General features: G+C 40.6%; 1 long non-coding RNA gene across 1 annotated transcript; it reads right to left on the bottom strand.

Moving 5' to 3' along the window:
* Nucleotides 1-30,249: 30,249 nt before the first annotated feature.
* LOC129212150 (uncharacterized) lies at nucleotides 30,250-63,683 on the bottom strand. Its single transcript, XR_008579081.1, has 3 exons — nucleotides 63,547-63,683; nucleotides 34,197-34,394; nucleotides 30,250-33,910 (listed from the first exon to the last, which is right to left on the bottom strand). It is a non-coding gene; the product is annotated as an uncharacterized LOC129212150 (long non-coding RNA).
* Between the last annotated feature and the right edge of the window lie 8,406 nt (nucleotides 63,684-72,089).

The following is a 72,089-nucleotide window of genomic DNA, read 5'->3' as shown; positions in this document are numbered from 1 at the left end:
AGAGTTTCAGGCACTGAGTAGGGAAGAGTGACTTGTAGAGAGAAGAAGGCAAGGGAGTTTGTGACAAGGCAGCTCAAGGCATGAGGACAGGGAACTAGGGGAATCTAGCCCACGCTTTCTGGCCTTCAAAAGTTGCATTGCTCCTTCCAAAACTCAAATTATGGTGGAGGGAGACCTCACTGTTGTGACTTAAGTTTGAAACCACAAGCACATTTGGACGTTGAAGAGAATACCGATGTATTGGTTGCCCTTTGACTTCCTCTGAAAAAGAGAGGACCCATCCATTCACTTCACTCAGAAGACAACTCCTTGAGTGATTTTCTGTGACACCAGGGATCAGAAATCACTATTGGATTCCTGTGCTTTCAGCATTTCATTTCTGTGTTTCAGGGAAGCTCAGCTAGCTGTTTCTTTATCCATGCCTTTATTTTACTTGTAGCTGGTGTTTCCTGTTGCCTGAAGTAGAGATCTTACCCATCAATTCATCTCTTTGTTATCATTTGTGAACATAAGAAAGAATAATTGATATCATTGATGTATAATCCTACATTTAACAATTTCCTGAGGGTTAAAGGCTTTTCTCTCTATTGCTTTAGAGATAAAAAAAAAATCCCATAGGCTCAGGTTATAATTGAAAACACACTACTTTCAATATAGATTAAAGCACACACAGGAATGAATGTCTTTAATTCATGTAAACCTGGCCCTGCAGTCCCCCCTTTTTCACCCTTACCATCCGTTAGCCACCAATTTGAAAATAGCAGAGAAAGGATTTGATTTCATAATCAAATAGCTGAGCAGAAACCATTTCCTCCAGCACAGCTTTCACATTTATATTTAAATGAACTGCCTGTGGCCAGGAAGATCTGCCTCATTTAGAGACAGGAGTTAAAAAGACCTACTGTGAGACACAGAGCAACACAGAATTAAGAGATCTGGGTGAATTTCAAGTGTCTCAGAGCTAAAAGAAAAGATACCACTCATTCACGTGTGCCGAGACTGAGTCCGGAGAAAGGTTGGACCACGGTACGTCTGGTCTCATGCATGGACCCCGGCCACTGCAGAGCTGCCTGCAGCTGGTCCAGGACTGAGGGACCTCCAGGAAGGGACCCTGCTTTGGGGTCACCTGCTGTGGTCTCACTGCTGGAGAGATACCAGCTCACTCCCTCGCCGGCTGTATCTCTGCAGAGATGCTACTTTACGCCCACAGCCTGTGGGAAACTTTGGAGAACGATGGGAAATAACCGAGAGCTCATCCAGCAGGGTAAGGGGTTATGAACTAGCTTTGGATTGAAAGCAATGTGCTGGAGACCTGTCTTTTCTATTTCCTCAGTAAAGCTACAGTTAGCAAAGAGCTATTTGCTTCAACACCAATTTAGTAACATTAGTACTTGGTCCTCCCACGGTCATTTTCTTCTTTACAAACTGCTTTACAAACAGGAGCTAATTAATCCTTATAAACTCACGTCTCAGGGGAGAGTATAACAGTCTTACGTCTCTTAACAGCCAGAGAAACTCAGGTATTGGAGTAATTTGCCCAGTGCCTGCCAGGATACCGACTTGAGAGAAACGAGACGAGCTAGCAGCGATCAGTGATCCTATCCAGCTGCGGCTGGAAACGAGCTCATGCCAGGCAGGACCTGCTGCCTAGCTTCGTTCCTCCTCTTTTCCCACAGGGACGCTGGTGCCCTCACTACATGACAAGTCACTGTAATTTCACAGGAGAGAGAATGACAATATTTAACTAAAGCGTAACGCAGGAGGGAAAGGTCAGGGTGGGGCAGAACACCTCTGAGAGAAGTCTTTCAATAACCCGCTCTCTTCCTTTGTGTGTGCTTTGTCTCCAGGTGTTAAAACAAGGAGGTTGCCGCTCATACCTTGTATTCGCTCCCTGAGTCAGGTCTCTGGTTCCCCAGCCAATTTTCCCAGTCAAGTGTTCGGAAAAGAACCAAGTACTGAGAGCTCCTGCTGCAGATTAAGTGCAGTTATTCTGCATCTGCAGGCTGCTGCTCGTGCTGAGCCCTGCAGGGGAATGGGCTGCACGGGCACCCGCAAGAGCAGCGAAACAAAATGCCAAGCGAAATTTACTTGAGCGGGGAAAATATTGCCTTCCTGGCTGCTTCTAAAAGTCTTCCTGCTGGATTTTATTGCTGAAGAGAAGAAGTTAACTGTATGAGTGTGGAAGTTTGCAGGGAACCGTATCAAGATGTAGGCAAAAACTGAGTGGTCACCAAGCTTTCTACTACAAGTTGAAAGAGGAGTGAGGCGAAGGGATAGATTCCCCTGACATAAAATCTCTCTTGCTGCTAATATGGATGCTTTAAAATGGACAGAAAGGTTACGGCACTGTGCAGCTGGCTATCTTACAGAAGTAAAGCCTACTGGCATCTCAGTGGTGCTTCACGCTTCTAAAAAAATGTGAGATAGTGGTTTGGGAAAAAGGAAGCTGGAGTTACTTTTTTCTCTATTGCTTTGTCGTCTTTCTGTCCAAAGCCTTCTTTTAAAATTAAACCCATATGTATATAGGATTTAATTATATACATATATATGGTTTTAATTATATATTGTTTTAATTATACATATAAGAAAAGGAAAATGAAAGATAAGGAAAAGGAGAAAAAATCAACGTAAAAATAAGTTTAATAGAAAATAGTCCCCATATTCACCGTGTTCTGTAAGATGTAATTCAGAATTTATAAATTCTTACAGTTACTTCCTCCTCAGCTATTCTCCTCACCTCTTTCTTTTTGAATTTCTATTAATTTCTGCCCATCATCAGTGACTACTATTGGCACTGTTACTTTGCTTACATCCAGATAGCTCAGAGCAACTTATATGTCTTTTTATTCAACCTGATGTGATACAACTTCAAAAGAATACAATTACAACAGTTACCAATGGCTGAACTGCAAAAGATCAGAGATAAATTTTCATTTTCTTCCATGAAAATGTCACTAAAGTTTGTTATTTTCTGTGTAACACTCACCCTAGGCAGGGCCTAAGCAGTGAGCATGGGCTCTTAAAGAGTTTTTTCCTTAGCCAGTTGGAGTAGGTATTACAGCGGATATTTTTACTAATGCTGGCTGGCAAATTTATTTTGGTGCAAGTTAACCACAGCAGAAATTGTTATTAAACAAAATGGGTAAACAGCAAGGCCTTGACTTTTGGAAACATATTTCAAACTTCAAACAAATCACTAGGCAATATATTTGGAGCAAATTCCTTTCATGTCCTGGTGCATCTGTCCCCTTAATCATTGTTCGTAAGCCCTTGGGAGCAAGTTTGAACGGGATTTCACTAGAAATCACGCATGTCATTACAACTTCTCTTCTTCAGAATGGGTTCACTCCATTTAAAACATTGATCACTCTAATGGTACTCCAGGAGAAGTGATTTGCAATGAAATGTTTATCATAGTGTCTAGTAACTGAAAAAGCAAAAGAAAGTATATTCTGAAGACAGTGTACTTTGAGGAAAGACGTATGTGTCTTCAACTTCATTCCTTCCCTTGCCCATCCTTTGGACCCAAAAGGGAGATGAGACCAAACCGTGCAGTGGGTGTCCAAGGTGCAGACGTGGAGGCTGCTGATGGTCAAAAGAGTCGCTGAAGGGCATTAACACACCTTGAGCACCTCTCAAACTTCTGATGTGCTCCAGTCCCACTGACTGCTTGCATCCTCCTTGCTTATAATCAGCTGGTTTTAGCCGCCTAAACAACAGGACTCCACAGGTATCTTTGCCTTTCAGGATGCCCTCCCCCTGGTAATACTTAAGGATTTTGTTTAAAATCAACTGTATTTTACCACGAGATCTCAAAGGTGGTAGTTTCTTTTAATCAGCACAGAGAGACGTGCCTCATACTAAACCAAGTGTCCCATACTTAGCAGTATCAGTACAGACTGAAGGGAAGACTAACGCCCTCACCATTTATTAGCCACTACAGATACAATTGGTGGGAGAGATACTGAAAATGGGACAACATTACTACCACATCTAAGGAGCTGCTACTCAACTCCGGGGACGCACTGTCTTTTACAGTGGGCATCAGTGTCGTTTCTGTGGAAAGTTGATTAAGTCTGGGATGTTAAAGCCAGGAACGTGTTTTTCAGATGGCATCTGGTGGCACAGTGTAATAGACTATGTTATTTGCTACATCATTGCTCATGAAATATTGTTAGCAGGGTGCAGATCATTCGTCCATTAACACCCTGTGAAGTCACCTTGAATCCCATGTTTCCAGAACAGTGGAAAAGACTTGTATTTCACAGCTGAAAAATAAGCCATTTGGGTGCTTTTAAAGTGCCTGGTACAGAATCTAGCAATTTCAACAACGGTCTCTTACCTATCACAATTTTTCAGCTATAAGATCTCATCTGGAAGAGATGCAAATGTCACTCCAGTTTGTCTGAACAAGTGGTATGCCAGAAGTTAATATGGCCCTTTGTCTCTTTGGTGATAGCTCTCTAAGATGATGTTTTTAAGATAGGTACCATGCATATATTATATATATTATATCAGTCTAGTCTCTATTTAATCACACTGCGATGTGGAAGAAAATGTTTAATTCTCACGATTTGTTGCAGCTCCAACAAAATAATCACATGCATATTGTAATCTATTCAAGAGAAATATATCCTTGAAATCAAAGAGTTGCTAAAATAATCCATTTAGAGCATTTTCCTACCCATCCAGTTTGGAAGCTGATGGCCAGGGAGATTGACAGCTTTGAACTCTGATATCTGCTGTGAGAGTTCATGGACAAAATAACGATGGTCCATTCGTCCAGATTTCTCTGGAATTGCAATACTCCTCCCTCCTGCCCTCCCTCCCCCTTACCCAGAGAACATTTACATAGTCTTATATTGAATTTTGACTGGCTATTTCCAGTGGTGGGCAGAGTAAAATGAGAGTAGTTCGCACTTCTCTTTGAGCTACTGCGTATGTCTGCTTTCCTGTGGATGCAGCAAGATAGTGCTGCACTGGTTCGGAGAGAGGTTTCCTTTCCAATTAAATGCTTCCTTTTTAGAGTATGAAAAATTAAAGTTGTCAGAAACTGATGGCCCTCTAGAGGTGAGTGCACTACAACTGAGTTGACAGTGATGTCTAATTTTAAGAAGAGAGAGAAGTAACCATGCAACAATTTTACAGTTCCACACTGCTCTAATGTTTCACTAAGAACTAGACACAAGGTCAAATAAAAATAGTTAAATATTGAATGAAAAAGGAAAGGGATTCTTTGAGCAGAACTACATGAAACCTTGGAAACCTTTCTTTCTTGCTGAATAAAGTTCACACCTTTTGAAGGTCAAACAACGTCAAGGAACAAATCTGAACTTTGATATCAGTTGTGAGACACAATGCATAAAAAAAAAGAAAAAAAGAATGTCCATTACTCCAGATTTTCTGTAATTTCTGTCTGGCTTTCATTACTTGATCTTTTTTGTGAATACACTTTTTTCTTGATGGCAGTCACCATGTGAAACCCTTGGGACATCTAGCATAAGCCACACAACTAATATCTGACTGTTCTGATGCCACCCATACATTTGATGGTGGCGCTGAGGGCTAGGACCAGCCTCATATACTTTACAAAGGATTCAGTAAGGAGTGAGAGATGAGGTGGAGAAGAGTCAGGGCTTTTGCAGTTGGAGAGCGGCCAGGTGAAAGCACTAAGTGTTATTATCAGAAGTCTAGAAAACGTGGTCTAGCAGGGAAAAAAAAAGATCAAAAGGAAAGAAGTGGCACAATTTAAGTGATTACAACAGAGGGAAGATGTCACAATAAGTCATCAAATACATAAAAAGCTACAAGAAATAATGAGTTTAAACTACAGCAAGGCAGGTTAATAAAAAATGAGAGAGCCTCTGAATGTTAAGGATAGAGAGACACTTGAATGACTTGCTTGGAAAGACTGAGGACTCTGTTTGCGTCAAAGTTTTTTATAAAGGACAGGTGATGCAGACATCTGTTAGAAATTTGATCCTGGTGAGGCTGTGAGAAGGACCAGATGACTGCTTTTAGCTCTGTTCTGTGTTCCTACATCTTTATTGCCCTTGGGCATTGTATCCCTCACTAGATTACCCATAACACATTTCTGGAAAGCTTGGCTAAGTTACCTTACTCTTCCTCCCCTCTAGGTGCTCTAGCTAAAGCAACATACGGTGGAGCCTGCCATTACCTTTTGTCCATACACTTTTTTGCTGGGGAGAGCTGGTTGCGTCCCAGCCTTTTTTAGTGCTACCAGACAACGGGGGTCATAGACAGACGTTTGAGGAGAGGCTCAGGTGGCTAAACCAGGGTGTTTAGTCCCATTTTATACAGGGGATCTGTTTTTAGAGCACCCTGCCTGGCCTCTGGCTGCCACTCTAGAAAGGCTCAGGTCACACCTGACTGCTCCGCACCGGTGTCTCAGGCACCCGAGGCCACCCTATGCCCTGGCACCCAAATCCCACGCTTGGCTTTTCAGTAGCAGGCAAGCTGTAGTTAAAAAAACCCCCTGTTCCTGTAAAGCAACAACTACTGTCCTACCCGTGTTCTGACATTACGGACCGTGCGATAGCCCTGATTCAACACTCCGCGCAGTCATGCTAACAGTGTGCAGCGCGGGCGGTAGGGAACACCTGGCCGGGTCAAAAAGGGAGCAGGCTGCATGCACCGCTCTGTAGATGGAAACGACTGTGCAAAATAAAACGCTGTAGGAAACCAGATCTAAACGTTATTGTTATGGGCAGCACATTCCTTTGTTTGCACATATCAGCTGATGAGCTGATAAGTAATCCTGCTGAAATCAATAAGTTGTTATTATCAATTCATGTGGAGTCCTAATTACTGTGACCGAGTTAGACACACAAACTTTAGCGAGCGCAGGGCAGAGTCTCCCTCTGCCTTTGCAATAGGTGCTGTGTCGGAAGGATTTTGATGCCGTAGGGCTGGTGTTTGCAGGCTAGCTCATCTAGAATGAGTATGAAATGCAGTGCTTCCACCTTCTGTGTCTTCATGATGCTATTCTCGGTAACATCCCAAATTAGCTATTAATTTGCTTTACCTATTTTTGATTTGAGGCTCTATTTGTCTAAATATTCCAATTATAATGAATCACAAGTACCTGAGTTTAAAGCTTCCTATTGTACCAGCTGCAAATTTATGTCATCATTTAGTTATACAAGAAAAATAAATAATCTGCATTGTGGGTACGCTGATCCTACTCCATTGAAGCGTTTTTGTCATTGCCTTCAATGGAAGCATGATTAAAAGTGTTATAAAGTGTTTTGTTAAAGCCTCAAAACACCTGTGGAAGTCTCTGATAATTAGTTCAATTAAGACTGATTCTGAAAAACTAACTGCAGTAATGACAGCCTGGAATTTGGTGATTTTATGTAGTAACTCCAAACTTGGCTTAATTTGCACGCTAAAAGCAGAGGCTATAGCCCCCTCTTCCTTAGGGATAATTGTCACTATATTATCTAACGAGCAATCACCGACACTAGCAGGCTCTGCCGCCCCAGTAACTAGACTGAGATAGATTTATGAGATGGCTCCGCGAGCACGGGCGGGTAGAGCTGGGGGAGCTGCGCCAGGCACCATCCTCTCCTTTTTTGCCCATCAGTTTCACGGACGCCAAAGGGAATCGCTGAACTGCGCACAAAGCAGCTCCCGCATCGCCACGGTTTGGAGACAGTGCAAAAAACCCTCAGTTGCCAAAACCCCAGCACTGGCTGCCGTGTGTTGATGCCCGGTTTAGCCCCTGTCTTTTAGACGAACTGAACCAACTTGCCCAGCTCAAGAAGCGGGACTGGCTTAAGGCAGAAAGCCTTTTTCCACCAGGTTTGCCTGGCATTTTGGGCTCAGCGAGGACTGAAGTGCTGTTACTGAAGGGGGAATGTTTGAAGGGTGTCTGATCACAGCAGACTTTTAGCATGAGCTACGGATGCAGCAGAGTAGAAATTGATCATCTTTGCCACTGCTCTCCAAAAGGAGTAGGCTGGACAGAGCTGGAGCACAGATTTCCAGCTGCCAAAGGCCAGGATTAACAGCAGCAAGATTTTGCCTTTGGCTTCATGCAATACAATCCCCCCAAAAAAGCATTTTTCCAGTAATAAAGCAACTGTCAATGGAAGTCGTCGTTCTCTCATTTGTTCCAATGTGGGTGGTACATTCTTCTCCTTTTACTGCGCTTTAAATTTAACTATACTTTCTCTTTATTATCGATTTTAATGGATGGGTGACTAGCTTCAGAAAAATCCAGTCTGGTTTTGGTGTAGCTTTTGTACCCTAAACACAATTTTCAAGTTTGATGTGGAAACTGTACAAAACTAAAACATCTTGTGTTTGAATCAGGGAAATGCAGTTGAGTCTGCCAAGTTTTGCTGTTCAAAATTGGATTATTCCATACCTAATGTGCAGTCAAAATTCACAGTTGGGAACCCACAGAAGCGTAGCCAAAGCATGCAATAAAAAGAGCTGTGGGTCTCCTTTATACTAAAATGAAACAATATTTTGGACCCTCTAGTCTAACATCTGAGTGTTTAGTTAATATTGCACATAGTGGTCTGTTGTACCCTCATGTAATTCATTTGCAAGACATGTAATTTAGGGTTTTTTCTTTTATAGCTTAAAAGTTAGTTACATGACTTAAAAACATCCTGGGTTTCTAGTTTGTATTTCAGTCACTTCCCTTGTGAGTCCTCTAAACTATACACCATAATTCTCAAAGATCTCTAAAATACGGTGTTTTCATTAGCTAATGCTCTTAGCATTTTGAAAGGGTTAATAATTCACTTCCTTCTCAACTAAGCTATTTCATTTTCAGCTTGTTGCCAAAGCATAAAGGAAGTTCAAGTTTAGAGATGTGCAATCTCAGAAAGAATGAGTCTTAAAAATTAATTGAAAACATACACCTTTGGTCACTTTCAACTTACAAAAATCAGAATATTTTAACATGCTGGGACCAGAAATATAAATCTTTTCCAAATGTGACCAAAAATATCTGAGAACAAACAGAACCAGAGGAATGAGAGTAAAGGTTGTTGGGATGGCAGAGAAGTTGGGTGCAGCCAGTTACAAGGACTTCTCGGGCATCGTGCTATCCCATAGATCAATGGGATGCTGAGAGGAAAGAGGAAAATAAGAAGCCCAGGAAACATAAAGGTAGAATAAAGGCAAGAAGGCTGAATGTGAAGAACAAGCATCAAATTGTAAGTACAGATAAACTGTAATAAATCCAAAGGTGAGCAACTTTAAGGGAAACTGTCCTGTCATTATCTTGTGATTTTCTTTCTGTAATATCTCATTTGCTGAAAGTTCTTCAGCAGCACTAACAGTAATATCAGTCCATTAGTAACTCCTACAGCACTGAAATACTTCTTTGCTGTGGTGCCTGTAAATGATGGAGAAACAGTTCAGCACTCCATGTGTATAAGTGGTTCTCTAATATCAAACCCTTGGGTTGAGGGAATGAAATGAACTTCCTTATCATGTTTGACACTCATTGTTTTTCATTTAGTTTCTGTATTTTTTTCCTTCTGATCTTTTTAAAATGATGATATATTCTGAGTTCTGCAAGAACAGATATCTCTCTCTTTAAAATGTTCTGCATTTTTCAACACCATCACCTCAGTGCTTTCAAACCTCAAAATAAAAATCAGAGCTGATACTTCCCACGGTGCCTTATCAAGAGACTTACTGCCCTTTTTTCTGCATTAAGTCTCTGGTAACCTGCTGCTGATTATTAATCACAACTAGTTTCTTTTGGTTTTATGGAGGGACCTGCAGGTGTTATCTCCCTTCTGCTTCACTCCCCACTTCCCCTTTGCTGACTACTTTCTGAGCATCCACATAAAAATTCAAAGCACACACAGGGCAAAGTCATGGAGCTTTAATCTTGGTCCGAAGTTAGTCCCGGATCCATCACCACTGACACTTGAAGTAATTTGACATTGAAAAAAGAGTTATCCTAGGCCCCAATTCTCATAGCACTGCTGAAGCTGAGCAGTAAATAATGAAGTGTACCGTCTAATTGAATTAGGCATTAGTGCTCAAGGAGCACTTGTTGAGAATAAGCGTATGAAACTATCAGTGAACAGTGACAAACAACCTAGGATTGAGTTTCAAGCTGGATGACCTTGATGTTTTAGCTGGACTTCTTAGGAAACACTTGGTCTTCTTGTAGATCTTACTTACCCTAGAAATTGCTCAAACTTTTCTTAATTACTTCAGCTTACAGCTACTTAATACGTTTAATTACATAATCAACTAGACACATCCTGTTTGCTGCTCACTGTGACTTAAAAAAATTAAATAAAGAGAGCATAATTCAATAACTGCTAAATAATCTTTTATAATGTTACTACAACAGTTCTTTTGTAAGTTACTAATCACAATTATGCAAATGTTAATTAAGGTTATTACTGCTCAGTTTCTATTGACTGGGGAAAAACTAATTCATAGGCACAACCAGCTGTATCATGTTGCCTTAAAAATGTTAAGTCTCTACACTTATTGAAACAAGAAATTGAGACTCCTATGGTACATTATAGTCACTGTACAGAAGACATACATTTTCTGGAGAATTAGCCTTCCGTACCATTTCCCTTCCTTACTTAGCTCCTCGCATTTTACTTCCTAGTGAAGAGTAGGATCTTTCCAAATAACATTAATGCAGGAATGGGGTAGGGAGGATGAAAAGAGTGGAGGGGATGAGAGTTTCCATCTGAGCTGAGCAGTGGATGTTGGCCAGGGCATGCTCAACCCTGCTTTACAGCTTCTTTGCTTCAGGAGCCAGGCAGGTGGTAATAAGCTGAATACCACACACCCCTTCCATATTTTTGATGCTGCCTCTCAAAGCATTAGCTTAGACCGAACTGTTTCTCATTTTTGCTAGGTTTGCTGCCCCTTTTATGCTCCCAGAAGAGTGTGAAGGGGCTGTGCATAGTAAGGAGTTATATATCTCAACAAGCTCACAAAGAATATGGAGCGAGTAGTTCATCACATACCATGCATTATCTACAGGTCAGAAAAGACAGCAAAAAATGCTGATGCTTTGCAAACACTGGCATAGAAATATTTTTAAGAGTAGTAAAGAAAGAAGCTAGAGTAATACAAGTGGAAAGAAAAAGGTATAAAAATGTCAACCAATTCTCTGCCTCAGTGACACACACTCCCACCTCTTTGGAGACCTATGACTGCTGAAGTTGCCTGGTAAGTGGATAAAAAAGGTCTAAAAATTTCAGCACCAGGTTGACGAGGATAAAATGAACTGGTAAGGTCCTGGAAAGTGCACAGCCACGCTCACACAGAATCATGAGCCATTCATCAGCATTACTGGAAGGTAAGTAGAAGCATCAAGCAAAACTTACAATTAAGGCCAGAGTAAAACACCATAACACATGGCCCTCTTAAGAGAGGCTGATTTCAGTGCTGGCAAATGCACGTGCATATGGTGTCCTTTGCTGTGTGCTTCTTGGCATCACTCAGCTCCTCTCCCCGCTGTGTGGAGGCTTCCCCCACAGAGTCCCTCCTGCTTGCATCTGGGCACCCGTCAGTCTCAGCACAGGCGCTGGCATCATATCTTCTGCACAGAGCAGATGCTGCATGGACCGAGCTAAGCATGGGCGGTTTGAACTGAGGCTTTCCAATTGAAGCTTTTGGATGCGCCACTGGGACAGTCATGCCAAAAAATAGGCAGCCACTGAGGGAAGAACAGCAGAGCAATAGCTTGCTGTCAGGGGCTATGCCGGCTGCCTCGAGGACTATGTGGAGTCAGGCTGAGCCGTGGGGCCAGGATCAGACAGCCAAAAAACCAGTCATGTGATGGGGTGGGGTTTCCTCCTCTTTAAATATACATCCACTAGGTGAGTAAATACCAAACTTGGTAGGATCTTTCATCACTCAAACAGCTCTTGTGTTTTACTCCAGGACAGAGCTCATCACAATGCCCATGTGTCAGAGCAAGGGTCTCACCTGTCTGGCACTGGGAAGCCAGAGGCAGAAATAGGGCGAATAACCTGTACCCCTCCCAGTCATCTCTTTCTAGACACACCCAATAATAAATGCTGCTTTCCCAGGATTAGAAATGAAGCTGCCAAAAGCAAGAACCAAGCCCTGTCTGTCAGTCACCCCATGCTGATAGAGGCAAGTCCGTCCTTCCTTCCTTCCTTCCTTCCTTCCTTCCTTCCTTCCTTCCTTCCCCACTCACCCATCTCTGGTTTAGCTGTAAATGCCTCAGTGAAAGGGCAGCTGCTTAACTAGGTTTTCACAGCGATGCCAGAGCATTACTGTGCTAATAAGAAAAATAACCAACTAAGCCTTGCTCCAACTACTGAAAAATACCAAATTAAGAGGCAGAAACAGATTCATGGTCTCTGTCTCCTGATATTGATTCAGTCCCTTAATCAAGGGCCGTGGCCAGAGCTGCAGATTGCCCTAATTTAGAGATCGGGTCTGCAGCCATCGTTTGTCCTTATATATTAGACTGCCCTGCAGAGACTGGGACAAAGTTCAGTCCTTGTCTCTGAGCTCTAGGCATTCTTCCCTCTTGAGTTAGCTTTGGTTTTTACATATGTGGGCTCATATTTTTAATAAATATTTTTTATTTATACTCAACTCATTCAAGCCTCTAAGTTTTGGGGTCTCTGCAGTCTTCTCTGTTAGCTACTGAATGTATTGAAAAGCAGATGGAAAGTAGCAAAATCTATTGATCCCTTAGGCCATTGTGGTGGGTTGACCCTGGCTGGGGGCCAGGTGCCCACCAGAGCCTCTCTCTCACTCCCCTCCTTCACTAGACAGGGGAGAAAAAAGTACAACGAAAAGCTTGTGGGTCCAGATAAGGACAGGGAGAGATCACTCAGTAATTGTTGTCACGAGCAAAACAGACCGACCTTAGAGAGGGAATTCATCTAAGTTATTACTAAACAAAACAGAGTAGAGCAATGAGAAATAAAATCAAATCTTAAAACACCTCCCCCCACCCCTCCCATCTTCCCGGGCTCAACTTCACTCCCGCCTTCAACCTCCACCCTCCTCAGTGGCACAGGGGGACGGGGAATGGGGGTTACGGTCAGTTCATCACATGTTGTTTCTGCTGCTGCTTCATCCTCAGGGGGAGGACTCCTCTCATCATTCCCCTGCTCCAGCATGGAGTCCCTCTCACAGGAGACAGTCCTTCACGAACTGCTCCAACGTGGTCTCTCCCACGGGCTACAGTCCTTCACGAACTGCTCCAGCCTGGGTCTCTCCCACAGGGTGCAGACCTTCAGGAGCAGACTGCTCCAGCGTGGGTCCCCCACGGGGTCACAAGTCCTGCCAGCAAACCTGCTCCGGCATGGGCTCCTCTCTCCACGGGGCCACAGGTCCTGCCAGGAGCTTGCTCCAGCCTGGGCTTCCCACGGGCCGCAGCCTCCTTCAGGTGCCTCCACCTGCTCCAGCGTGGGGTCCTCCATGGGCTGCAGGTGGAATCTCTACACCCCCTCATCCTTCCTCCATGGGCTGCAGGGGGACAGCCTGCTTCACCATGGCCTTCACCAGGGGCTGCAGGGGGATCTCTGCTCTGGCCCCTGGAGCTCCTCCTGCCCCTCCTTCTGCACTGACCTGGGTGTCTGCAGAGTTTCTTACATCTTCTCACTCCTCTCTCCGGCTGCAAAAGCTCTCTCCAACTGTTTTTTTTTTTCTTAAATATGTTACCACAGAGGCGCTGATGGGCTTGGCCTTGGCCAGCGGCGAGTCCGTCTTGGAGCCGGCTGGCATTGGCTCTGTCAGACACAGGGGGAGCTTCTAGCAGCTTCTCACAGAAGCCACCCCTGTAGCCCCCCCCCCCCCCAAAACCTTGCCACGCAAACCCAACACAGCCATTCAATTTGCCTCATTTGTCAAAGCAAAATGCACATATCAACACACTGCTTGAGCTAAAGAATATCCAGGGGAGCGTTGTAACCAGACAAGCTCTGGTTTCCACTGAGTAAACGCTCTAATTTCTTTTAAAGAGCCCAGTGATATGAAATAATGAACCAGTAAGCTCTGGACTAAATTGACTATCCATTTTTGTCTCACTGGTTAATGTTGCATTCTGTGATTATCTGGTCTCATCTTCTTACTTCAGCTAAAGCAGAGTATTTTTAGCACAAACCATAGCATCTCTCTTCATCAAAGGCCAGAGAGTTTAATTATGGCTGGTCAGTAGCAAGCACTTAATTTTGAGAAAGGAAAAACCAACTCCTTGTGTGCTGCATTGGCGTTCTGCTCCAACAAGTTAGCTGGAGTACTATTTTCACATTCAACCCATTCACAGAGAAAACGTGCTTCTTAATCCTGTCTCGTGACCTGTTTAGTCAGTCTGCTCCCCTTAGCTACTCAGTTTACACTAACTACCAAGTGAGCAAGCCTAAGTGTTTGTTAGTCAGAGCCAATAAAGTCATTGCAGAAAGCAGAAAGCAATACCCTTCATCTCCCTGAAGTGAGCGAAATGCTTGTGAGTGATGTTAGAGTGACAGCTCTGGAATTGCAATCTGTCTTTCTCCCATGTGTGGCAAACACATGGCTGAAAGGGAGCGCAATGCTCTTCTGCAAAGCCACAGTAATCTAACTCAGCTCTAAATTGCAAGGACCAAGGTAGATGTAAAAGGACAGCTTCTTTCTTGGGCTTGCTCAACATTCAGAAGATCAAAAAACTCATTTTCTACCACTTACGACTGCAGTTACTTCAGCCCAACTGTGTAAGACACCTGCGTTGGAAAAAAAGAACAAAGTTTGTTTTCAGCTTCTTAAGACTGGCATGCCCTTTTTTCTTGTGTAAGCAAGAATCTGGTACCATACCTAGACAATGATTTTCAGGGACTCAGATGAGTTAACAACCTTGGTAGAAAAAAAGCATTAATACATTTTAGACTAATGGCATGACACGGGTTACCTAGCAACTTCCAAATCCTGGCCCGAACAATGACTGTTAAATTTACAGAGCATGTTTAACATAAATAATCAATTAATGAATAAAGTAAGAATTCTGTTTTATATTTTGAGGATAAACTTTAGTAACCTGCTATTTATTAATAATGAATAGCAAGGAGTTCATTGTGATGGCATCCAAAGAGCTGTAACCTGATTAGTCCTCTTGAATGCTTAACGTTTTACTGTATAGACATGCAATAGCTTAGTCTTTGCTTGAAAAGAGCAGTCAAAAAGAAAAGATGTATAAAGATGAGGATGGAAAAAATCAGAATGGCAAATAATAACAACTCAGATATACAGATCCTTCTACAGCAGTAGGAATCACACACACACACACTCCCGCCAAGTAACAATTCTCAGATGGAACTGCCTATACAGAAGCTAAATCCCCATATTCCTTCCAACAGACACGCTAAGGCTGTTCAGTGTTGCATAAGGAATTGAACTTGAAGGACAGGTCTAAAAAGTGACACCTATTTTAATCCACATAGTAAAACCCAGCGGACTTGGCAGTCATCACCACGTTCACAATAGGCTGCCTCAAACTTTGTGACTCAACCTTGGCTGGGTATAAGATCCAGCTCCTGAAGCAGGATCCCTCAGCAGCTCAGACCCCTGTTTTCAGCTGGAAGCTGGCAGCACAGTTGTGATGACACATGGCTGAACTGCGTTTTCCAAACTGGCGAGTTAAAAAGAAAAAAAGCACCGTGAGGGAGCAAATTCAATACAGCAGGAAAGGAAAGGAAAAACTAGATCTTTATAACCAGCCTCCCCTGCTCATATTACAAAAACCAATGAAAAGGCATTTTCCAAGTGTAACTGCAGCCCTGGGTCTTTTGTCTTTGATCAAGCCACAGCACGTGCTGGCTGTAAGCCTGACCTTGAGCTGAGTCTTGAGGTGGGCGAAGTTTAAAGCAGCACTGGAGCCGACTGCCGGGTGAGCTGGTGGCAGGTCTCTCCCGTGCTTCCACCACCACCCCTCTCTCCATCTCTTGCAGGCGGTGGGTGTATGGTCTCCCTAGCAGTGCCCCCAAAACATGTTAGGTGAAAGGTTGGAGGACTGCCCTCTGTCTCATGATCACTTTTATCTACAGACAAAAAAAAAATAAAAAATCTCTTACAGGCGTTCTTCCTTTCAAAGAGAAACCCCTTAGGGAGAAAAGGAAGTTTTTCACCTTCCAGTGTGAACGGAAGAAAACTCCAAGGTGAACTCTGCAGTGCTGGCTGAATGCTAGATCAGGCAACCGAGCAGCTGAGGAGCGAATGCGAGTGAGCCGGCTCTCTTGGGGCTCCTCTGGCGGGGTTGAAGGAGTTACAGATACCAACCAGAAAGGTGTGGTTTGGTTAAGGTTATGCAGGAGGTCAGTGGCTGAGCCAGAAACAGGACTTAAGGCTGCCTTTGTCCTGCTGGAGGCTAACACTCCTTTGACTGAATCACATTGCCCATTCTGCAAATAAATCCTGCCTTTCCCTCTGCCTTATATGTATGTACTCCTGCCTGTTCCTATTTAAAAAATCAAACCAGATGATCCAGAGGACCATGAAGAAGAGAAGATAAATTAATGGCCCTCAAAGAACAAGAAGTGTGTGCACAGAGCATTCATATGAGGGAGAGGAGCAAAGCAGTGTGGAATTTGTAAAACAGAGATTTCTATCTTGAATATTTCTGAATAATGTCTATAAGAGCATTATGGCAGGATCTATTATTGTTTCTTTCTGGTTTTGTTCTCTTCCTCCCTTTTCACCTCTTGTCTTCATCAACCTTTGACTTTTGCCCAATAAAAATTCTTTTGTGTCGTTCCTTTGATTAAAATATTAAGGGAAATTAATAAAACCTTAAGCACTTTTCTGTGAGCAAGCTTAGTGTCCTTCCTATGAAACAATTTATTAGCAAAACTCCCCAGGTTCATATCCATCCTCGTACTTTCTTCTTTACCTGTGAAATCTTTCCCTTGCCCTCCCTTCAGGGCACACACGGGTTCACATGCTGTGTTTGTAGTGTGAGTTGTGCAACGGCGCGTTACTTCACGGCACTGTTTCTGAAGCAGAACTGCAATGCCTGCAATAATGCTGGCACTTTCACAACACTTCTTTACCTAAAACTCCCAGTGGGGGCTGTCAGCTGCCAATGATCTTCCTGAAAGGAAGAGGAGCTGAGAGAAACCCGATTGACTCTTAATCGGATAGCATATGGTGCCGAGAAGAATAAAGAGGCCATATTGACATTTACCAAATTAAATGGTTAAGTAGGCTGGAACAGGCCTGATGCTGATGGCAGACCTACAGTAACAGCCCATTGGGCACCGCTGTTTGCAAAACATGTGCTGAAGTTTGGACACTCCATGCGTCAGTGGTGCGAGGGAAAATGAAAAGATAGCAGATGGCAGATCGGCACTTTGAAGGGAGATACAGCCTGGCTTGTCTTACTATTTCGCCATACCTAGATCAATATTTTATTCCCTTGTTTCGAGGCTGAAAGTACTCTGGCTTGTTTGGTGCGTCATAAAAAAAGTTGCTGTACAGATTTCAGCTGTCGCCCTGCTAAGTGGCAGCAACATGGCTCAGGGCAGCAGCAGGCACTGCCTTTGTTAGACTTCATTACTTGAGAAAGGAGCTGTCAACAGCTGTACCCAATTGCAAATCTTCTGTATCAGCACTTTCTAAAATCTTTGCAATTTCAACAGAAACACCAGCAGCAGGAAAGAAAAACAGTTTCTTCTTTTCATTGTTTTGACATTTTGGAAGACGAGGGAGCATGCCAGCAACTGAGATGGCTTTACTGCTTGATAGGACAGGCCAGCAGTAGCTATCTGGCAGAAGTTTCCTCGAGCTCTTCTATCCCACTCTCTTCTCTCATACTCTTCAATGCCAATATTTGACTTGATTTTAAAGAGGCGAAGTCTTCGATCCAGCCATGCTCTGGGTCAACGCACATGCTGCAGATTAGCTCAGAGTACCCCTTTTCAGGAGCTCTGTGTGTTGACCTTGCCTCACCGTCACCCGCAATTGCTGACATTTTATCTTCCTCTGGCAGCTCCACTGCGTGCATCTTTCAAAGATTGCAGACCACTTGGAGGGCCAGCGACCTATCAGAGTACTGGGAGACCGTTTCTTAAAATTAACCTTTGGGTTCCTTAAGGCTTTGCAGTGTGAGGTGCAGCTGAAGGCACCGTGCCGAGGGGCAGCGATGCAGTCGTACAGGCTGTTGTGAGCACAGGCATTTGCTTTCATTCTTCTGCCTGGGCCCAATGTACTCAAAGTCGCAAGTGAAATTACCCTGAAAGTCTAAAGCCAGTCAGCAGCAGAAGGCAGATTACATCACGAAACAAACCCAAGCTATGAAAATACCAATTTTCTCTGCATAGGAAAATTTCAGAATTGGGAAGTGCAATGTGTTTTCAGGCATAACAACAGTTATTAGAATAACAGCTTGCATATTGTACAGGTAAAACATATTACTATAATAAAAGTCAAGAAAAACATATCCATGTGAATAATGGTTTTGCTGGTTTTGCTGATAACCTGAAGAATCTCACATTAATTTTTATTTGGGTTGACCTAAAACAGAAATGATGACTACTTTCTTCAACAGTAACGACAACAACCACCAACCTAGAAATATACTCTCGGGTTGAATAAAACATTTTATTTGACTTACAGCATTGTTTGTTCTGGGGTTGTAATCTGGTTTACTGTTGATATTTTCTCTTTTTGTTTTGAACAAATAGATCCATTACAAAACAAGAGCACTTTTTTTTTTTTAAAGAAAACTTAATTCTGTTTTATTTTCCCCCTATGTTTCTGGCTAAAACTCTTCTCTAACAAATTCAAATGAGTTTTGGCCTCTACAAAATTGAATTTCTTGATAAATTTTGGATCAAACCCCAGTCAACTTTCTCCCAAATCTGATCAAAATCTCCAGCTAATGCTTGCTTTTGGTAAAACAACAGTGAGACAGCAAAGACCAAAGGGTGATAGCAAAGAAACATTTTTTGATTTCGTATGATGTATCTTTAAATCAAAGGGTAGGTGCTTGTCTGTTTTTTTTTTCCATTCACTCATTTGCTTTCTGTGTTTGAGATTAATATTACCTTTGTTCATTTTGAGGGGGTGGAGGAGAATTTCTGACTCAGGATTCAAGTCTTTGGAGCATTAGCTGTAAATTAAAACAGATGCTTTGCTGAAGATAACCCAATCAAATCAATATGGAGCCAAAGGAGGCCCTCACATGAGGAAAGCTGGCTTTTAAAGTACTGTAAAGCTGTTTTACTGTTTAGCCCATCAATTTCCTTTTCCTGCTCAGCTCTGATACAGGACAAGTTGAGGCCACTGACCCTCTTGCAGAGCCCAACACGGAAAGTTCCCCACGAGACCAGCGATGTGGCTGATACTGCCAAAGACGACAGATCAGCGGAGGGTTTATGTGCTGTGTAGCATGAGGTTACAGTGGTTTTAACTGTGTTGCATATCGCTCTGTGTGGCAAACTACGGTCAGATTCTCGTGTGTGGAGCTCAGCGCCGACACAAACACTGCCAAGGGGAGGCTTGTGGTCACGCACAGGTACCAGCTGCTTCAGACGTGTCTGCTCCACGCTTCTCTGAGCGCTTGGAAAAGCCACACGCTGCCTCATTGCAAAACCTTTCTTCTGCCATATCCTGCTCCAAAGAAAATCAGGCTGTGCGCAGTGGTCACTCTGCAGACCAGCAACCTCTTGGCAGTGCTGGTTCTCCCTTGGGCTGCGGGATCACAGGGACTGCTGCCCTTGGAGGCGCAGGGTCACAAACGCCAGATGGAGAAAGTTTCAGGCAGAAGCATCATTAATACTTGCTCTTTAATTTCCAAGAGTGGCAGCATTTGGCATTTTTCTTAAATACCCAGCTCTTGGAGTCGTGGGATTACAGGATAACTTCTAGTGCCTCTTTTCTTCTTCAAGTAAATTGCTGACCTCATGTCTGCAGAGAAACTCTGCAAGATATCCCTCCTCAAAGACTAGGAACAAGGTAACAACATATAAAGAATTAATTCTATATGGTTTTAAAAAACCTCAACTAGTAACTTTCAAGAGAATTCTGTAACTACAGGGATCAAGGCAGTATTGAAATGGTCAGAGTGAAAATAGTTCCCTCTATTTCAGCTTGTCTATCTATTTTTCTCTCTTCCCGGTTTGACTTAATTATTTTTGCTATCCCCCTTCCTCTAACTAGCTAAGAATTGAATTGTTTCCCCTGGGTTTAGCTCGGCATTTACAGGCTGGCTAGCTTGGTGCTAGACTTTGTAGGTTGTTTATTCTTGACTTTTTAAGGACATTTTTCAATAACTCTGAGAGTAAGCAAACAAAAATCCCCACCAAACGCTGCTGCTGCTGAATGAAATACCTTATTTGCGCATATTCTGTAAACCCCTGCCTTTTACAGTAACTCAATTCTTTAGAGCTTGAGAGTTTACACTTGCAAGTAGAGATCCTTACTGCTTCTAGAATTCACTGCAATATAAATTCATTGCTATGATTGCAGAGGGATGTTATAGGATATCTTTAAAAATGGAAACTTTTAAAAATGTACATTTCAATTTAAATTTTAATTTTTTTTAATTTGAAAATCAGTGTATAAAGCCACTGAGGTTTTTCTAGATTCTCCCCCCCCCTTTTTTTTTGCAAAAGGAATCAAGTTTTAAATTTAAGATTTTAATTTTCAGAACAACACTTTCAGAAGAAAAAGTATTTCCTGCCTCTCACTTTAAATTTTAGTTCTTTTCCCTTCATGCTTCATTTAGTCAAAATTACATCTAAGTCTAAACACTAAACAACTTTCTTTATAACTGCAGACGTTAGTTAACTCACAACCTCAGCTAGCTTTCAGTGTGGTCTGTTCTGAAAGCATAGTCCAAATATTATATACATCCATATTGACAGCTGTCTGACCACATTAACTCTCCAGCTTGGCACTAAGTTGCATATCAATATATTTACAACCTAAGTCACTGTAGAAAAATATTTATGAAAGTCATATTCTACAATGTAAACATAAGATGGTATGCCCAGCGCTTCATCTGCACAGAGCGTGTATTGCATTGTGCATTCTCTTTAGCTAGCTAAAGTTTTAGAAGACCTTTTGTATAACAAAAGACAGGGATCAAAAATAATAAAATAAGGATACATATTAAGAAGAAGGGATGCCAAATGTGAATGCAACTTATGAGAGAGCTTTCCGGACACACGCATGTCCTGTACTTTATAAAGTTTGCCTTTAACTCCATCATTTTGCTGCATAATAGAAAATAAAGGCAACACAACCTACAAAAACTTCACTTGGAATCTTGGCTGTTCTTTACTTGGCAAATCTTAGATTTTCGCTTTTAGGTAAGACTGATAAGTTTTGATATTTCAAACATGAATGTCTCTTTGTTCCTAGGACACTGGAAACAGAAACAGAATTGAAAGGCAACTTCACAAAGCTCTAAAAGCCAAGGAGTGATTCATATGTTTTGCCTGAAGCTAAAGCATCTAATTCCACAGCAAAAGAGAAAAGAGGAGATACTCTAAAGATCTTACCAAATAAAGATGCAGACTAATCTGAAGGATGTATGATGAGTGTGGAATGAAATGCAACAAAAGAGACGATGTTCAAGGTGGGAATGGATGGATCTCCATAGAAGTGTCAGATGACACAATAATTTTTTTTTTATTTTTAGTATTATTAAAATTATTTACAAGCTATACTAATTACCACTTCACACAAATGACAATCATCTGGGGTTTATTCTTCAGTAAGCTATCATGCAGCTCCCAGAAAATTTCCAAGTAGAAGTGGATCTTTGGGAAGAGTCAGGAGAGGGAGATCATCTTGTAGATTTGTTCTAGAAAGATGTTTCCATTTATGTATTGTATTACGGAGACAGTGACAAAATGGTGGATGAAGATGAATATCACACGTCATCCAGAAAGCATCCCAAACAGGACACAGGAGAATGAAGAGGGTTAGACCTATTCAGTGCCTTGACAGTAAGCATATGATACTTCAGTCTGAGGTTGCAGTGTCCTGGTTTTCAGCTGGGACAGAGTTAATTTTCACAAGCTGGGAGGGGACACAGCCAGGACAGCCGACCCAAACTAGTCAAAGGGGTATTCCATACTATATGACATCATACCCATTATATAAGGGGGAAAACTGGCCAGGGAGGAGGGGTTGCTGCTTGGTGATGGGCTGGGCATCGGGTTCCAGGCGGTGAGCAAATTGTATTGTGTATCACCGGCTTTATATAGTCTTTTATAAGTATTGTTGTTGTTATTTTCCTCTTTGTTTGCTGTCCTATTACACGGTCCTTATCCCAACCCATGAGTTTTACCTTTTTCTTCTGATTCTCCTCCTCATCCCACTGGGGGACAAGGAGTGAGCGAGCGGCTGCTTGGTACTTAGTGTCCTGCTGGGGCTAAACCATGACACAGAGAAATAGAATCTGTCGGTGAGATTTGTACTTCTGATTCATACACATCTTCTTCCTTGTTTTAACATGAGGCACACACAGACGATCCTTCAGATGAGAAAAACAAGATCTGGCTTGACCCCCAGTACAACGAGTTATGTAGCCCTCACATCAGCGTGACTCATGAAAATAAACTCCCCTGGCTCCCCATCTGCCATACATTAGCCAGCAGCAACTTGTCCTTGAAATGAACTAAGTACAGGTTTCCATCTGGCCAGCGACCAATTAGTCAGCTTGCATGGTGACCTTTCGCCTTGTGATTGCTTTTAAATGAAGTCTCCAAAATCTGTATTGTTCTGCGTAGGAAACATCTGAAACCACTTTCCAAAGAGCGCTTGGCACCTCCCCACTATTATACCATTGTGCAATTTAAAATACATCATCTCACTTATTGTTCGATCTAACCATTTGATCTATAGCCCTGCTTTCTCCCTACAGACACTCCTCTGGAAACAAAGAGATCTTCCATTCCTTTCAAGACTGAATTAAAACTGCCATCCCCAAGAGTAGATCCAAATATCCAGCAATCTACAATGTACTGAGACTGCCTGTCACCACTACTAAGGGACAGGCAGGAGGAATCTTAAAAGTAAACTTTCTTAATTTTGGACACATGATGGTAGACTATATCAGTAAGGTTGAACTTGGAGCCCAGTCCTAGAGGTCATAGGGATAGCTTGAAGATTCAAGCCAATATAAGTTTTATTGACTGATTTTATTGTTTATGTATAGCAAAGCATACACAAAGTTTTGCAAATGCTACCATTTCTTGAAAGTGTGTTTAGTTTTTTCAACCTTACCCCCTGATAAAACAAATAATGGGATGGATAATTTCTATCAATGACCACATTTGAAGTCATCAAAATTATTAAAGACTGATATTAAAAAGAGCAAAGTTATCTAAATACACTTTGCAGCATAGTATTCACTCAGATGCAGTAAAATTAAATGAAATTGTAATCTGTTAAGCAGTTACCTTAGTTTTAGATAAGGTTTTTTTATATTATGGTGCTGCTTTATACTTTCCCCTTTTGTTTAAAATATTTCTCTTAGTTCCTTGTAAAATGATTTAATAATACATGATCCTAAACTATCAAACATATATCCTTTAAAATGCCAATTATCGAATCAAAATTATAATTTCTAACCTCTTACAGACTAGAAGTGGGGAAAAAAATCCCAACCCATATGATTGGTTGCACACAGTTCATCTTTGTGGTCAGAGGATGGATTAGATGGCCTCTTGCTCCCTTCTAAACTTTTCTATGATGGTGCAGAAGTATGAGCAAGTGATTGACCTAGAACATTTCTGGCACAGGCCAGTTGAAGGAGGCACCATCTTTCAGCGTATCTGGCTGGGGAACGTGTGTGTGGCACCAGGTTTCTCTCCTAATTTGCCTGTTGAACATGTTTTGTTATGAAGTAGTTAAATCTGAGTAAAGCTGGAGAGCTCGCATCACTGAATGTATCTTTTCTAAGGTCTACAGGCAGTAACATACTGTATGAGAGGATTACGAGTGAAAATTCCAGGAGTTACAACTTAGACATGTTGTAGTGCAAGATATCATGCAATGGCAGAGAACAGCCCGCTCTCTTCAAGCAAAGTCTGTGAGGGAACGTCTCAAGAGACACTCCCAACAGCATATGCCACACTGCCTGATCAGACAGTGTATGTCTTTATCTTTTGGCTTGGGCTCAGCTCTTTTGCCTTAGCACAGCTTGTACTGGCAGCCTAAGTCATCAGGGAGTCACCCTTAATGCTTGCAAAACCCTGTGCCTGAGGCTCACCTCAGTACAAGCAGTTTACGGATTGTCTTAAACAGTCCTTTAAATTCCCATGGGTGTCCTGGCACCTTGAGTCATATAAAGACGTTTCTCTCTGTGCTCAAGAGGGAGGGGAGTGGTATAGCACCTGCTCTGCTATTTTGTGTCATAGAAGAATTGCTTCAGCATGGCAGGTTCTGTCAACTCTACATCTTTTGTGTGATACAACTGTGATGGAGCTGTCTGTCCACTTTAACCAATGAATAATATTCACTGAGAATGTGACTGAAGCTACAGCTACCTGGAGTCCTATGTTCAAAGCCTAATGAAGACCTGGCAATCATTATGTGCCTCATTTGGCACGCAGGCAGATGCTCATTCCTCCTGCTCTCCCTCTGGCAGCTCTTAACTGCTCTATATATACTCTATATCTGACCGGGCTTTCAGCAAGTGCATGTATTTGGAGTGAAGTTCAAACCACCAAAGGGGTCTGTGGGCTTTCATCAGTGCTAAAAGGTTTGAGACAGCAGCAGTGTCATGAAGAGTGTCACTACCACACATTAGCAGGGAAAAAAATGCGGTGAGGAACTGAGAGGAAAGGACAGGAACCACGCAAGAAGAAAGTGGGAGAAACAGCGGCAATGGGGAGAACCAGAAATGAAAATATTGATGGGAAGTAAATGAGAAGAGCTAGAGAAAAGCAGAAGCAGTTGAGGGCTTAATGAGGGAACTGAATGGGATGACAGGACCCAACAGAAGAGCCAAGAGTTACTGAAGCTAATGACAAGCTGCGTGAAACTCGCAGGAGGGTTCCCCTCTGCTAAGCAACTGTATCCGTCTCAGGCTCCCCTGGTTAGCTCAGACTGCCTCTGTCTTCCCAAAGGTCCTTGCCCAGTCTTCTTATGAGGCTTGCTGCAATTTCCACTTCCCCACATCTGCTGTTTCTGCCCCAGGGAATTCTGTCAAGGATTTCGAGTCTCCATCTGATGCTGTTCACTGCTGCCAAAACACCGTTTAACAAAACCGATGTTTATGGCTGTACACACAATACAGGTAAACATGCAAATCAGATCATTAAAGAAGCTGCAGAAAATGTCTGATAAGCAGCTGCACAAAGCACAGTGGCCACATCATGGGGAAGGAGCAGTTTGCATCTTTCCCAAGGGCCATGGAGAGCACGCTGTTCCCAAGCAGCTTTGGAAGGGATGGTGGCTGCCTTGCGTGAAGCCCCACACCGCCCCCTGCACAACGTTGTGACTAAACCCAACCCTTTGCTTTGCTGAAAGCCGACATACAACAAAACCAGGTATCAGTAGGAGATGTCTTCAGGGGTTGCAAGTGACCAAGGGTCACTGCATTAGCACATTTTAACTAGACTCTTTCTGGAGGAAGTGCTATGTTGTCAGGCATCCAGGTTTCAAAGTCTCAGCGTCAAAGCAAAAGAACTTGCTTTACCAGAATGACAAATAAATATCACTGAAGCATTCCCTAACAATAATGGAAGGGCTGATAGCTGAGAAAGATTGAGCCAAATTCACTTAGCTCGGAAGGCCTCAAGAAATTGGTGTAATTTCTTAGCTCATAGCTACATGAGTGGAAAACTAAATGTAATGCTTGACAGCAAGAGTTCCTGCCACACAGAAAACAATGGAAATCAAAAAAGAATTGCTGGAGCCGGGAGATATGAGTAAAGATTGCAGTTTTAGTTATATCAAAGAGTATAGTCTGAAAGGAAGAAAAAGTAAATAAGGATGTAGAAAATGTCCTGATATACCAAACAGTTTCTATTGAATTCTAAAAGAAATGGAAGTTGGCATAGTCCATTATCTAGAAATAAAACACATTTTTAGTTCAAATGCAGCCATTTTTCACAAGGTCAAAAAGACTCAACTCTACTAAGAATGAAATATGAACAAAAAATAGGCTAGCTAAAATTGCATTCTGAATTTATTCATCATTCATTTGATCACAGATGGCATAGAGTTCAGCAAGGATCTGATTATATGATAAACGGTTGGTTACTGATGTTGCAGCAGAAGATATACAGAACAAAGAAAGTGCACTTTTACCGTATTGTTACTGAAAGCGGAGATTTTATCAATGTGCAAAGGGTAACTGGAGCAGGGCTAGTGTTAGAATCAGTAACTTCCAAGAAAAACTTTAAAAGTTGCAGGTCCTGGCAGAGTTATCCGATCAGCAATTATTAGAGACTACTGAACCCATGACTTCATTATGCCCTGAGAAAGGATGGGACTGATGGCATACTTCAGTTGAGGTATAAAACTACTCTCCTGAATACCTCTTCTCCTTAATTATCCCATCAACCTCTTGGCTTGAATGGAGATTCAGTCCCAAAATCTTGTTCCAAACGCCTCCTGGGACACATCAGACAACCCAGTATTAATGGCGACATGGACAGTGGGATCAAGTGCACCCTCAGCAAGTTTGCTGATGTCACCAAGCTTTGTGGTGGGGTCGACAATGCTGGAGGGAAGGGATGCCATCCAGAGGGACCTTGACAGGCTGGAGAGGTGGGCCAGTGCGAACCGCATGAAGTTCAACAAGGCCAAGTGCAAGGTCCTGCACGTGGGTCGGTGCAGTCCCAAGCACAGCTATAGGCTGGGTGAGGAATGGATTGAGAGCAGCCCTGAGGAGAAGGACTTGGGGTATTGATTGATGAGAAGCTCAACATGAGCCGGCAGTGTGCACTTGCAGCCCAGAAAGCCAACCGTGTCCTGGGCTGCATCAAAAGAGGTGTGACCAGCAGGTCGAGGGAGGTGATCCTGCCCCTCTACTCCGCTCTTGTGAGACCCCACCTGGAGTACTGCGTCCAGCTCTGAGGGCCCCAGTACAGGAGAGACATGGAGCTGTTGGAGCGAGTCCAGAGGAGGGCCACGAAGCTGATCAGAGGGCTGGAGCACCTCTCCTATGGGGACAGGCTGAGAGAGTTGGGATTGTTCAGCCTGGAGAAGAGAAGGCTCCGGGGAGATCTAATTGCGACTCCCCAGTACCTGAAGGGGCCTACAGAAAAGCTGGAGAGGGACTGTTTATCAGGGAGTGTAGTGACAGGACAAGGGGTAATGGGTTTAAGCTGAAGGAGGGTCAATTTAGATTAGATGTTAGAAAGAAATTCTTTACTGTGAGGGTGGTGAGGCACTGGAACAGGTTGCCCAGAGAGGTTGTGGATGCCCCATCCCTGGAAGTGTTCAAGGCCAGGTTGGATGGGGCTTTGGGCAATGTTGTCTAGTGGAGGGTGTCCCTGCCCATGGCAGGGGGCTTGGAACTCGATGTTCTTTAAGGTCCCTTCCAACCCAAACCATTCTGTGGTTCTATGATTCTATGAATTTCAGCTTAATTCATGTGACAACATGCCCCTTAACGGGCAGCACTTTGCATTCACAGAGGAGCTGAGTCTCAGCACAGCATGAAGTCATTCTTAGAGAGGCAGGTCAAGTTTTACAAGGCAGTCCGCAATGAGGCATCTGAGGATGAAAGATGTCATATGATTTCGTTGGTAGACAGGCAGAGGCTCAGAGACTTCAGTCCAAATAGTGATCATCTGACCTGGCCATCCTGTGCTCTGCTGCTGCTTCTTCTTTCAACATATGTTCTGCTCATTGACCCCTATAACTGAGGGTGAGGGAGAACGAAAATTGGGTAAGACCAAATCAATACATTGAATTTCTCCCTGTAATAGGATTTATTATTTATCCAAGAGAAATGAAGAGAGGGAGAAATGGGAAGATCAACTGCTTTTAACCCATCAGTAGAGCTGACCTCACCTGTATTTCTAACCTAGCTGTTGTTTTTAGAGGTATGTCAGGTGCAGACACAGCTTCAGGGTGCTTGGAGGGGCACCGAGGCTAGCAGTATAGCAGGTCTCTCCTGTAATGCCCTCCTAGTCCCTCTGCAAATCTATGTCAGACTTATGCAACTGTTACTACAGCTACTTCTGATAGTGAATTGTTCTGTGGCCTTGTTTAATCCTGCATTAAAGCTGCTATTGCTGATACCCTGGGCAACTATGGCAGCACAGAGCTCAGGACCATCCTGAAAAAGAGGACAGGTATTTTGGCACCTGGGCTTCACATCAGCCCACATATCCACTGCTTAATGGACATGAAAGCTGAACAAGTCCCATTAAAAACAGCATTACACAGTAGACACAGCCTATGAAAGCAAGAGTATGAGCAGTGGAATTTATGGTGAGAGTAACTCCAGGGCACTCGAAGTTATACATGCTGTAAGGATGGCTTTGGCTTTGCATATTTATGCTATTTCGAGTTGTGAAGTGTGATTTCTTCGGTGTAAATGAATCCCGCAGCCCCAAATTATTTCTAGCTATTTTCACATGCTATAATAGTTACAATTTTTACCACTAATGTCTTGTACCTTCTGAAGCATGTTCACACAGAGTTACAAGTTTAAAAAAAAAAAAAGAAAAGCAATCATGGTTTAACAAATGGCTCTATGGAGGCATAATCAGGGAATCACATCAGCTCTCTGCACCCTTCCACTCTATCTTTCTATATGACAGTGCAGTGTCAGGTTGTTCCTGAGGCCCACAGAGGAAGTAGGACATACTATTATCAGGTTGCACTTCTAGCTGAAAGAAAGAGTATAAAAGGCTTTCACAACAGAAAGATGTGGTCAAATCTTTTGGGTTCCTTCCAGCAGCTCCGTTTCCTTGATTAAAGATGATAGATGTGATCACAGAGAATACAGGGCGGATGGGGATAGCAGCATATCATGTTCTGGCTGCTGCCCACTGCTTTGCTCCTGTGAGTGGGCTGGAAGGGGGAAAGATGAAGAGAGCTATCTTTGATTTTATGCTTTCTCATCAATGGAGGAACCCCAGCTGGGAAGCTACAGGCAGCACAAAACAAAGGAGACCAGAGAACCTGGTCCTTATGCAAATATTTAAAACCATGCATGCTGTTACCATATGAAACAATACCCTGAGGTTGAGAAGGGGAGGAAAGTATTTTAAGGCATACTGTGTACACTGAACAAAAAAAGGCTTTCAGCCAGAAAAAACCCAGATAGTCTGATGTTCTAGATTCTTGGGCAACCCTTATAATAAAGAATTGTACTCCTCACCACATTACATTGCAAGCAATATTTAGTTTTGTGGTACTTTTTTACAATAATGATAGTTATTGTAAAATTGTACAGTGAAGAAAGTTTAAATGCATGGTCTGAAAAGCAAACCAAAATACTTCAAAAAAGAAGAAGTCTGACAACTACTTTTTCTGTAAAGGAGCATTTCTAGTAAATCACATCTCACTACTGATTAAAGTTCCGCCATCTGGAGTTCACCGAAGTGGCATCTGGCATTTCAACAATTTTAGGAAATATGCTGGAACTGTAATAATAAAAACGAGCATCCTGGTTTTAAACAGGCAGTTTCTCCAGCTGATCTTTTTAAGAGATATGCGCCAGTTCAAGCAGAAGGCTTGGCACACAAGCAGTGATGCTTGGTGAAGTTCTATGGCTTATGTTGCGCTAGAGGTCCACTAGCTGGGTATAATTCTTCCTTTAAAACCGTGGCTTAAAAGCCTCACCTAACTGAGGTGCTTTAAGTATATAATCACCACAGGAACCTTCTACTGTCCATGGCCATAGACACCTCCAGAGCATCACTGAGCCCCATTAAGGCATGAATTATCTCTGAGAGTGCCTACTTACCATTCTCTATTGAATAGAGAAACTGCACTCCTAAATTATTTGCAATTAAGCAGAATGCATTTGGGTCTATGACTATGCATACTGTATCAAAGGCTTGATCTTAATTAAGCACTGCTCAACCTATTGCATTAAGATCCTTCCTATATCTCTGCTATTTATGATCAATAGCATGGTCTGCTGACTAATTAGGCTGGGATCAAGAAAATTCTGGATGCTAAACCTTCAAAAGGATGTAGGTACCTGATGTTCCCAGGGGCATACAATCCCGCCTGACAGCATTTTAGGGCATCCGAAGGTCTCCTTCCATACATCTCCAAGACTTCCTCAGTCTCGGCAATGCTAACTAACTCTGAAGCTGCTTCTGGCCCATGCGGCAGAACAGAATCCACAAAGCAGATTTTTACCCATCTGATGAGGTGGATGCTCTAAATATGACTAATTGTAGTCATGGGAAACAAAACCATGGCCATCACTTACATTTTACAGGACAGCAATAAAAGGGGAGAAATATGAGTTGTTCTGCCCCTTCTTTCTCTTAAACAATAGATTAGTGGCTAAAGCCACCATAGAGAAAACATGGGACTGCTCTGAGTGGCTCATTCCATTTTCTGGAACCAGATGCAGCCAGGTAGGCTAGACTTAAATGAATTAAGTGCAAATAGTCTATTTATATTCAGAGGTTTTTTTTATTTGGATTTATTTCATTAGAAGAGGAGATGCCCAGTTCTGACATTGCAATAACTGACAGATGACCATGCATCAAAAACTTATTTTACCAAGGTATCTTCCTTCCACAGTCCTGTTCTTCAGCAGTCCTCCCAAAAAAGTATCCTATGCAATACACCCTTTCAGAATTCATTACTTCTGCGTTCCCTAAACTCCCTCTGCTAACACAATTGTACATTGACATGTCAGTGATCCATGAATTAAATTGACAGCGATCAGAGCAGTACCAGTTCTACTGGCTAAAATGTATCTGTTCTATTGATGATGTCAGCTGTGAATATATAATTAGCTATTTATAAGCAAACTCTCAGTGTTTCATAAATAAGTGCATTTCCTTTACAATAATACGGATAAATGTGTTCACGAGCTCAGTATATTTACAAATACTTTGAGAAAATCTCAGTGTCAGCTGGACCGAACTTCAGTGAGGTCTTGTGAATTCAAATATCACCTTATATAAGGATACACACTGGAACTTCATGACAGCCATCAAACATTACTTGTATTTGAATAATAGCAAGCAAAGTTCTGCTTCTGTATTTTAAGTGCAATGTATAGCAGTATATTAATAGCCTTAAAATACAATGGGAACACTGGATTTTATGTGAGCCTTTAGTATTTTTTTTTAATATTTTCTTGTAATAATAATATCACAGACTATTTGTAGTAGCTTGGATGTGACATTGAATGTGTGCAATTAATTTTTCTTCCTTGCCATTTTTCTTCCAGTCAGCCTCTCTCCCTCTCTCCTCTAATCTCTTCTATAGCTTTAACCTTTCCTACTTCTCTTTTCTTTACGTTTCCTAATATATGCACCCTACTCTTTTCATTGTGAAGTAGCATACATTTCCGGGACTGTCTTTACCCTGAAGGATGTAGAAGTACTCCGCAGACTTCAACTGATTAGCATACCATAAGCAAGCAGCAACATAGTCACCCTGATTTTACCATTACCATCCTTGGGTTAAAAACTACAATACCATTTAACAATACACAAACTTCAGGATCTCTTTTTAAAGTTGAAGGCAGCAGCTTGTGTGCAGGATTCGTCCTGTGCTCTGGATGATATCTCTCGCTGAGCTTATGCAGATGTAATTACCCGATGCAGATGCAATTACCCAAACTGGAATTTTGCCAGGACACAAGGATCAACATGTTTGTGAAATGTGCCATGAAGTCATTCGCGAAAAGTAGTTGGAAGTTCTTTTTTAAAAAGTGTCATCCTAAAGGCAAAAGAAACAGAACTGCTGGGAATCATGGCACCTCCTCAGACATTTTCCAGCACCAGCCATGCCCTGGTCTCACTTGTGACGGGATCTCTTCCTCATGGCTGGGAGTGCAGAGGCATACGCTGTGCTACAACCCTGGCTTCCTTCTGTGAGCAATTTCCTCGCACGAGGAGGAAAGAGTCTCTACTCTTCATATTTTTTTAATAAAATGTTTTCCTCTACCTCTTATTCCATTGAAAACTTCCGGAAATAAAAAGCACGTTTAAACTTCTCCAGTTTCATTTTTCTATGTTTTGTGTTTCTTTTCTTCTGATCTTTTTGCTTTCATCTGCTGACTTTATTATACCAATTTAGCTGCCACAGATGTGTTTTTCCCCTTTTCTTTTAATGGATATGGCAGTGAAATGACTGCTTCTGGCCTTCTGCCCACAGCCGCTACTTTTCGGTGTCTCCTTTTCCCCTTACCATCTCTTTAAGTGACATTATGCAACGAATCTTACAAACACTACGACATGCTGACAGCTCTTTGTCAGCAGACTGAGTTCCCGCTTGGCATTGAAAGTGGTATCCCAGGCCATCTCATCAGCCAAGGCAAATTGTCACATCTTTATTGATTTTCCTGAAATCAGCAGAGCTTCAGCTGTTTAATTCAGCTGGATAAATGGACTGCTGAAGTACACCCAGAGACTAAGACTGGTTTTTTTGACAACTTCAGCAACAGCAGCAAAACCATAAGCTCATCCTAAGTTTTGTCCTCAGCAAGAGATGAAAAGTGCAATGGGAGAGGACATGGGAAGAGCTCTGTGATGCTACTGCTGCTCAACGCTGCGAGGTTCTGACAGAGAAATGCAAATATCGACATTTCAAAATGTCTTCCCTGTTCCTCTAAAACCTGAAAGTTGTTGAAGATAGTCAAAACTAAGGGGAAAAAGTAGAGGCAAATTTGGCAAATCTTTCCATCATATGCTGTTGTAGAATATCTTCTACTCAATTTGACAGCTATTTCCTACGAGAGCAGATAGTACTCCGTGCACCCTGCATAACTTAACCAGCAGGCCAAAATCACAGCCATATGACATCTCTTTTACTTGTTAATTCAAAGGATTTCTTTTTCCTTTAGGTTCCCTCCAGCTCCAAATGCAGTTGCATGTTCCTGACCCTTACAATTCTGAGGGACTAAAATGTGAGCTGCTGGTTTTAGTTTAATCTTTAATCTCAGAAGGAGCTGGGCCAATGAGTGAAGAACCACATATTGCCCATAGGTAGAGTCCTTCTAAACAGTATGATCTAGACATTATATATATAACCTCTTCCTTGTGAATTTCCAGGTGTTTCTCAGATTTTACAGGTAGGAACACTGGAACTCCAGGTGGTAACTGTTTTGCCTGAGATCATGTCAGTGATTATAGAGATATTTCCTGACTCCCATTCTAATTGCTACATAAAAAAAATCATAGCTAAAAATCATATCTGAAACCCCACTGCTTTTTCTTCCGCTATTTAATTTTCCCCCTAATGCAACATTTTGGTCTTGTTCCTTTCCTATATATGATCCTCAAGTCCTTCCAAAGTAGTATGTTTCTTGGCCAATTCCAAGTAGTTATTGTTGATTTTAACAAGCATATTACTGCATATTTGGCTGACCACAAGCTACAGTAGATTTAGTTTTATACTGCTTTCATTAACTGCTTTCAGATCTACTAAGTCTTCTTGCCACATGGAAAGATAAAATAGACATGAGGGCTATAGCTCCGTTCTATTTCTTGGTTGGTAAGAGCAGCATCAGAGTTTGTTTACAATCCTTTATAGTACAGTTCACCTGTGGTCTACTCTTCTGCCCAAGCTTGCTATTGACTTCAGTGCTTTCAACAATGTCTGCAGATGTCTCCAAGAAATGCTTGGAATCAATAATGTGAAAAGGGAAATTATAAGGTTTGTTTGTGAAAAATGTTGTGAAGAATATGCTTGCTTCTAGGAAACTGCAACTGAGACAAGAGGATGTTGAAGACGACGACCAGTCCCATAAATCTCCATCAAAAACCTTCTATTTAAAAAATGGCAGTTCCATTTCTGCTTGGTTCACCTGAGGTGGAAAGGCACAAAGAAGAAGGGACATGAATCATTCCTTGTACCTGACATTGACAGGAAAAAGAAAGGGGAAGGTTCTCAAAAGAAAAATAAAGAAATTGCTAAGCTCTTAAGCTTTGGAAAAATAACCCAAAACCCATGGTTGGACAGAACGACATGACATGTCTGGGTGTCAAGCCATCACTCAGGACATTTATCCAGGAACAATCCCATACAGCAAATCTGACTGCAGGCAACTCCTTGGAAATCATGGCTCAGTGAGGTTATCCTCATTTTCTTACCGACAACATGTTGCTGGGATTGCCACCAGCCACTGGGATGAACCACTTCTAACTTGGTGTACTTCACATGACGCAGCCATAGTTCCTTCCTCAGAACGGCACTTAGGAGTCTGAGGGTCCATATTGATATTCTGTGTCTTGCAAGAAGTGGTAACACAGAAGCATCAGGGTGCTTATTGCTCTTGTCTGCTGAAAAGCCTGATTTGGAATCAGAAAAGCATATTATGAACCAAATAGACTGTATTGAAATTGGGATATATTGTTTGATCTGTTCTTTCGTAAAGAAATACATTGAAGATCATTTTCTCTTTTACCTAAGTAACTTAATCAAGTTACTAGTGGACTGTTATTTCCATTTTATTTTTTGACTCTGTTTTTCACTAATGAGATTTCCAACAGCACCTTAATACACCTTTTTGCTAAGTATCCTTCTCTTGCTTCAGCTTCTTCATTAAAGCCAACTATTTTTTGTTTGTTCTAAAGCTCTCTTGGTACAGACTATGGCATTAATTATTTTTCTCCCAGTCAGATAATAGCTGTAACCTAACATTTATACTTACCCCCTTCCTCATCAAAGATGATAGAAGTTCCTTCATTCTAAGCATTGGTGAAAGCTGAAAAGACTTTTGTTAGATCTTTAATCTATGGCAATAATTTATGTGATAAAACAGAAATCTCACAATAAACCAAGGATTTCCTAGCCAGGGGCCTTAAATATTCTAGGAGGAACACAGATGGCAACTGTACAGTTCCCAGGAACTCAGGAGGAAAACCAGTATGATACAAGGATAATTAAATTATTTTCAAGCTTCTCAAGTGCTTCGGGAATCCCTATATGTCACTAAATGTCTCCCGCAGACTACTTTCTACTTTCTTTAAATGACTTAAAGTTGCAAAACTTAAAAAACTATCACATCACCCAATTTAGAATGGTCCACACATATATCCTTATTAAAAAGCAACACAGAGGTTACTTTGAAAGGGTCCTGTTGATACCTATATAGCTGGCCCAATTTTGTAAAATGCTGTAAAGACCTAGCTGGAGAATTCAGGCATGATTAATGCCTCAGCTGTGTGCCATTGGCCTTCTACTGATAGTAGTTAGTGAACATTTTCCATTTATTTCAGGTGGCAACAAATTCTACTTTGACAGAACAGTATATTTGCTATTCAGTTCCAAGCGGTTGTATCATGGAACACCGTGAATCCAGTGATACAATGTGAATTAATTATTTCTTTAATGCAAACGTTTCCTTATTCTATCCTTACAGATAATAAACATATTTTCCCTTTTGTCTGTGAGCGCTTCTGTTTCTAATGTATATACTATATTCAAAGACATATGGCTACAATTCTGCAGTTAATACGAACTACATTTCCATTACTGTTTTAGTGCTTCACTTCATTTCATTCTTAAACAAATTAATGGTTTCTAAACCAATTTCTCTCCAACCATTTGTAATAGATTGCGTGGGCTTCATGAGGTCCTGCTTATTTGAGTTTTCTAGGGGAACTTGCAGCAAGGCAAAATAAAACAGTGAAGGACATACCATAAGGAACACTTCTATATGAATATAAACAGGTGAGAATAGATAAATTCATCAGTCTTTTCCTTTGCAATTTACATATGCCATCTCCTTCTCATTATGCTCAGTGCTTTTGTTTTTCTTGTGCAGTGCAGCAGAGAACCTTTTGCTTTATTTCACATGTATCTGTGCACCTTAAGAATCACTTGAAATTTCTGGGTTTGAATAAATCTCAGGTTTCAAAGGAAGTTTTTAATAAAGTAGCTGTATTCTGTGTGGTAATGAATTGAAAACCTCTGGTTTTGATGTTTTTTCTGGAAATCCTCACAGTTTAATTACAAGTATTCCTCTACCAAGAAACTGTATGTTTACTGAAAATTCAGCTCAGTTTCTCTCTAAGTTCATCCTGCCTGTTTGAGTCTTCAAATCGATTTGCTGAAAGATTTGTAAATCTGTTTTTTTTAGTGAAACCTCCAGTCCAATGAGTTTTCAGTTTTATTTGATTCTGCACAGCTCTAATGACTGTGCGTGGTTACAGAAAGTATTTGTTAAACCTCTAGTATCACCCAAACACCATTTTAAAATGTTTCTTTCAAAAGTACAACAGCTTAATTTCACAGAGGGTGACTCCAGGTTTGCCATCGTATCAGTCCTGGGTAATCACTCTGATGAATGGCATGTAGAAATGCAGAATTTAAGTCCACGAGTCCTTTGATTATTAAGGACAATTACGAGTTCATGATGACACAGCCCACCCTGTTAATATCTACAGTTCTTGAACTTTTTAAAAATCTAGTGTCCAAGAGAGGAAAAACAGAAAAAAAAGAAGAAATCTGCTGGAACCAGTCTGTTATTGAAATGAAGCCTCTTTTTGTTTTCCTTGCCAAGGAAGTCTGATGATGGTGCCAAGTCATGAGCACCTAGGATTTGGAGGGGCTGTTGGTTTCCTTATGCCCTCATACATGAGAAACGCAAGTGATGATGCTGAAACCACCACTCATGGTGGTTTTAGGAAAGGATTGGAAAGCCAACGATTTTTCAGAGGCCTTTTGTCTTCTTGCTTTTTACTATATGCAGAAATAAGAAACTGTCCAAATGGGGGTTTTACTATGTAAGTATTCTCCTAACAGGATGATCAAATGACTAGGAAGACAAAGTTAAAGGTTTTTTTCCTTTTCTAAAGAAAACTCTACAACTTCTGTGAGGGATTCAACTCTGCTTTTACTTCACATTGTCTGTATTTTCCAGCATATACTCCAAGGCTTTATTCTTAGCGTCTCTAAGTTTTTTAACCAATAAGCTGTGCTTTCCTTATAGCAACCGGAAAAAAATAATTCCATTGAAGTGAAAGAACAATGCAGTCTGAGAATCACAAAAAAAGTGCATGTAGATGAGCAGCGATAAAAATCAGACATATACATATTAATATTTTGACAACAGAAAAAGAACAGAGAATGAGATAAGACTTCTTAAAAAAGAAGTCCTTAAAAACAGAAGTTATCTAATTGCTTATTTTACCTAGAGGTAGAACAATCTATTTCTAGCTATCACATAGTAATGAGAAGTCATTATCATGAACTCTTCTTTAATTAACATCAATCCTGATTAGTCAGAATATATTAGGCTTTTTGTCTGTTACCATAGTAGTAGAATCTCCAGTAAAGGAGGTATTCAATCAGACATTATCATTTGCACACCACTTCCATGTAATTATTATTTTACCATGTTTCAGGGATTTTTTTTCCATTTTTGAAGGGTGAAATCAATTATTGGACAACCCTTTCTTCCCCGGAACTGATCCTGGCATGCCAATTTTTGCATGTTGTAGGTGAATATAAAGACCTAGAAAATGTTAATGGCTGTTAATCAAAATGGATGCCAAAAGTCCAGTGTTCAGAAAACCTGTAGTTGTGTACTATGTTGAACCTTGAGATTCTCTATCTTTTTAATATTGAAATTTCAGATTACAAAAATTATATAAAAAAGAAAGCTGTTTAAACAGTATGAGCTATTGACTGTTTAGAGAAATGAACAATTTGCTTCCACACTGACTCTTAACTCCATGATACATTTGGATGCACCTCTGATCAGAGGTGGAGTACAGGAGTTAGCTGTAGGAGTAACGTAGGACAGAAAAAGACGTATGAAGCATTCTTCATTTTGCTTGACTTTTTTTTCCTGCTAGCATATCTACCCATATTCTTTTGTTTGTTGATTCTTACCTCTGTGGTTATTAATGAGTGCTGTAAGTTTTTGTAGAAAATAGCGACTTCAGAATGGCTTCCTGAAACTATCTGGTGAAATTTAACAGGGAATAAAATTTTTGCAAGAGAATTCTACTGGCGGATCAAAAATCATTATGAATAAGAACTTTTTTTTCTCTATTCTGTTAAGTTCCACAGGCATTAGAGTAATGTCTATTGAACCGTATTACATTTCTTTGTAACGCAATTGATTTCATCCAGACTGAATAAAAAAGAACCTCAGACCTAGTGTTATCAAGCTGCTAGTTCACCTTCCCATGTGGTGTTACGTGGGAGCGTTGCCCCTGAGCGGGACAACAGCTGAGCAGTTCTGAGCAGGGCTGAGGGACACTGAGGTGCTCCATTTGAGAGACATGATGTCAGAAAGCCAACCATACTGAGTAGCCACCTGGGCTGTAAGTGCTGCGGGTCTGGGATGCCTTCCAGACGGGACGGGCTTGCACGAAACACAGCCCATCCAGTGGCGTTCTGGCACTTTCGTTCAGGCTGCAAGTAGTTGTTTTTCGACCTGCTCATGGCTCGGGATAGAATAAAGGGAAAAAGTTGATCCTAACATCACCTGGCATCTTGCACTCTCCCTTATTAATGGCCAAGCAGGAGGGCAGCTTAGATCTCCTATAAACAGAAAAGTTTTGAGTTGCTCTGGTCAGCGTGGGCTGGCAATAATTCTGCAAAGGTTGCTACGCTTATTTCAGCTACCTTTGCTTCTTCAGGGCATTACTGCCCAGGAGGTTATGCAGATAAAATATTGACACCGGCTTTCCGCCACTCAGGCATTCCCCTTCATCTAATCATAAGGCAAGTGGCCATTCATGCACCCCTTTGACAGCTGCACAGTCTATGGGTCAGTTTTACTGCTAAATGAGCAGACGTGGAAGAGAATTACACTTTGGTAAAAATAACTACGCCCTGCAAAAAAAAAAATCAATGCTTCACTTCAAGTTACAGACGCAGATTAAGGGCACTTCAAAAATACCTCATTAGCTACATGCACACTAGTTTTGCAGGGGAAAAAAAACACAAGGATATTCCCAGCTATCATAAGACTGACATTTCAGCTTTACTACATTTCCAAGCAGGGAATAAGGGATTCAGTCAAAGAGGAATTACAAAACTAAAACCTCTTGCAGCGCTTTGAAAATTGAGAAGGACACGAGTCTCTAGTGAGCTTAATGAAGTATCAGAGTAAAAAGTGATTTAGCTTCCTAAAAACAGTGCTTTTGTGTTCTATTTAAAGTAGGAAATCAAAGGCATGCCTTTAAATATTTTATTCTGTGAGGCAGCCAAAAAAGGGTTCGCTTTCAAGCCTGAATAGTGAATATGGAGATAAAGTAGCACTTCTGAGAGCTTTTCATATGACTTTCTCCTTGGTTGAAACACTTGAAATATGGAAGTATAGTGTTGCCACGGTCTTTCAGGAGGAAAAGGAAAGGCTATAAAGTGACTTCAGTGTTTTGTGATGTGATTCGGGAACACAGCACTAGACAAATTTTCAGTTTAACTGGAGGATTGAAGAATAGGACATGGTCAGAATGAATATTTTGCTTCCTTCATTTTCTATATGTAAATACGTGAGCAGTCCTGCTTCAGCAATTAAATAATACCCATCTGGTTTTTTGAACTTGGAGTGATAGCTCTTAGTAAATCAATTACAAGTGTTCCAACCAATATAATTGTAACACAACCTGAAGTAGGAAAAACTAGAACTTGTCCTTACTCTGAGTTAGAGAGCCCAGCATTTAGAGGATTCTGGTTTCCAACAAATCCAACAAGCCCCCTCTCTGAGCTCTCCTTTACCTTCACTATACTCTCAATTAACACTTTGTTAAAATGCACACATCCTGAGCTCTTCTTTGTTGCCCATTGCTTTTAGCGCCTTAGCATACTTGCATTATTTCCTACAGTTTTATTTGAACTGCAAACACAGCCATGGAAAGCCCTGCTTGAGAAATCATCAGAAAGTGGAAATATTGACACAAGTGCGTTTGCCATTTGCCTCCTCATTATTTGTGTTTGGGTTTCCAGTGAGATGTGGATATAAAATCAGAGGTAGAGCAGAACAACAAAAGGAATCCTAGTCTGTCAGCTTACGTGGCTGCTTCAAGACTAATTCTTTCCACATATTAACACCCACATTAGCCAAGACAGATTTTTTCCTCTGAGGAACAACAACAGCTACCAAAAAAAAAAAAAACCCCAAAAACCAAACCCTCCAAACTCCTAAAAAACCGACAAGCAATGAAAAAAGTACCTTAAGACTTAGTGCACAGTGAAACTAAATGTTCTGAATTCTCCATTGACTGCTGGTTCTCTACAGCACAGCTGAATGTATATGCCACTGTGTCAATGAACGTTTGATAGAACTTAGAATAGTGTCAGAGGTGACTGGATTGAACAAACCTAATGACTTCATTTGCAGCAGTCAGTCCTTCTCCTCTGACAGCTGTCCTCTGCAGAGCATCACGTAGCAAATCACTGCTTCCACACAGACCTGCAGCTAGTGAAGGCTGGCTTTTCTGACAGCACAAGCAGCTAAATTACTCATCTGCTCCATGCTACTGCCCAATCCGCCCTCTCTAGACAGACTTGCCCATTCTTTGTGTTTAACCTTTTAAAAAAGAAACAAACAAGAGAGGAAGTCAAAGCCAGTAAATGCCTATTCCCCAGAAAACTCATGTTGCTTATTCACTGCCACTTTTGTGGTTTCTTTCTCAAAGACAGCTCTGCAACCCCCTTAAACTTTTGCAGTTTAAACCAGTCTGTATCACTGGCTGTGCCCTGCAACCCGGTCTCTCTCCCACCATGCGACAGTTCCTCTCTTGACTAGTTACATTCACACAAAAAACTAGGAGTCGTTTGTCCTAAGTCAGATTAATTACATTGGTATAAAACCAGTGTGGTGCTACTCCCTTTGTCATATACGGTAATTTAATCATTCAGTTCTTGACTAAACCCCCCTATTTAAAGCTAAGTCATCAGCTAATTGGGACAGAACTAGCTTTTTGTGAGTCAGGAAGGTTCTGGTGATTTGACTCCATGCCGAGGACTTAGTATTCAGTATCTGTAAAAATGGGCATTGATGCTCCAGGTACTCTGCCATAGATGACAGACTTCAAACGTCAAGAAACGGTAGGCTGCATTTGGGTGTTTTGGACCCTGGATTTGGGTGCAATGAAACACTGTTGACCTTGTCACCCATTAGTCCCACCAGGTCTACTGAAGGAGATAGTGCTGTGATGGATCCAGACCCGAGAAGTATGTATCATTAGGATTCCACTGGTTTAATTTTTAATTTCTTTTTAATAGCTACTTTCTTTAGTTAGCATCTGTACTATTTTCCTGAATCATGTTTTGTTGCATCCCGACCTTCTGTTCTATCTTTCAAAATCAGCTGTCTTGTAACTTGATAGGAAAGGGGTTTTTGTGCTTTTTAGATTTGTTCACTGTTTCTCTCCTCATAAGCCTCTTGGGTTTTGGGATATCTGCCGTAAATCATTTCACATATTCTTCACTTAGCTGGTTTTACTTTTTTCTCTGTGTGTTGCTTAGCCATTTAAATGTTACAGAAAATCATGATGCTTCTGTTTGATTTTGCAGAGGTGAAATCCATTTGATCAACCTAGATGTTTCCTTTGTTGTTCTTATATTTATTTGATTGTACCCCATTAAGCTGCAGAAAAATGGTAAGAGTTTCTTGCAGTGCATTTCTGAAGGAAGCAAATGAGCCTGGCACAAAGAAAACAGGATGCTTACCAGTCAGGGACTGATCTTTAGAAAGCTCAGACTATCCCTGTAAGCACGATCTGAGCTGAACCTAGGTGACAGGGTAAGCTTTGTGCATCACTTGTCACAATCACTTGTCACACCCTTGTTCAGGTGTTAAAACAGTCTCTTACTTCATGAGCAGACACACTGAAAATCAATCAATGTCACTCCTGAAGGAGCAAGTCCCTTCTCAGCATGAACTATGGCTCCACTTTTCCCAAGAATTTTGACTTTGATGACTGATTTGTTTTTCTCAATTAGAAAAAAAATACCTGACAGCCTCTGTGCTTACTGACAGAGAATGCAGTTCAAAGCATTTTTTAAAAGAAGCATCCTTGGCAATTACACCTACTAAAAATAAGTAGTGCTTTACAATGCCATTAATTACTATAATTACTGTGCCTTGAGTGAGGCTTGCAACAGGCGGGGATCGTTTCAGCACTATGCATTGTGGTGAAGCATAGCTACATGGTACATATTTTCTCTCCGATCCCCGAGCATAAATTTCATCAACATTAATATGAATTCCAAAACCCATATCCAAGTGCAAAGGATCTCATGATGCTTTTATACTCTCAGGATCTAAACTATAATTTCAACCATTAACAAGCACCATTTAGCATTAGATTTGCTACTGTTATATTATAGTTCTGGCAATTCTATACAAGATGCATTACAAGCTCAGTGAAGACTAAATTGTGGCACTGAATAAACACTTTAAATAATGAAGCAGAAATAAACAGTGAACATTAATTTAAGCATTTTACTTCAAATTTTCTTTCAAATAACAAAACTAAGGATGGTTTGCAAAATTCAAATCATACCATACCAGTAAAAATCAAATAAACCTGCAGGAACAAATTCTAGTGGCACAACGGACTTCCCATGATCTAAATTTTGCTTAGGCTCAGGTTTTGACCAATATGGTTTAAACTGTCAGCTCCCATCTGTGGTATCTCATGGGCCGTTTTGCCAATAAAAGAACAAGTCAGGTACTAACTGAATCAACAGTGATGACATATTTCAAAAGACTCTGTTCTCATGGTAAAAGCCTGTGAAACAGCAAGGAAATACACCTGGCAAGTCTTTGCATACATAAACTAGGGGACTTTTATGAACATTTTTCTTATGGTTTGTCCTTCACTCTGGGAGAAAATGGCTCTGTCGTGTTACTATGGGATGTTTCTGCTCTCACCTGCACTAACACAAAATGCTTATGCTGCTTTAATCTTGGGGTCTCCACCGACAACCAGCCCCAACCACTCTGTGTCTTGTACAGCCTGATATCAGCAAAAAAATTATGTCACAGCATTTGCTCCTCCAGCAATATGTATTCTATCAAAGTGGTTGAGCCAACAGTTACTAAACGATATGTATTAGCTTTGCAAGCCCAATCTGTACTTTGTCATGAAAACAGGTGCATCTGCAAATATTTTTCATTAGAAATGTAATTAATATGCATAAACTTGTTTGCCAAGCAATTTGCAAATGAATCAAGAATTAAATTAAATACAGAAATCTCTTCCCTCTCCCCCCTGCCTTTCCCTGTCTGCATTAAATAGAATTTAGAGAAGTTTTCAGGGTAACTTTCGAAAATAATCTCTTTGACTCAAGCTTGTGATTGTTTCAAACTTTTCTTCATTACCACAGCAATTCTGAGATAGTAGAAAGATTTCTTTCTAAAACCGGTTTTCATCTGCAGCTAGAGTCTCCTGATAATATGGTGGATATACTGCCATGAAGAATGAAATCTACTGTCTCAGCTATGCAATTGAGACAAAACAAGAACTGCTCTTCAGAGAACTCAATGCCATTTCAAAGAAGCTACCCCTATGGAGAGAGCTCAGAGTGACTCGATTGCTTACCGCAGAGATGAGTCATTATAAATCAGGTTCCTTTTACTGCTAATGAATTGTTAACGAGAACCTCATCTTGAAAGGTATTCTGCATTCGCAAATATTTGCTAAGTAATTTTGATTAACCAGTGTGCCTCTGGCTGCTTGCTGTTGTGCATTTGGTCACCCAAATCACATTGTACAGCTCCTGGTCCTTGGCTGGAGAACTGAATCCTTTTAAAAGCAGAGTGACAGACAGCAGCTAATGCATAACCAGGGCTGACTCAAGCTTTTGTGATCCTATTGGCCAGACGGGCTTTTGCAGCCCTACGGATGAAGGCCAGAACTGTTGCTCCGCTCACAGAAAGGGTACGAAAAGGGAGAAGGGATAGAGCTGGGAGACAAAGAGGGGAGCAAGGTCCCTGAAAAGACAAACTTGCTGGGATGGCTAAGGAAGGAGATGGGTGGATTAGGACCAGCAACTGCTACTTCTGGGAGGAACCCCTTCCATAGCAGTAGCTGCCATCCCACAAACCCTGATCTTGGCTTCCCAGTGCTCTGTATTAGGTAAAGCAGCCTGTCTGTAAAAATGTCTCTGGCCCATTTGCTGCCCCAAGCAGCAGCTCCTATTCCCCATACCTAGTGCCACTCTCCGAAAAGCACTCTTCCAGTAATACTATTTGAATAAATAATAGCTTGTGCTAACTTCCCCAAAGTTTTTGCAATTCAGACACTCTGCCAGCAGTTGCCAGCAGTCATGAGTAATGGGAACCCACACATTAATTCAAACCAAATGTGGTTTGGGGTTTGGGGTTTTTTTTTTTGAAGACTTAGTAAGTAAGTGGTTCCTTCCCACTATTTTTATACTATCAGAACGATTCATCTCTTTTCCATGATCTACTCAAACTTTGGCTGCTCTGCACACACATTTGAAAAGAGTGAAAAACTATTCTCAATGGAATTACCTCTGGACTGAGAACAAGACTTCACCACTAACCAGCCCTCGCACGGTTTCAGCTTGGTTAACCAGCACAGACATGCCGTAACTCTGGGAGACAAAAAGTTGCACATTCCAGTGCCGGTCTCCCAAGCCCTTCAGTTTTTCCTGAGTATGTATAAATACGTCCACCACAAGAAACACAGCTTGATAATCTTCTTTCATTCTTCCTCCTACTACATCACGAATCAGAGAATAAATATTTTGCAAGGGAAGTTTAGAGACCACTCTTTTGCTGCCGTATCACAACACCAACAGATTTTTTTCCCCCAGTTAGTTTACTTTCATCATGTGTCTCTAACTTTGGTTGTGAATTGGCAGTTTCTCTTGCTCCTCAGCAGAAAATGATGGTAGGTGGTCAATGAAAGCAAAGATGGAAAAACCCAAGCTAAACCATTATTATTAACCAATAAGTGAGATGTTTGCACAATGCGTCACAGTTCTGTATCCAAATGGATTTTTTTGTAGAGCATGAAATTGTACAAAAGTAGCTTCCAAAATTGTATGAAATTATTTCTTCAGCTGAAATGTCAAATCCATAGATTTTGATGATTTGGAAATAATTGTGTGGATCTTAATTTCTTCATTTCTGTGAAAATCAGTATATTGTGCTTCTGGCATCCCATTGAACGGAACTAATTTTAAATGAAGGATTGAAGCATGAATTCAATTGAAAAAAGGTGCCTCATGTAGGAGAAACATAAGCTGATTTTTTTTCCTCTCTCATCGTCAGTGACAGTGAAATTGGCCAGCACTTTAAATTAAAGTCCACCTCTGAACTACTCAGGTAGTGAACAAATCATATTATCTGTCTATATCAGTTCACCAATAGTTTGAAAAATTCATTATTTGATGCTCTGCCTTCTCCATTAATTACTTAATGTTTGTAAAATGCTTTGAAAATGAAAGGAGCTATATAAGCAACACTATTATCATTACACACTTCAGGGCAGATAAAGAGTAAGCTAATGAAAGTCTGCAGTAAGAAGAAAATGGATGAAATTTAAATGAAGTGTGTTCTGCAGAGACTAGGAGGGTGACCAGGTGGCACAGGGAAGTTCAGACAGGACTAAAACATTACACACTGATTCTGAGATTTGTTGAATGCCCAGCATAGAAATAAATTGGTGATCTTAATCCATATCCTAAAGGACAAGGCTCTCCTTCACATCAAATCATCACCTTTTAATAGGGTTTCTCTACAACTGTGGAAATAGCATCTCTGCAAAGTGTGCAGGGGACAGTATAGGAACATTAAAGTACCTTCTCTCCCTTCCTGACTCGATGCCACAATAGAGGTCTTCTATTTCCAGGGCCATGTGAGTAGCTCTTTCTAACACCATTTAAAATTTAAAAATAATAATAATAAAAATATATATAAATCTCAAAATGCTTATTTCTCTCCCTTTCCAAACAGGAAATGAATAAGGTTCTATAAATTGTGTACAGGGTGAATGTTATTAGACTCTGGGGTACTCTATGGTGACAGAAAAATCAGTGAGGCTATAAGCATGAGATGCAGAAATATGGAGTGTCCTCTGTAACTTCTGAATCTTCTATTATTGTCTTCATCAACCTCTGTTTATTACATCTTTTAAACCAGCTACAATAGCTTATGTTATATTGAGCACATTCCCTGATAAGATCAGGTACGAAAGATTAAAACATAGCAGGCAGGAAGAAAACAGGGCCTTAACAGAAAGGGGTTGGAGTCTGAAGTTAAACAAAAACGGAAGTGGAGAATCAAATGGGAATGTGAAGGAGATCACATTTGTGGGGACTGGGGTTTGGAACAACAAAGCTGAGGAAGTGTGAGCATTGTTCACATTTCTTTTCTATCGCTACCACACTTACTATCCTAGTACATTATTTTTTTTCCTGCTCAACACCTGCTAGTGTCTGTAAGTAAAAATGACATTCAATTTTAAGCACCAGTGCATAGCATTTTTTTTTATGTAATGCTCTGTGATTTTGGGTCTAAGGGAAACTGCAGTGGGTAGTACAGCCATTCTCGACTGTAATTAAAGCCAGGGTGGAATATTCATCAAAATGGTTTAAGACATGAGGCTGCACCTTAAATACTTAATTCTGCCCCTTTATGCAGGTGAAGGAGCATGCATATAGAGCCTGTTTCCTGGTCAAGGTGCTCTCAACTCACAGATCTGGATTTGTCTCCCCTAGTCACTTACCAGAAGTATTTTATTCATGGTCCCACTCACCCTAGATGTCCTCTAGTCAATGGACAGGGATGTGTACCTCCAGAGACTGACTCCATTGCCCATCCAAACCTCTCCAGGTAATGAGGTTTTCTGTGTAGGAGCTTCAGTTATGAGACGGAGGGCGGGTGGTATGAATCCAGGACCTGAGACAAGCATGGAGCAGCATTGCCTCCATGGAGAAACACGGCTTCACCTCTTCCTTCTAGCTCCAGGAGGAAAAGACTCAACTGCATTACTATGGGACGCTCCTGCAGCCACCTTCATTCGCACGGGCACCCCTAATCGAGGGGTCCCCACCAGCAACCAGCCATGGCCACTGTCTCACACTGCCTGAAAAAATGAGTGAGATAAGCACCAAAAAGTCACAAACTTCACACCATAAGAGCATCTAGGGTCACTCTGGGATGTCCAGGACCCTCCTTTGGGCTTAGCTGTAACTGGCAGGGCTAGTTACCCTCTTCTCAGACTCACGCGTTGCCATCAGCCATGCATTAGGCTGGATTTTTCCCAAATCATGACCAAAAACTTGTCAAGACTGCTCAGCTGAAGTTTAAGACAAGGGTATTAGGTAGCAATGAAATTTAAGACAATAATCCAGTTTTTAGATTGCTAGCTATTTTCCCTTTAAAATAAGGCATTCTCCATATTGGCTGGTTTCAGAAGCAGAGACAGAGGTTTCAGTATTTTGTTGGAGCTCTTTGTGAGTTTGTTCCACAAGGGAAGAGTTAAAGACAGAGTGTTAATAAGGTATTTTAGGAAGCAGACATGCTGCCAGTGGTTTGTTTATAGTTAGTGGTTTGTGGCTGAATCCAGCTTTACTGTTTTCCCTCCAGCCCTCATGAGGCTGAGTTCATCACTTGGAAATTTACTTTTTAAAAGCCTTTAATTGTCATTTAATATCTAAAACTCTATTTACACACAACTGCTGAGCTGCTGCTAACCACCACCTCTTTTTGATTAACACAGTTCAGTCTGTAAGGCTGGTAATTATGCATTTAGCAAGAAGGACAGTAACAAAGAAATGCTCAAATCCAGAACTACAACCCCTTCATTTTATTACCTCTTTTTTCAGTTCTGCTTTTATGTAATTTTGCCTCTAGACTTTTGTTTCCTTCTGTAGTTACTTTAGTGCCTTATTGCTATAGCTCTTCTAGACAGAGTATCTGGAACTCTCGATGTTTTCACATTTTCCTTCCATAAAAAACACTACTGCTCCCTTCCTGAAAAAAAAAAAATCTGAAGAGGGGAATAAATGTTAATGATGAAATCCCAAGGGTAATGTTTTCATTGATTCTAGTAGATCTAGTGTTGTCTTTACAGTCTGATCATATAAACTCTGGGAAGAGGTTTGATGATCTCTCTTCCTGATATTTTTTGCAAAAACTCTTCAGAGAAACTCTGCTGGCTCTTCTACTCTCAACATACATGCATGCTCTGCTGAAAGACCATTGCTCATTATTCATGAGTTTTGAAGACCTGAGTTTAAAAGCCACTTGAAAACTTCTTTCTTGAATTTCATCTTTTCAAGGATTTACATCCTTCTGATACTTTGCTCTGTATTCTGTGTTCCTCAATACATTACTTGGCAAAAAGCAAGGGATTATAAGCAATATTAGGCAAAATGATTTTTGCTGAAGTTTCACATGGAATGTGAAATGTGTCTCTTTCAAAAAAATTATCTCAGCCTTTTATACAGGAAAAGTACATCAGATTAGAGTGTCAAAGTTAATAGTAGAGAACTTGGAAGATCTGAGGGGTGTGCATTCCACATTTATACACTCCTAAGTGTTCAGCCACAGTTCTGCCTCATTTTGACCTGAAGATGGAATAACAAATATTTTCTAATCTTTCAAAACAAGCTTAGGAAGAGCCTGATCAGACAAACTTTGAACAGATTTAATTAATATGTCTCTTAATTGATTATATTTAGATATATAGTTTTTCAATACCATATGCACAGTATTTTTTAAAATTTATTGCAGTACCAGTAGTCAGGAGATGTAGCAATTAGGCACTGACCTATCTGCACTGCTAAAAGATAGACACTTTCCATCCTGTAGTTACAGAAAGCATGTTTCAGGCTGAAGTCAGAGCAGAGACAGACTCTTGGACTAACCAAAACTTCCATGGCCAGTGAAGGTTTGGTAGTTTAATCTGATTTTTTGTCTGATTTCCAGAAGGTTGCTCGGGAAAGGTTTATCAGTATTCTTGGCACAAAACACAGGAAAGTTTGCGTTATGATTCCATACCATTTGCATTGTCAAGGGAAGATGATGGAGGAAACACTCCATTCTTAAAAAGAAACAAAATGATTAGTAAGCTCATGGAAGAGACAGGCATGAATGAGAAAGGAAGTGAAGAGAAAAACACTTTCCAGAGATAACCTAATATTTTAAAAAGCAGCTGCAGTCAATTTATTTTGCTCTTTCCCCAAAGATCTAATATACAGATGTCAGCCAAAACTGGGACAAGAAACATCAGGAACAGTTGCATAGACACTACGTCGTAGTAAAAAGCAACAGATTTTAATGCAAACATAGATGTATTAAGAGATAGATTCATGTTCATCAGAAAGAAAGCAGAAAAGCAGGAGAACTGCAGAAATGAAATCAAGGTTCCCTTTAAAAGCACTGGACGGTTTTATTTCTCTGCAATTTGTGTTCTGTACATCCAGATCAAATCTTTGCTTTTGCAGGAACTCACTGTGAAATTACATAGTATCACCAACATGAAGTACTAGACAACAACGTCAAGGTTGCAAGTCAGATGCTCAGCAGCCGGAAAAAGCCAAAATAAGGGTTACAAGGGCAGCCTCAGTTCGATTCCTTTATATGTATATGCTCATTTTGAAAAGGAGCTGCCATAAGACTTTAAATGGCACTGAATATATTTCCTCCCCTAATCTTATTCTTGGAAGTGGCTAAACGGTTGTTGTTGAAAATTTCAACTCAGTAACTCCAGCTGAGGTATACGCTTAACATGACAAGTGTCAATCCACAAGATTACATTTGAGCAAAGTTATAGGCAATTAGGGAAATAAAAGCTATAATTATAATAAAAGGAAGTACTGAGCAATCTCAGCTATAATCTTAGCTACTAGTCCTGCATATGATACAGTCCATTTCTTTAACGCATACTTCCCACTGCTGTTGGAAGAATTAAGAGCACTTTATGTGAACCAAACTGTAACCAGCTGTCACCAGATCATGTTTTCTTCATTCCTTGCCTTCAGCAATAACTGAGTTCAATAGATGCACATTTTAAAGGAAAAAAAATAATCAAAGAGTGGTTGAAAGAAGACTCAGAAGTAATTATTTTCATAGGCTGCTCTTGTTTTTACTTTTAAGAAATAGACAATTATTTGACTATCATCAAATGATAGACTGTAGTACAATATGCTCAACTTATCTAGAGCATGCTGATATAGGAAGAGGTAGAAGAGAAAGATAAGAGAAAGAGAGACCAGAAGTGGCAGTCCTGGTTCACCATCCTGCCTCCCTACTCCTCCTTCCACCTCGCTAACTAGCTTTGACGTCATCTGGATGGCAGCAGTGCTGCTCAGTCTCCATCTCTGCTTAAGTCTTGGCTTCCTTGAGGCAAAATATCTTTGCTTAACAAAAGCACTTAACTGTTAACAAAAAATCTGATAGTAACTTCAGTTTTCCCTGCTGGACCCTTGAATGAATAAGTTTCTTAGATAAGCAGGAGACCAGGAAAATTCATGTGTTTTATCTTCAGCAGACAGATCTATTCTTGCTATGTATCTTATTTATCCCCCCTTTTTCCCTTCTCTTGTGGCTTCCTAGACCAAGGCCAATGTTAGTTGTTGTCAATGTTTCCCCTGCACCTTATTTTTAATGCTTTCTGGATGTCACACTTTTACATGGTCTTTTCTAAGCTACTTTAAAGACATTTTTAAACTGCGGGGAGGTGGGGGGCAACAGAGGAGAAGCACTCTGATGTTGATTTTTACACTTTTAAGATTCATATTCTACCCCATCAGCTTTTTTCCTTGACTTTCTACTCTCTCCTTTTTAATCCCCTCCCCCTGCGCAGTCTGAATCAACTGTTGTACTGGAAACACTATAAAACAGTCTTGAGGCATTTCACCCATGCCACATAGCAAGGCTGTGGACTAGAGAGAAAGAGGCAGACAGAGGGTCCTCCCTAAGGCACCCCCTCCCTTCCCCACTACTATGCAGCCATATATTGAATCATAACTAGAGTCCCCTGTCTGCAGTACATAATGAGGCTGTGCATGAGAACATGAGGTTCTTCTTCATATACAAGCATTTAGTCTGCCCTAAAAAGTGTATTGAAATCAGGTACGATCCCCTACAAAAGGACCAAGGATTCACCCAACCAGCCTGTCCTGGCAATAAAGGCTCCAGAGACCGAACGAATCCACCATTCCCACCCGTGAAACTCCAGGCTTTTCAGAATTAGGACTTTTCAACATTTGTAGCACTTTACCAGTCAATGGTGACACCACACAGGTGTCACTACAAAGAAATTAGTAAGTCTTCCTGCTAATGATGCACACAAAAAAATCAAAAGCTCAACTCAATCTTTCTCACCTTTCCCCCCTTTTTTGTAGCGCTCCTCCAACAGCAAAAAATTATTTTAAATAAAGACATGGAAAGAACTGCCAGTTTTACCTAACACCTCATTTCAGAATTTTCTGACTTTTGTGCAATTTAGCTATAATTTTAATATAACTGCAGTGTATGTTAGTGAAGGGGAAAATGTTGCGTTAAAATTACAGGTTAGATAGCTGAGGAGTAGTGTGCAATTCAGATCATGGCCTTAGTATCCGTTGTTATCTGATTATTTCCTTGCCAGCACACATACACACAAGAACAATCGGTACTTTAATGAAATAATCATATCCATGCAATCTGTTTAAAACACGATAACTCAATAATACCATCCACATAAAGTTTTAGACTGCAAGTGTATTACTTCTGGAAGATTCTGCAGAAAAAATTAAATTGTAATCAAGTAATTACGTAATGAGGTGTTATGCAATACATTTTTGCCAGCAGTAAAGTGAGAAACAGAACTAAAACAGATAAATAGCTTTATCTAAAGTGATAAAAAGTTTCAACTATACAATATGAGAATTATGGCAATGCCTAACCACCGTTTCAGATTCAAACATTTTATGTAAGAGTCATAACGTACTTGTCCCAAAATTTGTACATGCACATTTGTACATGAAATTTCATTTGAACTTCTCTGAATGTGATATGAACATGAAGTCAGCCTTAAAATACCCGTCTGAAAATACCGTTCATAGGTACATAAGGGTAAACTGAGGTGCAAAGTAATTGCCTGAATTCCTTAATTTCTGAGAAGCCTCTGTTGCTTTCAGTAATACATGGAGAGAATCGATATTCTGACCTTAGGTTCAAATTTCACAAAAATCCCAGCACTCTCACTCAGAGCCAGATTTTCAGAAGAGCTGAGATCTTTCTTAGTGTTTTGAAATGTGAAAAACAGCTAACCTATCTTGCGTAAGGTTGTTCAGGTCAATGTTTTAAGGATTTTTGTGTACGTAATAAGACTTTTACTTCCCAGCTTTTACGTGCTTTTGCAACTCCTGCCAGCCATGCATTTGCATCTTCACGTTCCTATACAATTCTGTGTATTTGGCCCTTAGACTAAATTTTTAAAAATACTGACATGCATACCTAACTTAATGCATGAACATAATTTCACAGCGCACGTGGCTGCAATGGCAGGGCTGGAGTCTCAGTGAGAGCAGCAGATATGGGCCACATACTGGAAACCGGACCACATACCGGCACCCTGCCCTCATGTGCGTGGGTCTAGGCAATACACATGTGTGCATCCAGCTGTAAGGTAATGAACTACATTACATATAAATGTATTTTACCGGTACTTTTGATAAGTCCTGGATGAGACTTCTGACTGCTTCACTTGGCTTTGTTTCTAGCATAATTGCTGTTCCTAAATAGTCTATTCAAAATCCTTTCTGAAATTCTTTAAATTAGCCACACAGTGCAGACTATTCAGCTCGGTGGAATCTGGCTCAAGGTGCTGACACCTACTTGCTGGCCCAAATTATTAACGAGAGACTCTTCCTCAGGTTGCCTAGAAATCTGCTGCAATTCATGTTTACCTGTAAACACTATACTCAGTAATAGCTGTGTTTAGAAATAGTTAGGTACAGTATCCTCAGCTAACTCCTGTACATAATGTCTTGGTATGTCACGTCCAACCTGAGCATGAAGAAAATTAGAATGAAGCTGTAAAGTCGGGATAATCCAAAATAGTGAGAGAGAAACTGGTCAAATTTTGTCAGTGGTCTGGAGATTAACCACTCTAATTTCTGTAAAGAAATCTAATCCTTGAACAAAATTTTTTGTCAGACCTTTAAAATGAGCATTTCAAGAGAGAGACCAATAGAGAATAAATCCCAAGTCCATATAGAATATTTCACCCATGAAGGGTGAGTATTATGTTTCTCTCATGAGTGTAAAAGCTCCATAAGTCATGACTGCACAGGCATAAATGAATTATGAAGGTCTTTTGCTTTAGTAAAAGAAGCAGGATCAGCATTTGTAGGCAAGACATTCTATTTATTCTATCTATTTCTTGATCTGTTTTAATTTAAAAGTGTTTAAAACTGCCAGTTCTACTAGTAAAGAAATGATCAGAGAGAAAAATAGATCAAATTCATTAGAAACACATAATATGGGTTTCTACAGGTGATCATAAATAATGTTGACTTCCGCAAATGGTTCTCAATTCCATTTTTCAATGAATGGCAGGCATTCACAAGTCTATCCTGTTTCATTCACTGCTGCTCTTCTGCACCAAATGAGACAGGAGACCTCAGAAAATAAATAAATGTGGGACTATGTCATTTTAAGACCATCAGAATTGGAGATTGCAGAAAAACAGAGCTTTTGCCTTCAGAAAGTCTATTTCATCATTATTTCTTATCCTGAATCAGACAGAAAGCTCAAATAACAATGCCTTTGAGAGAGGAAAATGTTATGAACTGTGTCAACTGGAAGATAAATGCTGTAAAGTTACATTTAGGACTGGGTCCCCAGTGCTTTCCCTGACAGTGCAGGCTCCCATGGGGCCTCATGTGAGCTGTAGTTCAAAGCTCCTCATATCCTTCCCCTCCTGTCTCTCTTTCAGCGTCCTCTTGCAGTCTGACCGGGATCAAGGCAGCCCCCCAGCACACCTTGGTTTTCCCTGTACTTCATTGCTCTGCCATCGGGAGCAATGGGATTCTCTGGAACCACTTCTTTCCATTCTTCTAACTGAAAATCCTGAAGTTCATCTTTTCCCACAGAAAACTTTCTAGCAGGCATATTTTTCACTTCCAAACTTTCTACCAGAGGGAGAATGACTTAAGAGGGAAGATACATCAATGTTATGAGGCAAGAGGAGGAAAGAAGTGAAGGGGAAGTGAAGACCATGTAGTTATAAGGCTAATAAAGAAGTACCTGAAAAGTTTTAAAAGTAGAAAACTGGTTTTGCTGCATCTATGCTTCAATGTTTCATCAAACATTACCAAATAAATTTCAGTGAGACACTAGAGAGAACACTTTTGCCTCCAACATTTTTTAAATTTTCATACTAGCTCTGGCTGACATATCCCTTTCAGAATAGTTTTGAAGTTGTTGGGTTTTGATATTATGTTGAAATGCAGTCATGGCAAGCCCTTTTATTCTCTTCTTACTCTCTCGATGACCTGAGCTCAGACCAGCTCACTGCTTTTGATGGGTTCATCCTTTTCTTACAAATGTTTCCAGCCACCCATCTATCCTTGCACAGCTAGTGAACAAATGGATGTATCTGTTTATCAGGGGGACGAAGTGTCACCACAGTCCCTGTAGACAATGGCAGTCACCATCCACTTCCAACTAAGAATATGCTGTGTGAGAAAAAAGTTTTGTTCTGCCTTTCCAAATGTTTGGATGATAGACACTAGTCCCTGAAGTAAGATTACAAACAAAAAAATAAATAAAGTAAAATAAAATTCATTGATCTCTTGCAGAGAACTTCCACAGCTGATGTTCTAGAAACCTTGTGCTGCCAAGATGGCACCTGAACATAGACATCAATTACCTTATTACTTGATTTTCTTTGTCCTCAGAGTCTTCCCATCTAACTTTAATCTCTACTCAGTAGTTCACAGAGTCCAAAACTGGCATCAGGTTGCCTTATTTGCTTCAAATAAATGTGAATCCTTCTTTATATGAGACAAACCTGAGTTGGAACTCACTTGAGGGACTGCCATAGACTTTTAGCCATCTGACACTGTTCCATCTGACACTGTTCTTCTTTTTCTTTTTTCAATCATCAAAACAACTGGTATTTTTATTGCCTGGTATCTATTTATTCACATTCAGTCAAAGGGCTCCAAAGTACTGTATGCTTCAGTGTATAATGAAAAAAACTCCACAAAAAACAGCTCCAGGGAGAAGTCTGATATAATGAGAAGTAATGGCAACACACACTTGTGCAAACATAAGCTTTTCAAATGCTTGCCGATTTTGGGATCAATGAAGTGTTTTAAGGCGAAGAATGTATTTGAAAAGCCACATTTGATGCCTGTATCTCTTGTGCAGAACTGACTCTACTCTTTCACCTCGTCATACAGAGACATATCACTGAAAAACAATGATCATATACCAAGTTGGATGGCTTTGTCTCCTTCCTCTTTCTCAGAAGCAGTCCCAGACCACAGTGCTTTTGATTAAAAGGAGGTAGTTTTGTTTGGTTAATTGGTTTCTTGTTCTCCCAGAACTTCAAGGAAGCAAAAAAGAATCAGTGAAAATGTTTTCTAAAAGCTCAGAACTGTTTTGGTTCTACGGGCATCATCAGTAACCGCAACAAAAAATACTCCTGAACCTAATCTTCCAGCCTGTCAACCAGTTTTAAAGCATGGAAACATACTAAACCATGAAAAAAAAAATAACTCAGGCAATCCAGATTTCAGGAGGAGTGTGTTATGTATACTGTTATGAGCATAAGAATGGACAGAGTCCTTTAAACTACCTTTTAAGCTCAATCAGATGCAACCAGCCCCCAGGAAAATGGGTCCAGTCCACCCACGACTGAGTTAGCACAAATCCTGAAGCACAGGGAAATATCACTGTTGGATGACAGGCAGATAATATGATTAAATTTGGTCTCAAAATAAGAGGGGAGTCTCCAGGCAGCCAAAGGACAGATTAGAGACATGCAGGAGAGGCATCAGTTAGAAACTGAAACCAGAGAATTAAAAGCTGATCCTGAAACAAAAGGGATATAGTTGAGATTAAAAAAAAAAGATCCCCAAAGGCTCACCTAGAAGAAGGGTTATTGACAGACGTGGGTGGATACTATTTCAAAACCTCTAGGTTGGAACCACATCACTATGAAAAACCTCTAAGACATTCCTGCCATGTGCCATGTTACTGCACAAAAAATTGCTCCAAATGAAGGTATCAGCTGTCCTGAGTCTGCTGGTGTATACTGAAGGCTTATAGCTCCAGGAAGCTCTGATCTAACCAGTGCTATGTGCCTCATAGTGTCTGGGGGCCCTGGGAAGCTGGAAGTCACTGAAGCAGAGTAGATTTGGCTGATGCCTCTCCTTTTTCAAAGGTCGTCTCTATTCAAAGGAATGAGAAGAGGGCTAGTTTGGCAGTGTGGTGCCACTTGGCAGTGTCTCCTGTGGGTTTTTGATGGCCAGTAGGCTTCAGATATCAATGATATCATAGTAAATTCACTCCTCGTCACATGGCATTTTCAGATAGCTCTAAAGTCTGTTTCAAGGATACAAGCCATATGAGGAAAAATGTTAAAGGCAAGAACGGCTGAAGCCCTGAGGTCCTTTTGACCCACTGCGATAAAAGGACCTCCAGTCCCTGCTTCACTCTTTGTTTGCCCTACATACTACAGCACAGATAAAAAGACACCTAAGTACATTTTCACTGCTCAGTTTATCTTTAGATCATCTCCCTAGATGCTCCTAAATTCTGAAATGGGCTGTAGGGACCTAGTCCTGTGGTTACACCATAACGCCAATGACAGCTGCAAAGCCATACCCCAGCAAAATATTCAGAGGCTCTGCTTGTGTTGCTCCCTGCTCTGATATGGCTTGCATGCCTCTTTCTGGGAAGGAAGAGAGCTTAGCACCTTTCAGGGTCCTGACACGTACAACTACAACAGGAATACTAAATATTTGCAAAGAAAACCTTACATTTAGGCTCACTATTAAACAAGAAGCACCATACAAAGTGTTACAAGTCTGTCGCAGAGACTCTGAAATCCCTGGGGATTTTAAAACAATTGCCAAGATTCCCCCATGCTCCTCCTCCCTGCCAGCTCAGGCTGAAAAGCCAAATGCCTGGTGGGAATGACCATGAGAGAGGGAGAGCTCCTGCTCTCTGATCCAGGTTGCTGCAGTTAACTGATGATGTTCTTGGATTTGTTTAGGGTTTTTTGAAAGTTCCCACTATGCTCTATCCAAGATGCTACCAGACTGGAAACTTTTACACTGAACACAGCTGGGCATGTTGTATTGTTAGCAGAAAATTAATTAATTAATATGATTTATGTAAATTTAGGAACTGTTTAGAAGGCTTCATTCTCGATGCAATATTCAATATTTGCTTAATATCTTGTCAGACATTAATTATATCCCCAGATAGGAAATTATACTCAACTGTAGCAAAATGGTTCTTACCATTAATTCTGTCAGAAATAGGGAAAGATTAACTGTACTATGTCTAGCATGGATTATTTAGCAGCGCACAGGCTATTAGTATGAAAATGCATGCATCTTCTGAAAAATGTATGGAGTAAAAAGGATTGTAATTCCATTAGGCATAACAAGATTAAACTAGTGTAAGAAGGGAAGAAAAGAAGGAGGAAACAAGGTCTTTAACTAGAGACAAATAAAAATTAAAACCTTAAATAGAATTTATGGATTTTTAGAGACAGGCTAGTTCTTTTAAAAGAGTCATTTTGACCACTACTCAGATGCTGTAGAATATCTTTGATCTGGTCCATAACTATCCCAGTGCCATCCTTCAACACCTGTAGCCGACCTTAATTATAATAATTTGTACCAAATCAGATGCATATACTGTGTCAGGAATATCCCACATTTATATCCAGTTTACTACTAGCAGTTCGAATCCTCTGAACATTTTGCAGCCAGGCTTGTGCCATTCAGAATCTCCTTGAGTCAAAGATCACTTCAATTCTGCAATTGATTGATAGTTCCTATGGGATTCTCTATTGTGGAAACATCAAAATCCTGCCTGCCATATACTTCTTACCCAGTTAATATGAACTTTTTCTAATCAGAAGTAGAAATGAGAAAACCATGTACCAAAATCCCAAATTGTTTATCTGGTCTCCAGATACAAACCAATCAAATCCAATCATTTAAAGGCTGCTATTTAAGAAGACCATTTGCTAATTCGAAACATTGACTTCTTTCTTCCTCTCTGTTGTTTTATAAAAGCACATCAAAACCATTATTATTGACCAGTATAGGCTCTGTGTAGCTCCAGAGCTCACATGCAATGATATACTTAACCCAAGCATCTCTTCTCACCTCTCTAGCATGAGAGTTAACTCCATCATAAACTTCTCCTGGACATCATAAAAACAGTATAGCTGGTTGCTAAACTGGCTTAAACATTTAATTACATTAAACTGGCTTTAAACATTTTAATGTTTACAACTGCCAAAAAATGAACTGTAGATTTACTCCACACAGTAAAATGGAATAAGCACAGACCAGGGAACTTTGATATCCCAGTATACCCCTTGCACTCCTATTACAATTTTTGTACATGTCTGCTTAATGCTTTTTACTCATTCATGCCTATAATAATTAAAAAACCTGTTGAGTTTATCTTATTCCAGTGCTCACACCTCCCCAGTGCCACTCCTCTGTAAGACTGGGCAAATGCATCTTGTCCTTGCCTGTGCAATCCATCATTTTGTTTTGACTCATTAGTCTCTGTCTTTTCTTTGAAAGACAATTTCCTTTTAATCACACTCTCATGCAACATGCTTTCCAGTAAGAAATTCCTAAAACTTCAAAAAAGTAGTAAAATACTGCTCCCCCGTAAGTAGCTCTCAGCTTCAACGGTTTGATTTTGGCTTCCATAAACTCTGTGGCAAAACGTAAAGCTTTCGGTGGAAGAAAGCCCTTTTTGTGCTTTTAGGGCATACCCAAGGACGTGACGGATTAGATACTAATACCCACAGCTATCTCCAGAAGAGCCAGTACATCTGTGAAGTGCAATGTGTGCTAAAATAAATGCCAGGAGCGTTACAGCCACCTTAGCCTAGCATCGCTGCCTCACGGGAGAGGCAGTAGCTCAGGTGCAGCATCAAATGGAGGCACGTACCCATCAGGTGAGATCTGCTCCCAGTTTTGGAGCCAGCTCTTTTGGTACCAGCTCAGGGGTCTCTGCAGTGTGTCCTGTTTGCTGTGCTTATATATACAGCCTTAATGTACAAGATGCCAGAAATCAAACTGTTTTCCAACCTTGGAAACTTTGACAGTTATTCTGATGCTTGTGAGAGACGAAGGAGACTTTGTGAATGATTTGCTTCACCACCTCGTTTTTCAAAGTACATGTACTTTCTCCTGCAAAAATTAGCATCAACATTAAAATACAAAATGTTTGAAAAAAATTACATAAAAATTATTGTTACACTGTAAAACTATCCTCCTTGAATATCACCTTGATCAGATAGTTGTGCAGGACTAGAAAGACTAAGAATGAATGAATCATATCTTGTTCTTAGCTCTGCATTAGTAATTTGATGCCTCCGTTCAGCATCTCACCTGCATATTAAAGACATAAAGGGGCTTCTAGTTTCTGTGGCCTGCCTCAGGAGAGGGAACTAGCGCAGAGGTAGCATTTGAAGAAGACCTGAAGAAAAGAAGAGGTTTGCCATCTCTAAGCAGGACTTGGAGAGGGTAGGACTTAACGTTTCGATTTGTATGATAAGCTAAAATCAAATGGAGGAGGAGTATTGGCAGTCACTGCTTCAGTTCATAAAGGTTCTTAATATACTAATTTCCTTTCAGCTTTTTCTTCCACTCCCACTCTCCTTTATTGGTTTGGAAGAGAGAGTGTCTCCATTGCAAAGTCACTCGGAGCCTCTCATTTCCACATATCTAGCATAGGAAGACACCTCACACAAATATTCTTGCTGATTTTGATTCAAAACAAGATCCTACACACAGCAATGCCAGTTCCTTTGGTATTCATTTCCAAGGCACATCCCTAACAATGATTAGGCTTGTAGGGCACAAGGAGGAGTATCAGTGTAAAATCTATTCCTACTCCATGCAATTTATCTTGCAAAACAAATGTATGATGTGTTCCCCTGATTGCAAATCTGAACAGTTTTGCTGAATTCGGCAAACACGAGGCATGTGAATATGATATTAAATTGGCTCCAGGAGGGACAACACATAGAGCAGATGCATGGAGGTCAGGGTGTTTGAAGTCAGAATGCAATCTGCTTGCAAAGGTGACCCTATGGATGAGGGGCTCCATAACAGCTCTCCAGTGGGTGGGATTGGGTAAAGGTGAAATTCCTATCTGAAAATGCAGAACTGGTAGATCCAGGAGAAAAGTGATAAAAAGCTCTGAAAGGTGACAGTAATACCCATTGATTGTGTAAACACAGTGCCTTTGTGGTGAGCTACTAATTTTGCTTCTGAACACATTGAATAACTTTATAGAGATTAAAACATGCAGAATGTTTCAAGTGCAAAGTTAAATTTGAATTTTGGTTTTAAAACACTGTTATTGAAAGCCAAAAGTAACATTTTGTGCTTCCATTTTAATGAGATACTGACAATTTTTCCACCCCATTTGGGTTTCAGCACTTCTTTTTTACAAGCAGTTATTCTAGCTGATGGGAAGCAAGGAAGACTCTTGTTCATCCATATATTCCTGGTGGAACTGTCTCTCTCATGCTTTAGATCTGTGCAGAAATCTTAAAGAGAAACTTTCACAAAAGCGAATTAAGTATATAACTCCTTCTCCATCTACATCTGCAAACTAGAAATATGCACATAAAAAGTTGTAATATATGATGATACTTTGTAATAACAGTTTACAGCAGACTTGGGGCTCCTTATTCGAGGACAAGAAAGTCTGTAAAATGATTCATGTTTCTGTGCAGCCAGTCAAAAACACCACTTCTGCCACCCCCAACATTGCCCAATGACTACCTACAGAGCATGAGGACTGACATGTTTCTGAGAAGGATGTTCCCCTTTTCAGGTTTTAATTTTTCTGTTAAGTTCCAGATGAAAAATGAGCTAATAGTATTATGGTGGGACTACATTATGGTGTACTAAATTTATAAAGACTGAATAACCTATATAGATTGCCTCAGATGTGCATAGGTCTAAGCTGTACAATATTTTAATACACTATTCAACAATTTTGTGAGTAGCTTCATCGAATTCAGTGGGATTACCCATTTGAGTAAGGATTCAGCTAGCACAGTAGGAGGTTACAAATCTAGTTCATAATTTGCAAGGGTGTAGACTGGAATATGACACAGTTAACATACTGAAGCCTGAAGTTCTGGTGATTAAAAAGACACACATTTAAGCAGAAATAATCAGAAAAGGAATTCTTAATTAGAAATTTATATGACTATCCGCAAATCGCTTTGAGATCCTTTGTCGATGAGAAGTGCTGTATAAATGCAAATTTCTTTCATGGTTTTAATATTATTTATCCATTTAATTGGGAAAACCCCTAAGATATTTATTGTATTTCGGTTAGCAAAATAGTAAATATGAAGGGCAAAATACATCCTTGTTGTAAGCTTTTGAAACTAAGAGTTAGAGCACACATGAATGTGACCCTAGTACCTAGAGGATGCTAGGTTTGCTCAGTGTAGAGGAGGCTGAGTGGTGACCTCGTTGCTGTCTACAGCTTCCTCATGAGGGGCAATGAAGAGGGAGGTGCTCATCTCTTCTCTCTGGCATCTGGTGGCAGGGTGCGAGGGAATGGCTTAAAGCTGTGTCAGGGGAAGTTCAGGATATTAGGAAAAAGTCCTTCACTGAGAAGGGTGGTCAAGCACTGGAACAAGCTCCCCAGGGAAGTGGTCAAGGTCCCAAGCCTGATGGTGTTCAAGAAGTGTTTGCACAATGATCTGGATACAAGGTTCAACTTTTAGGTTGCCCTGTGTGGAATCAGGATTTGGACTCAATGATTCTTGTGGGTTCCTTCCAAGTCAGGATATTCTGTGACTCCAAATCAAATCAGGATATTCTGTGATTCTGTGACCCCAAATATCTATTACGCATTATTAATAACAGAAAGCAAAACAATTTGAGCATAAGAAATATCATTTTCTTATCTAATCCAAGCTCTGTGCCTTCATCACACTTTCATATCCCTTGTCACTTTGTACTCCTGATTTATTTACAAATTCTGTTCTGGTAATTTAAGCTTTAAAACATTTTTTAAAAACTGTGGCCTGTTCACTCACATTAATTGACTCAGTTCCATAAAATACTGTCACCAACATGTTTTCTACATGAAAATAATTTCTTACAAGACCTTTCCAGGTTGGAATACTCAGATGTTTTGCTGGAATGGAGGGAAATACCTAAGATAAATACTTTAAGGGAAAAAAAAAAGGTAGGAAGGAAAGTTTAGGCCTTTTTGGGCCTATTTCAAAACACAGGTGGTTGGAATAAAAGTGTTAGACGTAGAGGGAGAAGTGAGTGTTTTCTAAAACCATAGCAAGACGAGGAAGCATATCCGTACAATGTGTTCTAATTTTGTAGTAATACACAACAGAAGGGCCAAAAAAGTGATCATTACTATTGCTTTGCAGTATTTATTCTACAAAGTTAGTAACTGGTGTTATGGGTCTCCCACCTTTACTCTAAGGAGTTTCAGACATATGAAGCAAGACCAGCCCAGTAGTGCAGAAGGACAAGTGAATGTCAAGGAAGGCCGGAGCAGGTTAACAAGGAATTGGGCACCCTTCCCACCCACCTTTTTTGATTACCAGCTCCTGAAGAGCCTCATACCCAAGAGTCTCCAATGAGTTTCACACTGTGAAATATGAAACATCTAAGCAATGTTTGCAGCAAGTGATACAACAACTGTGCCATACTTTCAGAAGGACTTTCCAGGGTGATAGCATGGAGGGTAGAAATCTGTCACTTAGCACACATGGGGGAAAAAAAATAATAATTGAGTTACTAAACAGCCACTAGAGATCACTATGGAAGGTAGAGAGCTGGAGGGACTTGATGCTGGCTATACCTTGCAGTGCTGGTTACTGTAGCAAGCTCCTCCTTCTGGTTGAACATGAGGGAATTTAAAAGTCCGTTTTTCTGGAAATAGTAATTGCATTGGTGCTTTCAGAGGAAAAGGTATCCCACATCCTTAAAGGTAAAAGTAGAAATGACAGTCCAGATACAGACACAAGTCAAGGTGTAAGCATTACTGCAAGATATCACGTGCCTATGACACCGGGTAATTCTTTCACAAGTTGGCACTCTCCAATAAATGCAGAAAGTCCCATTCTTCCCATACTTTCCCTACTTAAGGACTATTAAGAGCTCTTCAAAATCAAAGCACCTTGAGATGAAATTTGAGTAAGCAGAGGGCAGTGCCTTGGTGCAGAGGATGGAGGTACCTAGTTTCATTCAAGAACACATTAAAGAAAACATGAAAAGGAGTTCATGAAGTACCTGAAGTAGAATGGAGGAGAGCAGCAATTTTGGAACATATCCTGTGCATTTGCTAGCACAATGTACTGAAAAAACTTTCCCATCAGTTACCACTTTGATGTCTGCTTTCACATCCCATGGCGTTATGCTCTAAACCAGAGCACCAGAGTTGATACCAGTCTCCTAAACAAATAGACACACAATCAACGTGGTTATGTTAGACTATCCAAACTAGTTGGTTAGACTATCCAAAATCAGAAACAGAAACCTGCATGCAGGAGGCAGCAACACACACATACACACACATAGATATTTAACATCAATATCCACAGGCTGGTTTTGAAAACTAAACAAAACAACAAAAAAAGTATCTTCCTTGAATATGTATCACAAATGTAATAAATCACTATTTAAAAAAGAAAAAAACAGCGGTAGCCAATGCACAAGTAAAGATGGTATACAGCTTTTATGGTTACATTCATGCATTGAGGAAGAAAGGCAGTAATGAATGTTCTTGTGGAGCATGCTTATTACTGTTTACATCAAAGCAAACTACCATTTAAATGCTAATAACTGCATTCTCTGCCAGCGAAGATTGTCTTGAAGGAACAGAATGATAATCCCAAGGGACATTCAGAGATGTATATTAGATATGGACTGACAACAAATTACCACTGACTCTTTGAAAAGAATGACCAAAGCATTTAAGGACGAATCTGCTGAATTCAATAAACAATTTCCAGGTGATTTCATTAGATAATGAGAACTTATTACGTACTAAGTTATCAAAAGGTCCTAGAAGAAGGACAAATAGTGACAAGTACTAACAATACAACAATCCTAAAGCCAGATACTGTATCTTTATTGCTTAGCAAACACTGCATTGCTTTACCCTGTGAAATCTGATCTTGATTTTATAGGCTAGATAGAATAGAAAAAATATTTTTCTGATTTCAAGTCCTTTGGATTATTTTATTTACCACACATTTCTAATTCACTAATCATTTGTAACTCCTCTAAAATCCCCAGTAATATTTTGAATTATCATCTTCTCCCTGCTTTATTAAATCACCTGGCTTAAAGCTCAGTCTGAGGTGGCTCCTTCCCAGGGCCCCATTAAAGGCACCAGTACTGCATCAGGGAAGTCACAAATCCAGGCAGCTGCTAACACTTTTAGCATCTACTTTATTTAAGAACATAAAAACAACTGAAACAGGTCAGAATAAGCATCCATCTGGTCCAGTGCTATTCCTTCAACAGTAGAACAATAGTAGAATACTTGAACACGTAAATACTTTAGAACAGCATAAAGGTACCATGACACTTCAGTATTATTTATTCAGTTTCTGGAAATTCTTTTTTGCTCAAGAACTTCCTGCTTTAGAGATCACTGACTTTGTGTTTAATAGCCCCAATAGATTTTTCTTCCATGAATGAGTCTAATTTCTTTTGAACCAATGTAAGCATTCAGCATCCCTGACATCCCATGGGTATGAGCTCGACAGCTGAACTACACATAGTGAGAAGGACTTTCTCTGTTCACCTTAGCGTGCCTCAGGCAAGTTCTGTTTGCCCTCCTCGAGCGAGCAGTCATTCTCTCCTACTCCTTCCCCAGCCACCCATGATACTATAAACATTTGCCATAGCTCCCCCCAGTTTTCTGGTTTTTAGGCAGCATCTTAATTTACTTAACATGAAGAAGCCATTCCATAGTCTATCACCATCCATCCTTTTTTAGAAAACATTTCTGTAATCAGCAATGTTTTCACCAAACTAACTAATCGTTGAATATATACAAGTAGGTGCATAACAGTAGCACACAGAGTATTCTCCATGGCAACAGTATTATACTACACTATGCTATACTTCAGAAACTTTTTGGTTGATTTTATTTCCCCACCTACTTGTGCAATCAACTCAACAGTACTGGTGGCATATAAAATCTTCTTAGATACATAAGACCTTTTCCCCCCCCGTGTTAAGAAAGACACATATCTCTCTATCTTTTACCAACTGGTATAAAAACAGTAAGGAAAAATGTAACACTGCCACCGATCTGCCATTATACTAAAATAGATACCTGGTCTTGCCCACAGAAGGTATCACAAGAGAGAGGAAAATCCTAGGGACTTCTCTCCCTAGGGAATATTTCTGTCCTACATGTGGTCTGAAATTATCTGCAAAATCTAGGTCCTCAGCAGAGAAGAAGTAAGTTTACTGTTGAATAGATGACTGTGTGAGGCTCCTGTGCTTCTAGAGCTGAGCTGAGTAGATAAAACAGGCAGAGAATTAGATTAATGGTATAAAGAGAAAAGTAACAGAAACATCTAAAGCTGAAAGAAATGAGAAATAATTATCTGAATAAAAAATAAGTAAATAAGCTGGAAAAACTAAAAAGCTTTAAGTTATCACCTGGTTGTCAATTTTTGGATTTTCTAAGCAGTTTTGTTTCTAAGACTGAGGCAATTAAAAGTTTTTAAAAGCTCTTTTGCAAATGGATAATACTGAGCATCTATGCCAGCAAGGTAAGAGAATTCCTGTGCATAAATCTAGAAATAAGGATATACGGGCAGCAACATCTGCCCATTATCTGGAATAGGATAAGACTCAAAACAAAAAACGAGCAAAAGCAGCAGGAGATGTTAGCTATAAAAGCAATACAATCCTAATTTTTTCCTGACTAAGGGAAAGACATCATTTAACTTCATTGGGTCTTGGATCTGGCACTAAGTCCTATTATACAGGCCAGATGTAAGGAATTTATTCCCCTTAGGAGAAAGCAGGAGAAGCAGATGGCTGTTTCTAGCAAACACATTGCAAGCCATAGGAAGAGTCTGTCTGTATTTCCTGTGAAAACTAAAATTTCACTAGAAATAAGAACATCTCTAAAACCAATGCATTCCTTTAATGGCTCAGAAAACAATAACTTACTTATTATCCCATCATGCCTAAAGGTATTAAACATCGTGTGCTGGATTTGTTCCTTTGCTTCTCAATTCTTTCTGTAATTCAGATGGTGGATGGTCTCAACTTTTGTACTGCTACACCCTAATCTATTTTTAATATCTCTAGTGTTATAGTGTTCAGCCTGCAGGGCATGTTTAGTTTTAAACGGGTGAGTAAGTCCCATTTAATTCAATGGCCAATTGTGTGCTCAAATAACTTGCTGAATCTAAGTCATTTGGATCCACCAATAAAAAATAACAAGAAGTTAGCCTTCTCTCATTTGGGGCCTGAACGTTAATGTGTAACTCAGCAGAAGGACTGACATTGGGAAATACGGTGCTTGTGTTACTGCATTACCCTTTGCTAAACAGAAGTTGGAAAGTCCATAACTGACAGAATGACGTGTTTTGAATTTTGGCTGCATTTTTTTTTCTCTCCTCATCTCACTAATGGTTTGCGAATATTGTTTGCGTTAAGGCAGCATCTTAAAGCGTTCATCAGTATCAAAACTGTATTGGAAAAAAACTTTATATTCTTCTGTTCTCTATTTGCTGTATAAAGACCACTTTAATACCAACCAACAGAATGTACGTTGGCAGCAGAGTGCCGCCGAGAACAACTGCTCGCGATGATGCTGTGTTTCCTGGTGTAATCCAGAGCCCTGCGCTTTCAAGTCTGGGTTGTGACCAGACTGCATGAAGAATCTGAGACACTCCCAGGGAGAAAATATTTTATTCAAAGATGTACTGCTGCTAAAATAATAGCAGAGGGGATACTGGGAATTGCCAGCCATGGAAATTGCCATTTATTATAAAAAAGTCCATGGAACGTATTACTTTTTGAAATTGTGCTACTATAAAATATCCTCTTGAAGCTTGCTAAAGTGAGATCTAATTTAAGGCATGTCACTGCATCCTTGCTTTACATTGTTCTCTGTAGGTGTTACAGCAAGAGATACAAAAGATCACAAGTTGCCATCATATTTTTCTTCTGACTAACAATATAGCTTAAAGAAAAAGAAAGGAAACCTTAACTCTGATACTCTTTTTCCCTGGGGTTTGAAAAAACCCAACAAACCCTGTAAATGTTATTTTCCCTACCTTGAGTTTTATGTCCTTTATACCTAAAACAAAAGGAAAATGTTACATTGTGCAAATAGGATTTCCGTGGCAGCCCTGTTATATACGGATCAATGGCAGAAAAGACAGCTCAAGATTCGTCTGCGGTGCCTGCGGTTACTTAGGCGTAGCTCTATGTGTCCCTCCTTTCCTGAAGTACCTGATGCCAGGGACAAAATGGGCTTGGTGGCTCTCAGGGTGGCAGTGTTTCTCAGGATGTCAGACCAGAATTAGATAATCCTTAAGTGGATAAGGACGACTCGTTATCTTACCATGGTTAGATTACAGTGCAAAACTAGTCTGTAAAACCAACTACGTTATGGTGAAGTCCAGTCACTTAGCATAATTTCAGAATCTAACTTTTCACACAGTGCTATCGAATTTTCTCGACTGGTTGCCATCTTGGGTATGGCTTTGCTTCAACCGTGGGACCAAATGGTATTACCTTATCACTTGTTCAACAGCACACACTAAGGGACTCAGCAAGAAAATTATTTGTGCCAGTAAGAAAGATTTGCAGAGTCTGGCTCCTGCTCAGCATAACAAAACTCATGGAATCACCTCATCAAAGAGCCAGGATGAACGGCTGCTCCTAATGAAGTGAACGGGACGCTTGATACTGACATTAAACAAGAGTGTACCTGAAGCTTCTGAGAAGTCAGCAGCAATGCACATAGACCAACACAAGGCCAAAGGTAACATCTTACAGCTTGCTTCGTCCTTCATAAACAGAGCTATGGCTCAGAAAGGACTCAGGAAGACAATAATCTGCTTCATTCTGTAGATAAGGTTATTTCAAGGCTTCTTTCTGCTTTTCATTTTCTTTTACCTTTCTAAAACCAACACTATTTCCAGATGAATTCTCCATGCTTGGTCTTGGTCCTAGAATGATTGGTTGTTTCAGTGAAATAAACTAAAATCTGCTCACCTATTTTGATTTATAGGAGAGTAAAATAGTTCCCAATTGCTTAAAAAGTGCGTTTTGTTTTGTTTTTTTTTTCCTTGAAGATTACTCATATACAACTACAATTGCAAAACGATCCCTTGTATATAACTGCTGTGCACTGTGGAGAAATCTCTAAGCTAATGAAGGGTTGGGCAGGGCAAGAAGGGGATAAAGATATAAGAGTCTGCAGTTGTAACATTGAGTTTATGATCAATAGAAAATGTCCGTTATTTTACACAGGGCTGCAGAATATTGTAGGTGTGTAAGAACTGTGTAGCACTGGCATTAGGTTTCTGTTATGGACTGGCTTAAACCACATTAAAACTGGTGTATTTATTGAGGATAAGAGAGAAGTCAGGTATGTTTTTCCACTCAAAGGTGAATGCAAGGCTGCTGGGAAAAACGAAGGATTGACATTAAAGACAGCATTTCAGATTATTATTTTGTATGAAGGAAAGTGTGAGAAGTGATGAAAATTGAGCAACAGTGAAAAAGATGTGAGACCGGGACGAAAGCCCACCAGCACCACGACTCTAATATTACTAGTCTGGCCTTCAGAAAAAGCAGAAAACGTAAGCCAGGTTGCCGACTGACAGAGTTGGTGCTGTGGCCTGCATAAATGTCTTTGGGATTTTTTGATTCCTCTTAAAGACATGAATTCACGGCCTTTAAAAAGAAACAGAAAAAGAGACTGTCTACCCCAAATAACAGAAACTTGGCTATGAAGACAATGAACTCATTCTCCAGTTTCTTCTCCAGCTGGAATAATTCAGGAGAAGACTAGGAACACGAGTGTAAATGTTGGCCACAATTTTAACCATGCAGCTCTGAAAGGACGGTGAAGTCTTTGTCTAGAAAGACAGCATCTAAACACAATATCATCCTTACTGCTGTGCCCTGATTGTAGTTTAAATGGTTACAAATGCAGGAAATTAAAATGTAGATGTTTCATAGTGGTCATTACTGCACCAATCTAAACAAAAGTATTATCACCCATACTGTTAAACATCCATTTTAACCACAAATGCCGATCTCGGACAACTCTGCTGTGAGATAGCTAAGAACTAAATTGGAACTCATCTTTAGTAGGTGGACATCTTAATATTCCTGGAGTAGTTAAAGTTTAGCATTTACACACTTTCAGTGCAGGAAAAGCAAATATCTTTGTGTATAATATTTACCTAGTGATAGTTTCAATGGATTCCAATATACTTCACAGAAAGTGACTTTTTTTTTTTATTACCTTATGAAAAGGTAATGAAAGACACATGAATACAACCTTGATTAGGAGTATTGCAAATAACCAATTATTTTTTATTACTTTCACTCACTGTAGGCAAGCTAAATTAATGTTCCGAGATAAGAGACTCAACTAGACAAGGAAGGAGGGAGACAGTGCTGTGAACGACCTTCAAGGTAAGACAGATTGTGCAGTGAGGAGTAGGAAAATGTAGAGCAGCAAGTGAAATGGGAAGGGGAAAAAAAAAAAAAAAGAAAAAGGAGCTGTGTGCTTAGAGCAACAGGCAAAAGAGAAGAACTCAGCAGCTGCATTTTAAGTGGATAAGAGGTCGAAACTCAGTTATTGTAGTAAGAAAAAGTAATTTAGTAGGAAGAGAGGATGATTTGAGCTAGAATTTTCTCCTGTATTTGCTCTGGGTAGCGGGGACAGAGAACCATGGATTACCATTGAAAGAAGTCATCCACAGAATAGTTTCCTGAGATACTTGTACAGACAAAACCTGCTCTTTATCTCCTGAAAGATATAGGAAAGGAAATGAAAACAAAAATGGTACAGGTGTTTCCTTTTTCCCAGCTGTGATGAAAATGACAGGACTAAGGACTTCCAATGCCTCACGAATATTGATGGAGAAATTTTGATTTGAGGAAGAACAAATACATTTTGTTTCTTTCCAAAACAGGATTATCCTTTTACTCCAGTAGAATCCAGGAATCTCTGCAAAAACGAAGTCAATAACTGAGCTGTACTGTGCAATAAAGTCTTCTATACTTCCAAAGGGCCACATACACAAGATGCCTTCCATCCTACTTATCCAATATCCTTTTGTTACTGTTACCTTCTTTTTAAATTTTTAATTCTGTATTTTAAATCCTGATTTTGAAAAATATTAAAATGGGACTTTTACTTCTCCTTGCTAAGGAGAAGCAGCAGCACTTGCTTACATCATCTATTAATTAAATTCTGTTGCATCCAGGAAATATATACTTACCACCTCTTCTCTGTAGGGAAACTCTTCTTTAATATAAGACACGTTACTGCTATGTCATATATATCTATATGCCTCATCATGCTCATCTACATATATTTAGATAGTATGTACATGTAGGTATGTATACTTGTAAACATATATATGTTTGTAAACATCAGCTGAGTAGCAATATATCTTGCTGGACAGTTCACTTTATTTTTATTATCTCCTACTTTTCTAGTAAAGTAGCTTTCCTGAATTATTATCAGTAATTATTAGAGAGCACCACATTAAGACCTGGGGCCTTGGCTTTGCTCAGATGATGTGGGGCTGCCAGCCTTCATGATTTTATCACAGCTCATGGCATTTTTACTGCATTGAGGTTGGGTCTTACAGCTAAAATCACATGAGAATATTACACAGAATCACAGAATCACAGAATGGCTTGGGTTGGAAGGGACCTCAAAGATCACCTAGTTCCAACCCCCCTGCCATGGGCAGGAACACCCTCCACTAGACAACATTGCCCAAAGCCCCATCCAACCTGGCCTTGAACACTTCCAGGGAGGGGGCATCCACAGCTTCTCTGGGCAACCTGTTCCAGTGCCTCACCACCCTCACAGTAAAGAATTTCTTTCTAACATCTAATCTAAATCGACCCTCCTTCAGCTTAAACCCATTACCCCTTGTCCTGTCACTACACTCCCTGATAAACAGTCCCTCACCAGCTTTCCTGTAGGCCCCTTCAGGTACTGGAAAGCCGCAATTAAGTCTCCCCGGAGCCTTCTCTTCTCCAGGCTGAACAACCCCAACTCTCTCAGCCTGTCCTCATAGGAGAGGTGCTCCAGCCCTCCGATCAGCTTCGTGGACCTCCTCTGGACTCTCTCCAACAGCTCCATGTCTCTCCTGTACTGGGGCCCCCAGAGCTGGACGCAGTACTCCAGGTGGGGTCTCACCAGAGCGGAGTAGAGGGGCAGGATCACCTCCCTCGACCTGCTGGTCACACCTCTTTTGATGCAGCCCAGGACACGGGTGGCTTTCTGGGCTGCAAGCGCACACTGCCGGCTCATGTTGAGCTTCTCATCAATCAATACCCCCAAGTCCTTCTCCTCGGGGCTGCTTTCAAACCATTCCTCGCCCAGCCCATAGTTGTGCTTGGGGTTGCACAGACCCACGTGCAGGACCTTGCACTTGGCCTTGTTGAACTTCATGCGGTTCGCACTGGCCCACCTCTCCAGCCTGTCAAGGTCCCTCTGGATGGCATCCCTTCCCTCCAGCATGTTGACCACACCACAAAGCTTGGTGACATCAGCAAACTTGCTGAGGGTGCAGTCAATCCCACTGTCC

The sequence above is a fragment of the Grus americana genome, chromosome 1 (assembly GCF_028858705.1).
Source record: "Grus americana isolate bGruAme1 chromosome 1, bGruAme1.mat, whole genome shotgun sequence".
In the NCBI taxonomy this organism is placed as follows: Eukaryota; Metazoa; Chordata; class Aves; order Gruiformes; family Gruidae; genus Grus; species Grus americana.
Note: the sequence above shows the minus strand (reverse complement) of the source record. Positions and strands in the feature narration are given on the sequence as shown.